The 72,089-nt window shown below is 35.9% G+C and overlaps 5 protein-coding genes and 2 pseudogenes across 5 annotated transcripts; 6 read left to right on the top strand and 1 right to left on the bottom strand.

Annotated features, from left to right (window-relative positions):
- Positions 1–7,731: 7,731 nt before the first annotated feature.
- LOC120164972 (calcium-binding protein KRP1-like) lies at positions 7,732–8,456 on the top strand. The gene has a single exon (XM_039174590.1). The coding sequence runs from the start codon at positions 8,009–8,011 to the stop codon at positions 8,390–8,392; it is 384 nt and encodes a 127-aa protein (XP_039030521.1). The 5' UTR covers positions 7,732–8,008; the 3' UTR covers positions 8,393–8,456.
- Positions 8,457–8,767: 311 nt separating this feature from the next.
- Positions 8,768–16,695, top strand: LOC120164979 (annotated as a pseudogene).
- A 16,868-nt stretch (positions 16,696–33,563) lies between these two features.
- On the top strand, positions 33,564–34,034 carry LOC120164978 (S-locus-specific glycoprotein S13-like). The gene has a single exon (XM_039174594.1). It carries the CDS (start codon positions 33,564–33,566, stop codon positions 34,032–34,034), a length of 471 nt encoding a protein of 156 aa, XP_039030525.1.
- Positions 34,031–43,969, top strand: LOC120164977 (annotated as a pseudogene).
- A 3,142-nt stretch (positions 43,970–47,111) lies between these two features.
- Positions 47,112–50,437, top strand: LOC120164971 (G-type lectin S-receptor-like serine/threonine-protein kinase At4g27290). The gene is made up of 7 exons (XM_039174589.1): positions 47,112–48,350; positions 48,471–48,587; positions 48,952–49,097; positions 49,181–49,391; positions 49,485–49,722; positions 49,811–49,961; positions 50,070–50,437. Exons 1-7 carry the CDS (start codon positions 47,183–47,185, stop codon positions 50,373–50,375), a joined length of 2,337 nt encoding a protein of 778 aa, XP_039030520.1. The 5' UTR covers positions 47,112–47,182; the 3' UTR covers positions 50,376–50,437.
- Positions 50,438–57,228: 6,791 nt separating this feature from the next.
- Positions 57,229–60,731, top strand: LOC120164975 (probable NAD(P)H dehydrogenase (quinone) FQR1-like 1). The gene is made up of 4 exons (XM_039174593.1): positions 57,229–57,251; positions 59,530–59,623; positions 59,927–60,189; positions 60,314–60,731. Exons 1-4 carry the CDS (start codon positions 57,229–57,231, stop codon positions 60,543–60,545), a joined length of 612 nt encoding a protein of 203 aa, XP_039030524.1. The 3' UTR covers positions 60,546–60,731.
- Positions 60,732–64,510: 3,779 nt separating this feature from the next.
- On the bottom strand, positions 64,511–66,204 carry LOC120164974 (transcription factor bHLH123-like). The gene is made up of 7 exons (XM_039174592.1): positions 65,993–66,204; positions 65,635–65,917; positions 65,439–65,549; positions 65,258–65,323; positions 65,083–65,148; positions 64,959–65,012; positions 64,511–64,861 (listed from the first exon to the last, which is right to left on the bottom strand). The coding sequence occupies exons 1-7, from the start codon at positions 66,202–66,204 to the stop codon at positions 64,721–64,723; spliced, it is 933 nt and encodes a 310-aa protein (XP_039030523.1). The 3' UTR covers positions 64,511–64,720.
- Between the last annotated feature and the right edge of the window lie 5,885 nt (positions 66,205–72,089).

The raw sequence follows: 72,089 nt of genomic DNA, 5'->3' as shown, positions 1-72,089 counted from the left end.
TTCTGCTTCTAGCAATGTCTCTCCCTTCAACATGTACAAGTTTGCAGCTATCTTTTCACCTTTCAGCACCACAAGCGCTCCACGGAACACCTTCATGATTCCTTTCCGTGTTTCAATCTTGCTAGCATTATTATCCAACAATCCGTAGGATAATAAATTTTTCTTCAGACCTTTCACGTGTCGCACATCTCGAACAACTTTAATTGTTCCATCATACATCTTCAATTTGATGGTTCCCACGCCAACGATCTCTAAGGCATGATCATTGCAACTATACACAGATCCTCCTGAGACAGGTTCATAATGATGGAACCATTCTCTTCTTGAGGTCATGTGATATGTTGCTCCCGAATCAATGAGCCATATATCTGCAAATCGTTTTCTTCCTTCCACGATGGTTGACGCTTCACAGCATAGAGCATCTCCATCATCTGAAGTGTTTGCGGTATTGCCTTGTGGATTGGAGTTTTTATTTAGACTCCAACAATCCTTCTTCAAGTGACCCTTCTTTCCACAGTTGTAACACTTTAAATTCTTCTTGCTTATCGACTTCGATCTACCATGTTTGTGACTGTTGCTTTGGCCACGTTTTGTTGATCTCTCTCTCATTGTTGTCATCGTTGTCAAACGCTTCTGCTTGTTGCAGATTTACTTGTCTGTCTTCCTTGTTCTTGTGCCGATTTTCTTCTTGTAGAACAGCAGCTGTAACGTCATCGAAGACTAGACTGGTGACATTACTGTTTGTCAAGTTGATGATGAGTTGATCATATGAATCCGGTAGACTTTGAAGTAGAAGTTCAGCACGTTCTTGTTCTCCTATTTTACAGTTTAAGGATGTAAGCTGAGAAAATAAAGTGTTCATTATATATTTAAGTGCTCCGTCACTGAAGTAGATTCTGGCATACGGAGAGTGTACAATTTTCTCTTAAGGAAAATTTTATTGTGCAACGATGTGGCCTCGTACAGTTTGGTGAGATGATCCCATATCTCCTTAGTTGTCTTCTTCTCCTTGATACTTGACAATACTTCATCTGCTAATGCTAGATGAAATTTTGCCATAGCATTTCCGTCCATTTCGATCCATTTGTTGTCGTCTGTGAAATCTACTGGCCTTTCGCTGATAGCTGCTAGACAACCGTCTTTCCTCAGGATGGCCTTCATCTTCAATTTCCACAATGAGAAATTTCTCCCATTGAACTTTTCAATATCAAATTTCGTTGCCATTGTTTCGTTTACGGATAGCTCCCACTATTTCACTATCGTGAATAGTTCTCTGGAACCTTCAAAGAATGGGTAATAACTTCTTACTTTCTTATGTTGGAGGATCCACCTTTTGGTGGCAACCACAAAGACAATAAGCAGATATTACACACTCTAATCTAGCTCGAATACCAATTGTTGCGGAAGACGGCTATCGGATAGAGCAAAATCGCAACTGATAATTTGAGAAAATAAAAATGAAGATAAAAGAGACACAAAATTTACGTGGAAAACCCCTAAAAATTTAAGGTAAAAATCACGGGCAACGGTAGAAGAATTTCACTATGAGAAAATAGGAATTACAACCTCTCTCGATCTACCAAAGAGAAAACAATGATAATTCTCTCTAGATAAAAAGGAGAAAACAACTCTCAAGAAACTCTCTAAAATCTCTCTAGTATTGGAAGAAAGCTAGAATGCTTTGGGATGGTTTTGAAGCTAAATGAGCTAGGGTATTTATAGTTGAAGCTTTAAGGACTAATTTGTAAATACCTAAATTACAATGACTAATTGCATTGTTTTACCATCCAAATTTTTCAACAATTTGGTGGCCAAATTTGACCAATTTTGCCACCCCATTAATGCCACCAAATTGCCACCCATAATGTTGACAATTGATTCAATTTGGTGTGCCAATTTTCAACAACCTCAGCTCTAAGGAGCCTTATTCTGACCGGTGTCACAAGTACTCAGTAAGCAAGAACTATAATCTAAAATAATAATGAAGCGTCAGCAATTATTTTCTTTCCGAGAATCTGGACTACAAGTTCCCTTTGCAGGCAGGCTTAAAAAATAGGGGTAAAATCTTGTAGAAACTTGTTGCTACTTGACAACTGTCGTTTTCGATGTCAAAATAAATTCTTTTTTCTCTGTTAATAAATAAGGAAATTCGTAGTAAAGAGAAGTAAGGGTCGAATCCACAGGGACTTAGAAAATCACAAATTAATGTTTGAATGGTTTTAACCAGGCCAAAAAAATAGTAAAATGGGGGTTTGGTAAAATGAAACTAAAATGGTAAAAATAAATAAAAGTAATTTAAATAGAAAATAAGAGAGTAAAGCTTGTGAATAAATATGGTAAAAATAGCCTCAAGCTTCGCTTTGACTCAATTTCCTTTAGATCATCGAATATGATTTTCTCTTTGGGATTCACGTCGGTTACTTTGTCTACAATGGTTATCCCCATTACTTTATCTTATATACCGAATACCCAAGCCAACCTTTGATTCCGGCTTCGAGAATTGATTCTATCAACATCAATTGTCGTAGATCAATTACCGTTTAAGTTCGTGGCGACCGACTCAGATTGTTGCTTCAATAAACGTCAATTCCGATCTCAATTCTCTCTTGGCGAAGCCATCTCGCCAAGTGTGTTCCCAGGAAGTCGAATTTGCTTTCTATAAGATGAATCTTCCTCCCACACATTTAATCGCAATAACCTTTTGACCAAAGTCGATCTTTGATTTTGAAAACTATTTTGATTTTGAAAAATGAGCGCAAAGATTGAGAGAGATATTCCGAAGATGTTAAGGGCCTGTTTCAATTCTCCCATTGGAATTGAGTCATTGCATCAACTCTCGGCTTATGAAAAGTTTAGCTAAGCATAACAAAAGTCATACTTAACATAAAAACAAAACTTGAAAATAAAGAAGAAATAAAAACTTAAAAAGTAAAAAGAAAAAACTTTAATAAAACAAGAGAGAAAAGAAGATTGTAGTTTGAGGGATGATTTTAGGCTTACCCCCAAGTGGGTATTTAAAGCCTCTTAAAGCATAAAGATAAACAAGAAAATAAAATAAAATAATCATAAGATAATTGTTTTTTAATTTAAATTCAAACTTAAAACTAATCTCCTGATGCAACTCTGCTCGTCCATCTTCCAGAAGGCGTGCGGAGAAAGTCTGCTAGAAACCATTGCTGACTGGACCTTCTAGAAACCGTCACGTCAGACCGCGTCGTGCCCATATCTCCAGCCGTGACCAAATAATAAAAAAAAATACAGAATGCGTCCGTTTTGTCACTAATTCTGAAAAGTAAGGACCTGCATGAAAACAAACATAACACGACCAATTTAGCAGCAATAATTTCACAAAACCGAATAAATAACGAGTAAAGATTGACGATTTTGAACACTCATCACTGCTACAAGTACAACTGTTAGCTTTGACAAAAATAAAGAAAAAAATAATCGATTCAACCTGAGAATTAGTCAATGTTACTTCAAAATTATTATATATCATTATCAACCTCACCCTTATCTTGTAATGCCGGTCCTCTCCGAAACTTGAGCTTAACAGACTGTATTTTTTTTCCTTGTAACGAAAATATCTTCCATCCCTGTTTTACCGTTCATAGAAAATAATAACGTTTCAAGGTTTCAAGTTGTCTCTCTAAATAATGTCATCTTCATCGTTTAAACCTAAGTTGCGTTTTGTTAAAAGAATGTCATCGTTGGAGTCTGGATTCTATCCCTGATATTCATAAACTGGAATTTTTTAAAGAAAAGTCTGTAGTTCCAGAGATTACGTGAAAATATAGAAATGAATCCAGTACTTCTAGCATTTTCATACGTTGAAATATTTCTTCAAAGATATCAACATTTTTTAACAGAGTCGAACTTAGCTTGAGGTTTTTGTTGAACTCGGCATTTGTTTTCTATTAGTTAACATGCTAATTCTACCAGCTTGTGATTACGAAAGGTTGAAACTGGCATTTTTTTTTTGGTTGAAGTACACATTCTAATATACACAAAATGTTTAGATTAGGGAGGACTCCTCACGGCATATCTAAGACCCATTTGAAATTTATATAAGAATTTATAAATTGTCCACCAAGAGTGACGGTGGTAGGTTCGAACTTGATCTTACAAACTCAAATTCCTGAATTCCAAACACTTGCGCATGTTGGCTTAAATAAAATAGTTATTGAATTAAAATAAAATAAGTTCTATTATTTTTAATAAGACTTGAGCACTGAATTTCTTTTTCTTTAAAGAGAAATTTTAACTATAAATATACATGTTCGCATTTTTGTATATATTTAAGAATATTCTAAATTAATAAATTAAGTAAAAAAATTATTTGTTTCAAAATGTGAATTCGAAAAGTAGGTTAAAAATAATATAATATTTAACTGATAAAACACATTATGTCAATGATAAAAAAACATATCCATTTTAAAAGCACTTAACTAAAAACAATAATCAATTGACCTCGGTGGTTGTTGAGAGACTCGTTATTCTCCCTAAATTGAGAATCTTTGAATAAATATTGATTTGTATTTACTTCGTATATATAAAAAAACTAAAAACAATAAAAACAATAAACATAATAATATTTAATAAAAATATATTGTATTAAAAATACTTTTCAGGTTTGGTCTGAACTGATCGTTCCTCATAAAATGTATTCTTTTTTGAATCTGGAAATTTCGGATTAGATTTTCACGAATCTTCAAGGAGGTGCTAGTTTTACTAAAGATCCTACAGAATGGCCTCTAATGTTTGCGGCAGCCTTATGGAACATTTGGCGCACTCGGAATGAAAGGGTATTCGATTCCCCGATGGAAGGTGAAGGAACGATAATTCAGCGTTGTATACGGCTTGTTCGATTAACGACTCAGGCTCGGTTAAAGGATAAACAATCTGTGCCTACAACTTCTGGAATTCATCGAGGTAAATCTCATTGGACATTGCCTTCGAACCCGTGGATTAAACTCGACACTGATGCCGCGTGGAGAGAGACGGATAGTTATGGTCGGTGTGGTGGAGTTGCTAAAGATAGTTCTGGAAATTGATTATTCGGATTTTCCAAGTTCATTGGTGCATGTTCAGTAGTTGACGCTGAATTGTGGGGTGCTTATGTTGGGCTAAACCTTGCTTGGGAAGCCGGTTTTCGACAGGTCATTGTCGAGCTCGATAGCATGGAAGCTTTAAACATTCTTCGATCTCACTAGGAGGGCATCTTAATGAGTTGAGGAACCGGAATTGGTGCGTTAAAATTCATGTTCTTCGTCAAGGTAACAGATGCTTTGGCTAAAGGTGCTCCATTCGATAACTTGGAGCTTATTTTCTTTGCTTCCCCGCCATGCTCGATTGTCAGACTTTTGCATGAAGATATGCTGCTGGTTGGTACTGGTACTGATTAATTGTATGGATTGGCTACTTGTTGGTGCTTGGATCTTTGTGTTTTTGTTGATTAACACGTGTACTCTTTTCTTTCATCTAAGTTAGGGAGATTTTTAATAAGACATATATTAATCCTTTCTCTTGTATGATTCTTCATCAATGAAATCATACATTTCACCGAAAAAAATACTTTTCCAAAACATGTTTGACGTTACACTAACAAAAAATGTGATGGATTTATGTAGGGTTGCTCAAAATTGGGTACATTATTTTTTGTTACTCGAAGTATCGAATATCTTTCGACTAGTATATTTTTCGGCTTGTTAAATTCGGGTACCCGTAAAATTTGGGTACTAGTATTTTTCGGGTCACGGGTATCCTGTTCATCTATTTTTATTTTTATTTTTTAATTTAATTTTTCTAAAAAAATCACAAAGAAAATACTTAAAAATTTAAAGATGCATTATACACAATCCATATGAAAAATTAGTGATTTGAAGTTAGTTTTAAGGATATATATATATATATTAAAGTTTATTTTCAACAGAAAAAATTGAAGTATTTTTTTGGATATCATATTGACAAATTAATAAATTTTTTTTGTAAAATTTAAAACTTAAAAGTATATATCCAAATCTAAGGGAAAAATAGGGATTTGAATTTTAACTTTAAGGTAAAAATATTAAGGAACTTAAAATAAAAATATAATTTAAAAATATATATATTATTGGGTTGGGCACCTGGTTATAAAAAAATTCGGCCCAGAGGAAAATATTACGGGTCATGTCATTTTTTTTAGAGAATTACCCATTTTTTTGTTCGAATCGATGGGTTGATGGGTCGGGTTAATTGGGCCGGATATTTTTAAACACTCATAGATTTATGTATTATTTTTAAAAAATAATCATAAATCAGTTTTATTTTTTAAATATATTTTTGAATATTTGAATAAAATCTTGGGTTAATTACATATTTAGTCACCTACTTGTAATTTTATTTTGGCCACTAAACTATTTTTTTAAATTATGTATAATATTATGTTTTAATTCTAGTTTAATCACTCACTATTAAAAAATAAATAGAACTAATGACGTGATATTTTATATTTTTCAATGATGAAGTGATATTATCTTACGATGACACGTCAACATCACAATTAATTTTTTTAACGATGAGTGATCAAAACGAAATTAAAACGTAATATTAAGTATGATTTTGAGGAAAAAAATAGTTAAATAACCAAAACGGAATAGTGAGGGACTAAATATATAGTTGACTTAATATAAAACTAAGTGCCTAAAGTATACTCAAAATTAACTTTTGGTACTTAAAGAATTTTTTTATTAAAAATAATTACCTAAAGTTTTTTCCGTTACATTTTTAGATATTTATTGTTAAAAAGATTGTTAAATGACACGTATCACGTCCAAATTTAAAAATATATTTTTAAAAAATTTGGACGTAATACATGTCATTTAATAATTTTTAACGATAAATACTTAAAAATATAACGAAACAAATTTTAAATACTTATTTTAATAAAAAAATCTTTAGATATTAAAACATTTTTCGAGACCTCCTTTAAGCATTGCTTCTTGTATTAAGTTTAAGCCTCTATAGTTTACCCTAAGGGTGCATTTGGTTTACGGAATATAAGATTACCGGTAGAAATAAAAGATTATCAGGGAATAAGATTACTGGGAATGTTGTATTTTGTGTTTAGTTGGTTAAGCATGAATGTAAGATTACCGTGTTTGGTTAGAGGAATAAAAGATTATTGGAATGTATATTTAACCAAATTGTCCTTATTATATATTTGTTTTTTAACAAGTTGAAAAATATTTATATATTTTCTTTAAAAAAAATTAAATTCATAAAATTTATATAATTTTTTTACAAAATTGAAAATATAAAAGGTTTAATGAAAGGATAAAATTTTATTTTAACCTCTGAACTTTATATAAAATTTTAATTATAGATTTTTTTTTGTAAATCTAAAATAATTTAAGGATAAATTTGTAATGTAACATTTGTAAAATTTTTATTATTCAATGACAGAATAAGAATATTTTTGAAAAAAAAATTAAGGGTATTTTAGTCTAAAACGTCGATAATCCAATAATACCTAAAGAAAAGGGAGGTAATGACATTCTCGGTAATATACATAAAAAAATCCACTATTAATAATGTAAGATTACCGGGAATGACATTCCCGACCAACCAAACGAAAAAAATTGATCTCATTCCTATTAGAATTTACATTCCCTTAATCAAATACACCCTAAATCATTCCTTTATATCGAAGAAAAATATTTAAGAAACCACTCTGTGTTTCGCTAATATTTACAATTCTATCCCTATCCTACCTTCCTAGAAGAAACCTTGCAGAAAGGCAGCAGCAGCATTTCCCCCTTTCACGACCTAATTATTACCTGTATCTTAGTTGTCTTTCAATGGCCTCTCTTTCTCGGAAATCTCAACTCATCTCCTTCAACCTTTCTCTATATATTCCATTCCAAGCTCCCCCAGACATTCCATTCAATCAAACACAATCAAATTCTCCAAACATTTCCCAGATTTTGCTTTCTTCCCTCTTGTTTCTTTTTTTTTATTACCATCAACCATGTCTGCAATTCCTCCACCAGCTTCACAAAACTCATCGTCATCAGCTTCGGGTTTCCATGATTTCCTGCCCGTGATGGCCGACAAGCTCGGAGGGGAAGGTCTGATAGGGGAGCTGTGCAATGGGTTCAGCCTGTTGATGGACGGTGAAAAGGGGGTCATCACTTTCGATAGCCTGAAGAAGAATTCGGCACTCTTGGGGTTACAAGACTTGACCGACGATGATCTGAGGTCCATGATGAAAGAAGGTGATTTCGACGGCGATGGCGCGCTTAACCAGATGGAGTTTTGTGTGTTGATGTTCAGGTTGAGCCCTGAGTTGATGGAAGCTTCTTGGTTTTTGTTGGAGGAAGCTTTTGAGCTTGAATTCAAGGATTGTTATTGATCCTTTTTAATCCTGAATTTGTCTTCTCAGTGAGATTGTTGAATATACAAAGAGAATTTATTTATTTTTCTTTTATTCATTAATTCACTTAATAGTTGTTTGGTAAAGAAAGAAGATATAATGCTAATTTAAAAATAAAACAACAAATTGTTCAAAACTTTAACTGGTCTGTTAGAGAAAATTCGAAGTAACTATTGAAGATGAGCAAGGCAAGTTGAAGAGATTCATCTTTAAAGTCCACTGAAATATCAAATACGTTTAGTCCCCGTCGTTACTGGCAAAGACTTCCAAAGTTTTATTAGCCAATAATCATATACCTCCCTTGCAGCTGTTCATTTAGTCAAGATAAAAGTCCTGCTCCTGCGTTTATAGTCAATGCATGTAACTTAGAATGTCAATCTAATGCTGAATTTAGCAAGCCTATCAGTCTAGAGTACTAGACATCAATGGAAATGGGTTTCTGTTTTTGCATTGCTTGTTGTTTCCTCATCTTCTAGTTCTCAAAAGCCTTGATTGTTGCAACAATCGACACCATTTCTCCACCAGAGTTATTCACTGATGGCATGACCTTAGTCTCCAATGATGGAACCTTTGCATTGGGTTTCTTCTCTCCTGGCAGTTCTAGGAACCGATACCTGGGAATCTGTTACAACAACATCCCCATGCAAACTGTTGTTTGGGTTGCAAACAGGGTAAATCCAATAAACGATTCCGCTGGCATGTTGAAGATAGAAACCAGTGGCAGACTTGTGCTTCAAGTTCAAAACACAACAGCTGTTTGGTCGACTAATTCGACAGCAATTGTTCAGAATCCAGTATTGCAGCTCCTGGATTCTGGTAACCTTGTTGTCAGAGATGGAAACGATAGTAATCCGGAGAACTACTTGTGGCAAAGCTTTGATTATCCATCAGATACACTGTTACCAGGGATCAAAATTGGTATTGATTTAAGAACTGATTTTCATCGAAGACTTTCAGCCTGGAAGAACTGGGATGATCCTTCTCCCGGTGATCTTACTTTTGGAATTGAACTCCAAGGGAACCCAGAAGCTGTTCTAAGAAAAGTCTCACAAAAGTACGCACGCAGTGGTTTATGGAATGGCAATGATTTCAGTGGGTATCAAAATTTAAGGTGGAATCCTATATTTGATTATGACTTCGTCTGGAACGAAAATGAGGTTTACTACATACAGTTCACCAAAGACAGTTCAGTTATTTTGAGGGGCATTTTGAACCAAACCGAAAGTGCGAACCCAGAAACTCAAACCTGGCAGCTGTTTTTAAGCTCGCCAATTGACCTTTGTGGCAGATATGGACATTGTGGTCCAAATGGGAACTGTGATAGCAATAAGCTTCCGGATTGTTGTCAATGCTTGACAGGGTTCAGGCCGAAATGGCCCGAAAGATGGAACTCAGCCTATAATACCGGAGGGTGTATACACAGTAAGCCATTGAACTGCCAGAATGGGGATGACTTTATCAGAATAAGGAGAGTGAAAACTCCAGACGCCACAAATTCTTGGGTTAATAAAACTATGAATCTCAAGGAATGTAGGGCTAAGAGCTTGAGAATCTGTTCTTGCATGGCCTACACTAATTTATATGTTACAAGAGGAGGTAGTGGCTGTGTGATGTGGTTTGGTGATCTAATCGATATCAAACAATTTCAGTCAGATGGTCGGGACTATCAGGATCTTTACATAAGAGTCTCTGCTTCAGAAACAGGTACTGGTTCACAAAGCTAGAACATGTTCTTATTACATCTTGTGGTATCGTTTTTTATTTAGTATTTGTGTAACAAATAATTACTATTCGTGCATCTTGACATAATGGCAGAACTGAAGAAAAAGGCTAAGGTGAAGCTTGCCATCATACTTGCTACTGTAATTGCTTCCCTTTTCAGGTTTCTTTTAGTCGTTTGTTAAATTCGAAGAAACAGGGGAAAGATAAAAGGTAAATTGATTTTCGTTCGGTGTTTGTCCAGAAACTTGTCCAATTCTATGTTTTATAATATTTTCTGGTGCAGTTGAAGATAAGAACGTGAATGATAAAGAGAATAAAGATGAGAATGATGGTATGGAGCTTGCAGTATTCGAGTTTGATACAATAGCTCAAGCTACTGATACTTTTTCATTTTGTAACAAGTTAGGCGAAGGAGGTTTTGGCCCTGTTTATAAGGTAAAAGTTACAGTATTTTAGTAGAGTGGTCTGAAGTGTACAATTTTATTGAAAGCTCGTTAAAATTTTCCAGGGGACACTTCCAAGTGGACAAGAAATAGCGGTGAAGAGACTTTCAAAGAGTTCTGGACAAGGATTGAATGAGTTCAAGAATGAAGTAAAGCTGATTGCCAAACTTCAGCATCGGAATCTTGTAAGGTTTCTTGGATGTTGCGCTCAAGGAGATGAGAGAATGCTGGTTTATGAATACATGCCTAATACAAGCCTTGACTCTTTCATTTTTGGTCTGAAAATCATTAGAAAACGTCTCTTTGATTTCACTTCTGCTGCTTCACTGATTAAATAAGATGCAGGACTAACATGAATGCGTAATTTGTAGATCAAACGAGACGAAAAGTATTAACCTGGTCCAAGGTTTTCAAATTATCAGCAGGATTGCTAGAGGACTACTCTACCTTCTTCAAGACTCGAGATTGAGGATTATTCATAGAGATTTAAAAGCTAGTAATGTTCTACTTGACAGTGAGATGAACCCAAAAATTTCGGATTTTGGCATGGCAAGAACTTTTGGAGGAGATCAAACGGAAGCCAATACAAATAGAGTCGTTGGAAAAGAACTTAGTGACATTATTTGATCCATAAATCCCAATTAAAAAATCTTCATTTTCTTTGTCTGGCAATGTTCTGCAGTGGTTATATGGCACCAGAATATGCTAGCGTCGGTCTGTTTTCGGTAAAATCAGATGTTTTTAGCTATGGGATTTGTTGTTGGAGGTTATAAGTGGAAGAAAGAACAGAGGATTTTATCATGCGAATCAAAGCCAGAACCTCGTTGAACATGTAAATGCCAACAGATACTACTTATGGTTAATGTTTTCTCACAAATTACAAATTCTTAAAAATAAATAAATAAATAAATAAAAGGTTTGAATTTTGCTGCAGGCATGGAGATTATGGACAGAAGGGAAGCCTTCGGATGTTGCTGATGATTTCTTAGTCGACCCCGGCAATCTATCCGAACTCTTACGTTGCATCCACATTAGCCTTTTATGTGTACAGCAGCATCCCGAGGAGAGGCCGAGCGTGTCATCTGTGGTTCTTATTTTGGGAAGTCGCAATGAATTGCCTTCGCCTAAACAACCTGGTTTCTTGTTTATCTTGGAAGCAGATTCTTCACCCGGCATCGATGGATCGTCCTCAAGAAATGAAATAAGTTTATCATTGTTAGAAGCTCGGTAAAAAAAAAGGATTCCATGGTTCATAAAATCTCCAAACTATCATTAACAATCATACCTTGTAGTTTAAGTTATCAACCTATAAATTATATTTTTTGATACAATCAGAAAAAGTTTGACAGAAATGTCTGATGAAAAGTACATTGCCTTCTGGTAACGATGTTCGCTTAATTAATCATTATTGATATGAAAATTTCTACCCTATGTCGTTTTTTCCCGAGATGCGTATGGAAGTGGAAATGCATGTTAATTACACTCTGAATGGTTCTTGGTCATACTCCCCCCCCCCTCAATAGTCTGAACTAAATAATAAAAAGATAAAGCATCTTGAAAGTCGGTGAACATATTCAGATAAACATCTTCAGAAATTTTACTTGTGATGATGGGCTAAGGTTTTATTAATTCCAAGATGGGGAGAGGAGTATGTATCTTGAAATTTGATTTTTTTTTGTTAATTATTTATTTTATCGATTGTGTATCTTAAATTTTTATATTTATATTTGCATACAAAAATTTAATATTATTAATATATGTATATTTATCTTTAAAAATATTTCTAAATCTACTACCGAAGCGAACTTACTCCTGAATGACTTGAAAACTAAAATGCAAGGCTTAGAACCAGTCCTAAAGCTTTCCTTGTTTGAGTCAAAGCAATGTATTGGAGGTTTAGTTGCGTGAATTTAGCACCTAACCCCATAACATGTTAAATTTCCAAAGTAAATTTCCACCTACTACCATCATGTCCTTTAAATATAGGTAAATTATAAAAATGGTTTCATGACTATATAACCTTAGATGAGTTTCCCGATTATTAAAAGTAATAAAATAGTCGTTGACTATAAGATATTATTTTGTTAAGTTCTCTAACTATTAAAAGTTATAAAACGATCATCAGATTATTCATATGTTTCAAACCCTACAATTAAAACATTGACTCAACAACATAATGAAACGAAGACTCGATCCACGAAAAACATCTCAAACAGTTTTAGGATCAGGTTTTATCATAATCAATAAGTTAATGTCTCGCTCAGACAACCACTAATTTTTCAACAAAAAATGACGAGTTTGAAACACATGAATAGTCGAGTGATCATTTTATAACTTTTAATAGCCGAAGACTCAGCAAAGTATCATCCTATAATCAAGAGATCATTTTGTAACTTTTTTAATAGTCGAATGACTCGACAAAATAACGTATTTTACCATTAAATATATCGGTTTTAAACAAATCCCATATACGTGTACCTTTCACACGACATTTCCGCCGCACGATATGGATGAATCCACACCCGAAGAGAATATGGTCCATGATAAAAGCATTTTAAAATGGGGTTTATAATCGCCGGCAATGGGCATAATATCTTTCAATCTATTGACCAACACTTTACGAACAGGTCATCTGGACGACACTGCAAATGCTAATGGGCAGTTGGGAAAATGCAAGTGGTTTTTATATGCTATTAAAAAAGAAGGATTGAGTGAAGTGGAAGTTGGGGAAATTCAATACTAGCATCTGAGCAAGACCGGATCTCTATGTGACCCTTGACATAATCTAAAGCTTGTAGTTTTAGTTTACTTTGTAAATTACGTTTCTGATCAAATCAGCTAAGGTTTATCTGAAAGTACGATGTAAAACACTTTTTTTTTTCTATTAAGTTAAGGTGATTATAAAGTAGTATCTATTTTAAATACTCTCAGTCATTTTGACAGTGAACACTCAATCACCCTAATACAGCAGTTGCTCGTCTTCATAGTCAAGGCTTGACTTTGGGGTAGCCCATCTTCAGCGGCAGTTGAATATAAAATACTTTTAGTCTGTGTCTTCATAGTCAATGATTGGATTTTAAATGTTCCATAATATGTGTGTAATTATTTTTCCGAGAAATGAGCAATCACACAAGGAAATGGGTATCTATTTCTACAGTGCTTGTTGTTTACTCATCATCTTCCCGAAAGCTTTAATGGCAACCGACACCATTTCTCCATCAGAGTCACTCACTGACGCCATGACCTTAGTCTCCAATGATGGAAACTTTGTGTTAGGTTTCTTCTCTCCAGGCACTTTCACGAACCGTTACCTGGGAATCTGGTTCAACAACATCCCCATGCAAACTGTTGTTTGGGTTGCAAACAGGATGAACCCAATAAACGACTCCACTGGCTCGTTGAAGATAGAAACTAGTGGCAGAATTGTGCTTCAAGTTCAGAACACAACAGCTGTTTGGTCGACTAATACGACAGCAAGTGTTCGGAATCCAGTATTGCAGCTCCTGGATACCGGTAATCTTGTGGTCAGAGATGGAAACGATAGTAATCCAGTGAATTACTTATGGCAAAGCTTTGATCATCCAGCAGATACAATGTTACCAGGGATGAAAATTGGTTTCGACTTAAGAACTGGCTTGGATCGAAGACTCACTGCCTGGAAGAACTGGGATGATCCATCTCCAGGTGATCTTAGTTTTGGTGTTGAACTTGAAGGAAGCCCAGAAATGGTGCTAAGGAAAGGCTCAGATAAGGTCACTCTCAGTGGGTTATGGGTTGGCAATGGATTTAGTGGAGCACCAACTTATAGGACAAATCCGATCTTTGATTACAACTTTGTGTGGAACGAAAATGAGATTTACTACACATATTTCCTTAAAGACCAATCAGCAAAGTTGAGGAATGCTTTGAACCAAACCGAAAGTGAGTCACAAATTTACACATGGAACCCAGAAACTCAATCCTGGCAGCTGTTACTAGCCTTGCCAATCGACTATTGTGACACATATGGACTTTGTGGTCCGAATGCGAACTGTGATAGCAGTAAGCTTCCTGCATGTCAATGTTTTAAAGGGTTCAGGCCGAAATCGCCCATGAGATGGAGCTCATCGGATTTTTCTGGAGGGTGTGTACAAAGCAAACCATTGCAATGCCAGATTGGGATTGGGGATGGTTTTATCAGAGTTGATAATGTGAAAACCCCAGACACCACAAATTCTTGGGTTAATAGAAGTATGAATCTCAGGGAATGTAGAGACAGGTGCTTGAACAACTGTTCTTGCATGGGATACTCTAATTTAGACATTACAAGAGGAGGTAGCGGCTGCGCCATGTGGTTCGGTGATCTGCTTAATATCAAACAATTGCAATCAGAGGGTCTGGATCTTTATGTCAGAGTGTCTGCTTCAGATGCAGGTACTGGTTTAAAACCCAAGAACATGTTCTTAACTTCTTATTTCATCTTGGGGGTAAATGTTTTTTTTGGTTTTGGTGTAACAATAAGTAACTAATATTTGTGCTTCTTGACCAACACTTCAATAGCAGAACTGAAGAAAAAACCTAAGGTGAACCTTGCCATCATACTTCCAACTGTAATTGGTGCCTTTGTGGGGTTTCTCTTAATTGTTTGTTACATTCGCGGATGCAGGAGAAAGTTAAAAGGTAACACTAATTATGGTTCTCATAAATGTCATTATTTATGTTATATACTCTGTTTTATACTCTTTTCAGATGAACGGGAAGGCGAGAATGTAAATGATAAAGAGAATAAAGACGAGAATGGAGATATGGATGTTGCAGTATTCGAGTTTGGTACAATAGTTCATGCTACACAGAATTTTTCAGTTGATAACAAGTTAGGTGAAGGAGGTTTTGGCCCTGTTTACAAGGTAAAAGCTACTGTGTTTTAGTAGAATACTTTTAAGTAATCATTTTATTGGAAGCTCATAAAAATGTTGTATGACTTTCCAGGGGACACTACTAAATGGACAAGAAATTGCTGTGAAGAGACTTTCAAAGAGTTCTGGGCAAGGACTGACCGAGTTCAAGAACGAAGTAAAGTTGATTGCCAAACTTCAGCATCGGAATCTTGTGAAGCTTCTTGGTTGCTGCATTCAAGGAGATGAGAGAATGCTGGTTTACGAATACATGCCTAACAGAAGCCTTGACGCTTTCATTTTTGGTCTCAACATTATCACTTTTGCTTCCTCAATGATCAAATAAGATGCAGGACTAACACGAATGTGTACTTTCCAGATCAAACGAATCGCAAAGTATTACCCTGGCACAAGCGTTTCCAAATTATCTGCGGGATTGCTAGGGACTACTCTACCTTCATCAAGATTCGAGATTAAGGATTATTCATAGGGATTTAAAAGCTAGTAATGTTCTGCTTGACAGCGAGATGAACCCAAAAATTTCAGATTTTGGCTTGGCAAGAGCTTTCGGCGGAGACCAAACAGAAGCCAATACAAATAGAGTAGTTGGAACTTAGTAAGTGTAATCTTATGCCTTTTCCATACAATTTGATCCACAAATCCTAACAAAAAGCTTCATTTTCTTTATCTGACAACGATCTGCAGTGGTTATATGGCACCAGAATATGCTACTGATGGGCTGTTTTCGGTAAAATCAGATGTTTTTAGCTTTGGGATTTTATTGTTGGAGGTTGTAAGTGGAAGAAGGAACAGAGGGTTTTATCATGCAAATCAAAGAGGAAACCTTATTGAACATGTAACCATCAACTGATACTATTATCATTATGTGTCCGTTACTTTAACTACGAAATGCTTAAAGGTTTAGATTTTGCTGCAGGCATGGATACTATGGAAAGAAGGCAAGCCTTCGGATGTCGCCGATGATTTCTTAGTCGACACTGGTGATCTATCCGAGCTGTTACGATGCATACACGTTAGCCTTTTGTGTGTACAGCAGCATCCAGAGGAGAGACCGACCATGTCAACCGTTGTTCACATGTTGGGAAGTAATAATGAATTGCCTTCGCCTAAACAACCTGGTTTCTTGTTCTACAAGAAACCCTCTGAAACTGATTCTTCAACCGAAATAGGTGGATCGACCTCAAGGAATGAAATAAGTGTATCACTATTAGAGGCTCGGTAAAAAAAAAGATTCCATGGTTCATTCAATATGTTATGCTCGAAACTATGATTAACAATCTGTTCGCAGTTTATTGGAAATTCAGAAGACGTACCTTGTAGTTTAAGTTATACAGCCAATGAAGTATATTTTTTTGGTACAATCGGCAGAAGTTTGACAGAACTATTCGATTTTTAAGGTCTGTATATGGTCACTAGTAAATTGTCAGCTAATACGGTCATAACCTTCAAAAATATCAGTTTTAAACTCTACCAAACGTAGCTTTCCCATAACATTTCCGGTTAATGATATGGACGAGTGACACCCAAGGAGGATATTATCCATCATACAACAACCCTTTGATAAAAGCATTCTCAACAGGTTATATTGATTATTGCTTAAATTATACATTATTTTGTGATTAATTACTCCTTGATTAATTATTTTAAGTTGTTAATTTGGATCTTTTTCATTCATTTTCAATGCAGGGCAATAGATTTTAAAAACGTTGCTAAAACTGATGAAATTGTGTAATTTTTGATTTTCTAGAATCATGACTGGATTGGTGGGTATGACTTCGCTGACGTGACATCCAATCAACAGCTTCTAGAACGTCCAGTCAGTAGTGGCGTGAAGACCAAAGACAGACGAATTTTTGAATTCAAATTAGGATTTATTTTATTTTTATTTTAGAAATTATCTTTTTAATTTTAAATGTATCTTTTAAGGTTTTTGATGACTATAAATACCCAGTTGGGGTAAGCCTCAATTGATCATTGAGATCATTCACTCTTGAACTCTCTTGTTTGTTTGTTTCTTTAAATTTATAAAAGTTTTTCTTTCGTTTAATTTTACTTTCAAGTTTACTTTATTTTCTTTTAAAAATGCTAAGTATGATTTCTACCATGCTTAGCTAAGTTTTCTCCATTCGTGAGAATTGAAAAACACCTCATACCCTTTCGGGTTAAATTCTCAATTTTCTGGAAACTAGATTGGCGATCGGTCTTTCTTAAAATCAAAAAGCTTTCACTTCAAAAATAGATTTTAGCTTGGATGTTGTTATGGTTTAACGTTGGGATTATAGAATCAATTGATTCGAATTCCCTTGAACACACTTAGCGATGACACGCTAAGGGAAATTGAGATTGAGTTCGACTTTCATAGAGAAAGCATAATTCGAGTCGGGTTTTTCTAAGCGCTTTTAAACTGTTTTGAATTAATAGCGATAGTCGAAGTTAATCTGAACAAGGAGTACGATTACTAAAATAGATTTAGGAAAATCAATCACCAAAGAGGGAAAAAAGAGCTAAAAGGATTCAATCTTGCGGACTCAAACTGACATTTAACTGGAGGAAAAATCATATTCAATGATCAATTGGAATTTGAGACACGCGAATGTCTAAGGCTAATTTCATCATATTGGTTTTTAATTTTACTTTCTTCAATTCTTTATATTCGTTTGAATAATTATTTTCTTATTTAATTTCTCAACAAACTCTTTTTTACTTGCTTGCATTTTCTTCGCCTAGATCATGTTGTGAAATTCGAGTTAATTTCCACCAATAATAACAAATTCACCTTGAAAACTATTATCTAGGTGACTAGTGTGAAAACGATTGTACTAAAAATCACACCAAGATAGATTCCCAGGAAAGAGGAGGGGTCACAATGTTCCCTCTTAAAACCCACTTTCCTTAGACAGAACTACCAAGACAAGTAATTTTAATAGGACAATAATTAACAACAACTTTATCTGACAATAGCTATTAAATAGACATAAAGAGAACACCAAAATTTAACGAGGTTAGGCCAAAATTATGCCTACCTCCTCGAACACTACTAAAATAATATTTTACTAGTAGAGGAAATATTACAAAGAGAGAAAGAGTACAAATAGCCTTGAATAGTGAAGAAGGCTTATATTTGTGAGATGCTTAACTAAGGAGGATGATGGCTCTATTTATAACAAAAGAATTTCCCCTCCTCCTTATACACAACCAATGTGGGACTTTGCCAAAAAACCAACAAATCTCCACCTTGGCAAATTCTACACACATCTCTAAAAAATTCAATCTTTAGAGTGTTTGCAAATTCATCTTTCAATTTGTAACAATATTGACCAAGTCTAAACAATGTTTAAACTTGACCGTAGTTACCACTTTTGTCAACATATCAGCAGGATTCTCAGTGGTCCGAATCTTCTGAATTATGACTCCACCTTCTTCTAGAATCTCTCGTACAAAATGATAACGAACATCGATGTGCTTCGTCCTTGCATGGTAAACCTGGTTCTTTGCTAAATGAATAATACTCTGACTGTCACACTGCACTTTGATGTGCTTCTGTTCCATTCCCAATTCACCAAGCAACCCTTGAAGCCAAATTTCCTCCTTCACAGCCTCTGTAACTGCCATATACTCTGCCTCTGTAGTAGACAAAGCCACTGTTGATTGTAAGGTGGACTTTCAACTGATTGGTGCCTTTGCAAAAGTAAACACATAACCAGTAGTTGATCAACGCTTGTCCAAATCACCTGCATATTCTGAATCACAATACCCAACTACACACTGACCATCTTGTTTGTCCTGCTGAAAGACCAAACCAACATCTACGGTATTCAGAATATACCGTAGAATCCATTTCACAGCTTGCCAATGCTCTTTTCCAGGATCATGCATATACCTGCTCAGAACCCCAACTGCCTGTGAAATATCGGGTCTCGTACACACCATTACATACATCAAGCTACCAACAGCAATTGCATATGAAACCTTTGACATGTATTCCCGTTCTGCATCATCCTTAGGTGACAAGGATGCACCGCGCTTGAAATGAGGAGCAAGAGGTGTACTAACTGGTTTTGACTTCTCATTCATGCCAAAACGTTTTAGTACCTTCCTCAGATATTCTTTCTGAGACAAACAAAGCCTCCCCAATTTCTTATCCCTTGATATCTTCATGCCTAGAATCTTCTTTGCTTCACCAAGATCCTTCATCTCAAACTCCCTGTTCAATTGAGTCTTTAGTTTCGCAATTTCTGTCTGACTCCTGGAAGCTATCAGCATATCATCAACATAAAGAAGAAGATATATATAGGATCCATCTTGTAGCTTGCGTAAATACACACAATGATCATATTTGCTTCTTGTGTACTTCTGCCCTATCATAAACTTGTCAAATCGCTTGTACCACTGCCTTGGAGATTGCTTCAATCCGTATAGCAATTTTTCTAATTTGCACACCATCTATTCTTTTTCAGCAACTTTGAATCCATCTGGCTGAGTCATGTAGATTTCCTCATCCAAGTCTCCATGTAAAAATGCAGTTTTTACATCCATCTGAACTAGTTCCAAATCCAACTGTGCTACCAAAGCCAACAAAATTCTGATGGAGGAATGTTTTACAACTGGAGAAAATACTTCATTATAATCAACTCCCTCCGTTTGAGCGTAGCCTTTAGCCACCAATATTGCTTTGTAGCGGATGTTATTCTTGTCAGGAAATCCATCTTTCTTTGCATATACCCATTTGCACCCAATTGCCTTCTTTCCCTTCGGAAGACTAGCTAGTTTCTACGTTTGATTCTTTTTAAGGGATTGTATTTCTTCATTCATGGCGATCCTCCACTTTTTATGTTCTGAACTTTGGACTGCTTCATTAAAAGTGGCAGGAACGTCATCAATTGCAATTGGTGATGCAAAAGAGACCATATCAGCATAATAAGCAGGTTGTCTAATGGTCATCTTTCCCTTTCTGAGTGCAATTGATTCATGTTGCTGTGGAGGTTCTTGGGTCTGAACCTATTCTTCATCTGACTCTTCTTCTACCATAGGAGAGTTAACATCAATTTCTTTACTAGCTGGGTCAATTCTGTTTCCTTCAAACTCCACTTGTTTGGGAGTTCCATCTGTCTGCTCCAATTTTTTTGAAGTCACCTTTCTCAACATGGTAGATTCATCAAAGGTAACATCCCTGCTAAAGATTATTTTCTTTGTTTCTGGACACCAAAGACGATAGCCTTTCACACCAGAGGTGATCCCCATAAAGATCGCCTTCTTTGCTCTTGGATCCAGCTTTGACTCCTTAACATGGTAGTATGTAGTGGAACCAAACACATGTAAGGAATCATAATCTGTAGCAGGTACTCCAAACCATTTCTCTAATGGTGTTTTACTACCAATAGCAGTCGATGGTAAGCAGTTGACAAGGTGACAAGAATAGACCAAAGCCTCAGCCCAAAATTCTTTGCCTAACCCAGCATTAAACAACATACACCGAACATTCTCCACTAATGTTCGGTTCGTACGCTCTGCCACCCCATTCTGTTGTGGTGTACTTCTGACAGTGAAGTGTCTGACAATACCTTCTTCTTCACAGACTTTTAGAAATGGATCATTTTTGTACTCTCCACCATTGTCTGTACGGAGACGTTTGATTTTTCTGCCTGTTTGAGTCTCCACCATCTTTTTCCATTTAAGAAAAAATCCTAGCACCTCATCCTTTGTCTTCATTGTATACACCCAAACTCTCCGGGAAAAATCATCAACAAAGGTGACATAATAGTGTGTTCCTCCCAATGAAGTTGTCTTGGAAGACCCCCATACATCTGAATGAACATAATCCAAAATACCTTTAGTATCATGGATTGTTGTTCCAAATTTCACCCTCGTCTTCTTCCCTTTGATGCAATGCTCACAAAAAGCTAATTTGCAAGCCCGAGCACCCTTCAATAATCCTTGATCTATCAGTAATTTCAAGGATTTTTCACCAACATGCCCCAAGCGCATATGCCATAACCTGGTTGCTTCTGACTCCTGTTCATCAGTAGAAGCTGCCACTGCTGTTGTCCCAACAATTGTTGTAACCCCCTAGACCCGGTCTGTGAGTTAGACTCAAACCTAAGTGGTCACATATCCCATTCAGAGGTTTTTTTTAATATCTTACAATACATTATATTAATAATACATATATGTCCAAAATTATAGCAAATACATGTCACCAAACATAACTGAAAAACATATAGAAATATATGTTCGTACAAAATAAGTAGTTGATTTCCACTGATGCCAAATCTGCTAGCTTACTGTCTGCTACTATCTGAAAAAGGGTAAAAACTACAGAATGAGCTAAAAAGCTCAGTGTGCTCCATACAGTATATAAGAAAAATATACAGATAAAATCTTTCAATGAAATCGGTTTATGCAATATGTTTTTATTTTTATTTTTAAAACATGAACACTACCCCCATCCGTTCACATCATAATTGTGTAGGTTCCCCAGAACCATACACCCAACCGCACATGCCATTTAGACCCTGAGCACAAAGCCGAGAAGTCTGCAGATAATCTTCCTTCAACAATACCCCCCAAATGACAATGAATGTATTCAATTGAAAACAATGATTAATCACTTAAAACAAAACAAATATTTCATACTTAGAAACCATATGCAGAAATACGGAAATCAGAATTCAAATCAATAATTCAGATATCAGATAAGCAGATCTCAGAAATCGGTATGAAATACCTTAATTCAGAAATTATATCAGAATATACTGCAAATCAAATATCAAATACTCGGTATTCAGATAAATTATTTAAATCAGTAATATAATACTGTTAGGAAACACACCTGTAACAGTCTGAGAAATCAGATAGGGAAGCCTATTACTGGGTATGTCGATCACGTTCTGCTGCAGCGCTAGACCCTACGAATTGGAAAAATCCATATTGGAATCCTAATATAAATAATCTAAATATTATTTAAATAATATACGAAAACCTACGGGTAATTCTCGTAGTACGCGATTCAGGCTGATCTAACGAACGGATAATACCGGACCTAATTGATCCTTGCTCAGGTGAAACACGAGTACCTTCATAAAATATTTTATTGAAAAATATCCTTTACCAAATCTCATTTAAATAATCAAAATATTAAAATATTAAGCCTTTTGGGTTTACAAGCTCGATTCGGGAATTTCGGGTCAGAATTTGGCAAAACGGACTTCGGAATCAAATTCAGGACGTCGAAAAACATAAAGTATGACCATCTGAAAATTCGAATTCTTGGTCAAAATTAAAGTAAACGGTTTTGACTGACGATTTGGAGACTTTCGGGTTTGAATTTAGCAAAACGGACCCCAAAAACGGATTCGGGACGTCGAAAACTATCAGGATAGGTATTCTCGGTCGAAAACAAAGGTCGTTTAATAGCCGGTCAAAGCCGGTCAAAGTTCTGGTCAAAGGAGGTCAACAAACTGTCAAACATTTTACACAAATAGTATCATTTTCGAATTAATTCCCAAAATATCATTTTGTTTCGAAAATTACTATAATAGCACCCATTTCAAATTAATTCCCAGAATAGCACCAAAACCGAATTAATTCCTAGAATAGCACCGGTCAACGGTCATCGGTCATCGGTCAACGGGTCGGGTAAACGGGTCGGGTCGGGTAAACGGGTCGTGACCGGTCAAACCCGGTTCAAAACCGGTTAAACCGGTTAAACCGGTCAAAACCGGTTTCCAGCGTTCACTCGCCTGCGGCGGCGCGTGGGGCGTGTGCGACGTCCTCCAGGGCTCTAAAAATCACGCAAAAATTTCTAAAAATTATTTTGAGCGATTTCGAGATACTTACAAAGATCGGTTCAAATTTTTGAACGGCAGAGAGCTCGATTTTGACTCGGCCGAATCTTTGACTGATCCACCTCCCCAAGCGCCGCCGTCAACGGAGGTCGAGGATGACACCGGCGGACTCGGAACGGCACAAGGAACACGATGGTGCGGGAGGTGTCGTAAACGGAGCAACGATCGGCGATGAATTTAGGATTTTTCTAGGCGATTGAGCTAAAAAAACGTCGATACTTTGACTTGAAATTCACGGCGTTTGGAAGCGTTTCGCTTCAATTAAATTGAAGGGTTTGTTCCTCGCTCGATGATGAACACGATGGTGGTTTTTAAATGAAGATCGGAATTCGGACGGCGTCGGGATCGTCGTCGGAAGTTGAGGTTGGGAGAGGGAATTTGGGAAGAATTGGTTTCTGAAATCAGAAACCAATTCACGTATATAACAGCCCTTACCTAATATTTTAGGGTAAATTCAGGGCTTGGTCCCTGAATTTTCTTTAACTCTTAAACAAGCTTCAAGTTTTAAAAACTTCCAATTTAGTCCCCAAATTTTCACCAATTACTCAATTAAAACCTCAATTCCCAATTAAATATTATTTTAAAATTTTCGGGTTGTTATAATTCTCCCCCTCTACAAGAAATTTCGTCCTCGAAATTTATCTTATGAAAACAGATGAGGAAATTGAATCTCCATTGACTCCAATGTCTCCCAAGTAGCTTCTGAGGGGCTACGATTACTCCACTGAACTTTGACCATTGGAATACGCCTATTCCGAAGAACTCACTCCTCCCTCTCTAAAACCTGAACAGACTCCTCCTCATATGACAAATCAGGTCTCAGCTCTACCTCATCAACCTGAATGATGTGATCTGGATCTGGACAGTATCGCCTCAACATAGATACATGAAAAACATCATTAATACGACTGAGCTGGGGAGGTAACTCAAGTTGATAAGCAACAGGTCTGACTTTCTTCAGAATACGATACGGCCCAATAAATCGCGGACTCAGTTTACCTTTACGTCCAAATCTCAATACCTTCTTCCATGGAGATACCTTAAGAAAAACCTGATCTCCAACCTGAAACTCGATATCCTTACGTCGCTTATCTGCGTATGACTTCTACCTATCAAATGCCTCCCTTAAGCGATCACGGATCAGCCTAACAGTATCTTCAGTCTCTCGTACCAAGTCTGGACCCAAAGTTTTTCTATCATGCAACTCTGTCCAACATATAGGAGTACGACATCTACGTCCATACAGAGCCTCATACGGTGCCATGCGAATACTTGCCTGATAACTATTATTGTAAGCAAACTCAGCTAATGGCAAGAAATCTTCCCAACTACCACGAAAATCAATCACACAACCCCGTAACATATCCTCCAACACCTGAATCACTCGCTCAGACTGTCCATCAGTTTGAGGATGAAAAGCTGTACTGAAATTCAAACGAGTACCCAGAGCTTCGTGCAAAGCTTTCCAGAACCTGGAAGTGAATCTCGGATCTCGATCAGATATGATAGACAACGGAACACCATGAAGTCTAACGATCTCAGAAATGTACAACTTAGCCAGTTTATCCAGAGAATAATTAACCCGAACAGGGATAAAGTGCGCTGACTTGGTGAGTCGATCAATAATCACCCAGATAGAATCCTTTTTGGAAGGAGTTAGAGGAAGACCAGTAACGAAGTTCATCGTAATACGCTCCCATTTCCACTCAGGAATCTTAATTGACTGTAACAATCTAGACGGTTGCTGGTGCTCTGCCTTAACCTGCTGACAAGTCAAACACCTCGCCACAAAATCTGAAATATTTTTCTTCATACCAGTCCAAAAGTAGCGCTCTTTGAGATTATTGTACATTTTGTCCCCACCAGGATGCATAGCATAAGGACTACTATGAGCCTCCTGAAGAATAACCTGTCTCAACTCATCATCTTTAGGGACGCAGTAACGACCGTGAAAACACAAAATACCATCCTGGTCCACAGTATACTCCGAACTCGATCCTTGCTTAACTTGTTGAATAATGGGATCCACAGTATACTCCAAACTCGATCCTTGCTTAACTTGTTGAATAATGGGAAGCAACGAGTTATCAAGGAGTTGTTTAGCCTTAATCTCCTCGGCCAAAGTAGGTTTAACCTGTAACTCTGCTAACAAACTATTATCATCAAATAAGCTCAAGTTGGCAAATAAGGCTCTGAGATCTGATATCGCCTTACGGCTCAAGGCGTCTGCCACTACATTAGCCTTCCCTGGATGATATTCTATCTCAAAATCATAGTCCTTTAAAAGCTCCAACCAGCGACGCTGTCTCAAATTTAATTCTTTCTGAGTAAGCAGATACTTCAGACTCTTATGATCAGTATAGATATAACACTTTTCTCCGTAGAGGTAGTGTCTCCAGATCTTTAAAGCAAAAACCACCGCAGCTAATTCCAGATCGTGAGTAGGATAATTACGCTCATGCGACCTTAACTAACGTGACGCATAAGCGACAACCTTCTTCTCTTGCATCAAGACACATCCTAACCCAGAATGAGAAGCATCACTGTAGACAGAAAAATCCTTCCCAGATTCAGGCTGAATCAACACTGGGGCTTGAGTTAGAACAGTCTTCAATTTCTCAAAGCTAGCTTGTTGGTCCTCAGACCAGACAAATGGAACATCTTTCCTCAATAGTTTCGTTAGAGGAGCTGCAATAAGGGAGAACCCCTCAACGAAACGATGGTAGTAACCAGCTAAGCCCAAGAAACTACGGATCTCAGAGACGTTTTTGGGTTGCTTCCAGTTCATAATAGCCTCCACTTTGCTCGGATCCACCTGAATACCATTAGTAGAGACGATATGTCCAAGAAAAGTCACTTCGCTGAGCCAGAATTCACACTTGCTCAACTTAGCGTATAGCTTATTCTCCCTTAGTGTCTGTAGAACAATACTTAAATGCTCCTCATGTTCTGCCTCACTTCTAGAATACACCAGTATGTCATCAATGAATACAACTACAAACTGGTCCAAATAAGGTCGAAACACCCTATACATCAGATCCATAAAAGCAGCAGGGGCATTAGTTAACCCGAATGACATCACTAAAAACTCATAGTGCCCATATCGAGTACGGAAAGCAGTCTTCGGAATATCCGAATCTTTCACTTTGAGTTGATAATAACCAGATCTCAAGTCTATCTTTGAAAAGATAGAAGCCCCTCGAAATTGGTCAAATAGATCATCGATCCTGGGCAGAGGATATATTTATTTTTAACAGTGAGCTTGTTCAGTTTTCTATAATCAATACAGAGTCTCAACGTCCCATCTTTCTTCTAGACAAAGAGAACTGGGGCTCCCCACGGTGATACACTGGGTCGGATAAATCCCCCTGTCCAACAACTCCTGGAGTTGGACTTTCAGTTCCTTAAGCTCCTTTGGGGCCATACGATAAGGAGCCATTGAAACCGGGGTAGAACCAGAATAGACTTCAATCTCAAACTCGACTTCTCTATCCGGAGGTAATCCAGGCAACTCCTCGGAAAAAACATCGGGAAAGTCCTTGACAATTCGGATGCCTCCAATATCAGATTGCGATCTCCTAGTGTCCAAAATATAAGCAAGAAACGCCTCGGAACCCTTCCTGATCATCTTCTCCGCTACCAAGGCAGACACAACATTCGTCAGAAATCCACGTCGTTCCCCGATCATTACAATCTTTCGATTATCCGGGGTCTTCAGAACAACTCTCTTAGTCTCAAAATCAATATTTACTCGATGTTTGTCCAACCAATCTACGCCGAGAATCAAATCGAACTCTTCAAAGGGTAACTCTATCAGGTCAGCCAGAAAAATCTCCCCATTGATCTCTATAGGGCACTCTCTAAAAATACGATCCAACACGATGGATTTGCCTAAGGGGCTTTGAACTATCACTGAACGCTCAATATTCTCAACAGGAATATTTAGACCCTCAGAAACGGAATGTGATACATAGGAATTTGTAGAGCCACTATCAAATAATGCAAAGTATGGAACTGAATGAATAGTAACAGTACCTGCAGTCACATTAGGCCCATCACGATCTTGTCGAAGTCTAGCAGTGTAAACCAAAGTAGGTTGTCTGGCCTCAGATCTGACTTGACCCCTACTCTGAGATGCTCGGCCCCTATTAACTGATCCAGGTGCTCTCTCCTGAGTACGACCACCCGCAGGAGTCTGAACAGTACTCTGAGTACGAGCGGGAGTACGAGCTGGTGTCTGAACTGTAGAAACTGACACTGTGCAATCCCTTATAATATGGTCACTAGAACCACATCTAAAACATGTGCCAAATTTTCTTCTGCATTCCCCAAGATGATGTTTCCCACAGTAATCACATGTATGCAAAGGTTACAACCCAGAAGATCCACCATGTCTAGTAGACTGAAAAGTTGAAGCACCAGATGCAACAGGTCTGACACTCGCACCGCCTCTCTGAAAGGAATCACCCCTGCATCTCTTGTTAGGATGTGCAGAAGAATTAACAGAACCAGAAGGCCTCCTGAATCGGGTTTGAGCTCGATCACTATCTCTCCTGTGCTCCATACCCAGTCGCTCTATTTCCTCAGCAGTCTTGGCTATCTCAACCAAAGCATCAAAATTTCTCTCTCGATGGGTAGCGACTCGACTCCTGATCTCATACCTGAGTCCATTCTCGAACCTCAAGCATCGATCTGTCTCAGTGTCCACAAGTCCAGGAGCATATCGGCTCAATCGGATGAACTCAACCTCGTAATCCATAACAGACATATTACCCTGCTCCAGATTCTGAAACTCCTGGCGTCGCTCCTGCAGATATCTCTCTCCGATGTAGCGACTCCGGAAGCGCGTCTTGAAAAGATCCCATGTTAATTGGTTCCTCAGAATACTACCAGAAATGGATTGCCACCATCTGAAGCTTTCTTTCTTTAACATAGTTAGGGCCCCCTTTAACTTTTGCTCAGGTCTGAGGTCCATCTCATCCATAATCCTCTCTGTGTCCTCCAGCCAATACTCAGCGTCTGTCGGAGGTCCACCAGTAATACCCTCAAATGGTACTACACCAGCAGCAACCAGAGAATTTGAAATCTCCACTGCAGTCATGTTACTAGGGGCTCTAGCAGCTCTCTGAAACATGCGGAAGATAGCTCTATTAATGGCGTCTTCATTCATCTCAGTATCCTCATCTTCAGTGACGGGAGGGTCTCTCACGGGAGTAAACTGATCATCATGAGAAAGAGTCGGATCTACTTGCTGAACAGGAGGACCACGTGGTGACATCGGATCATCTATCGTAACAGAAGGTCGAGTGACTCGCCCTCTACCACGTCCACGTCCTGTCCTACGACCTCTAGCAGCATTCATAGTTGGATCTATAAGGCTCTACAGAAAGAATTTGAAACATATGTCAGATTAGCATCAGGGATCTCGAGAAAACTTTAAATCATAACTAAGGTGACATGTTCTTTTTTTTCTTAAAAATTCAAAGTTTAGGACCCATATTTAGTCCGAGTGTTTAAAACCGAAAGCTCTGATACCACCAAATGTAACCCCCTAGACCCGGTCTGTGAGTTAGACTCAAACCTAAGTGGTCACATATCCCATTCAGAGGTTTTTTTTAATATCTTACAATACATTATATTAATAATACATATATGTCCAAAATTATAGCAAATACATGTCACCAAACATAACTGAAAAACATATAGAAATATATGTTCGTACAAAATAAGTAGTTGATTTCCACTGATGCCAAATATGCTAGCTTACTGTCTGCTACTATCTGAAAAAGGGTAAAAACTACAGAATGAGCTAAAAAGCTCAGTGTGCTCCATACAGTATATAAGAAAAATATACAGATAAAATCTTTCAATGAAATCGGTTTATGCAATATGTTTTTGTTTTTATTTTTAAAACATGAACACTACCCCCATCCGTTCACATCATAATTGTGTAGGTTCCCCAGAACCATACACCCAACCGCACATGCCATTTAGACCCTGAGCACAAAGCCGAGAAGTCTGCAGATAATCTTCCTTCAACAATACCCCCCAAATGACAATGAATGTATTCAATTGAAAACAATGATTAATCACTTAAAACATAACAAATATTTCATACTTAGAAACCATATGCAGAAATACGGAAATCAGAATTCAAATCAATAATTCAGATATCAGATAAGCAGATCTCAGAAATCGGTATGAAATACCTTAATTCAGAAATTATATCAGAATATACAGCAAATCAAATATCAAATACTCGGTATTCAGATAAATTATTTAAATCAGTAATATAATACTGTTAGGAAACACACCTGTAACAGTCTAAGAAATCAGATAGGGAAGCCTATTACTGGGTATGTCGATCACGTTCTGCTGCAGCGCTAGACCCTACGAATTGGAAAAATCCATATTGGAATCCTAATATAAATAATCTAAATATTATTTAAATAATATACGGAAACCTACGGGTAATTCTCGTAGTACGCGATTCAGGCTGATCTAACGAACGGATAATACCGGACCTAATTGATCCTTGCTCAGGTGAAACACGAGTACCTTCATAAAATATTTTATTGAAAAATATCCTTTACCAAATCTCATTTAAATAATCAAAATATTAAAATATTAAGCCTTTTGGGTTTACAAGCTCGATTCGGGAATTTCGGGTCAGAATTTGGCAAAACGGACTTCGGAATCAAATTCAGGACGTCGAAAAACATAAAGTATGACCATCTGAAAATTCGAATTCTTGGTCAAAATTAAAGTAAACGGTTTGGCTGACCATTTGGAGACTTTCGGGTTTGAATTTAGCAAAACGGACCCCAAAAACGGATTCGGGACGTCGAAAACTATCAGGATAGGTATTCTCGGTCGAAAACAAAGGTCGTTTAATAGCCGGTCAAAGTTCTGGTCAAAGGAGGTCAACAAACTGTCAAACATTTTACACAAATAGTATCATTTTCGAATTAATTCCCAAAATATCATTTTGTTTCGAAAATTACTATAATAGCACCCATTTCGAATTAATTCCCAGAATAGCACCAAAACCGAATTAATTCCCAGAATAGCACCGGTCAACGGTCATCGGTCATCGGTCAACGGGTCGGGTCAACGGTCGGGTCGGGTAAACTGGTCGGGTCGGGTAAACGGGTCGTGACCGGTCAAACCCGGTTCAAAACCGGTTTCCAGCGTTCACTCGCCTGCGGCGGCGCGTGGGGCGCGTGCGACGTCCTCCAGGGCTCTAAAAATCATGGAAAAATTTCTAAAAATTTATTTTGAGCGATTTCGAGATACTTACAAAGATTGGTTCAAATTTTTGAACGGCTGAGAGCTCGATTTTGACTCGGCCGAATCTTTGACTGATCCACCTCCCCAAGCGCCGCCGTCAACGGAGGTCGAGGATGACACCGGCGGTCTCGGAACGGCACAAGGAACACGATGGTGCGGGAGGTGTCGTAAACGGAGCAACGATCGGCGATGAATTTAGGATTTTTCTAGGCGATTGAGCTAAAAAAACGTCGATGCTTTGACTTGAAATTCACGGCGTTTGGAAGCGTTTCGCTTCAATTAAATTGAAGGGTTTGTTCCTCGCTCGATGATGAACACGATGGTGGTTTTTAAATGACGATCGGAATTCAGACGGCGTCGGGATCGTCGTCGGAAGTTGAGGTTGGGAGAGGGAATTTGGGAAGAATTGGTTTCTGAAATCAGAAACCAATTCACGTATATAACAGCCCTTACCTAACATTTTAGGGTAAATTCAGGGCTTGGTCCCTGAATTTTCTTTAACTCTTAAACAAGCTTCAAGTTTTAAAAACTTCCAATTTAGTCCCCAAATTTTCACCAATTACTCAATTAAAACCTCAATTCCCAATTAAATATTATTTTAAAATTTTCGGGTTGTTATAATTGTACTACCCAAAAAGTAATACACATTGTTTCTTTTCCAGATTCCCCTTCATTATCACCAGTGCACCAGAGATAATCTTCATAATCCCATCTTTTGCCCTCACTTCTAAACCTTTTGACTCTAAGGTTCCTACAGAGATGAGATTTCTCATTAAATCTGGTACATAATGGACACCTGTTAAGGTTCTGATTGATCCATCCTGATACCTCAAGCGAATTGAACTAATCCCAAGTGTGTCAAGAGGGGAATTATTTGTTGTGTAGACAATTTCACCTTTTAGTTCTTTAAAATCAAAGAACCATTCTCTATTGGGGGTCATATGGTGGCTACAAGCTGAATCTAACAGCCATGAACTGGAACAGATGGTTGATGGCGTAGCAGCGAATGAGAAATCTGAATCTGCATCATCATACTCGACCACATTTGATTCTGAGACAGCCTTTCCCCTTTCAGGTTTGCCTTTGTTCTTTAGCCTGGGACATTTTTTCTTCCAGTGTCCTTTTTCTCGACAAAAAACACATTCATCTTTGCTCAATCTGGACTTTGACTTCGATCTCCCTCTCCTTCCTTTATTATGACTCTTCGAACAACCTCTAACAACAAGAGCTTCTGCTTCGACACTTGTGTTTTCTTGTTTGTCTTTCTTTCTCAATTCATAACTATACAAGGCAGCAGTTACTTCACTGAGAGACACATCAACTTTCCCATGAAGTAGAGTAGTTTCAAGATACTCAAACTCATCAGGAAGTGATCCCATCAACATCAGAGCCAGATCTTCGTCTTCAAAAGTCACGTCCATATTCATCAGATCAGTCACCAGCTGATTAAAGCTAGTAATGTGATCATTCATATTGGTACCTGGTACATAGTTGAAGCGGAATAATCTCTTTTTCATGTAGAGCTTGTTTTAACCGCTTTTCTTCAAAAATTTCTCCTTCAATGTCTTCCACAATTTACTTGCAGAAGTTTCCTTAGAAAATGCATACATATGCTCTCTAGAAAGACACGATCGAATAGTACCACATGCCAATCAATTGATCATCTTCCATTCTTTCTCCTCAACATCATTTGGTTTCTCTCCTTCAATAGCAATGTCTAGACTCTGTTGAAATAGGGCATCTAGAACCTCACTTTGCCACATGCCGAAATGACCGGTGCCATCAAAAATCTCCACTGTAAATCTAACATTTGTCACAGCTGTTGACGACGATGTGGATGTTTTTGTTGCGTCTGCCATTTCTGCTACAAATTCTATTTAATAGCTGTCAATGCGGAATGCCAATTATCCCAAGGAAATTTTTTATGATGTGGAAGATCAGCCTAAGCCGCAACCACAGAGCATACTAAAATAAACCAAGAGCGTTGATATCAATTGTTGTGAAATCCGAGTTAATTTCCACAAATAATAACAAATTCACCTTGAAAACTATTATCTAGGTGACTAGTGTGAAAACAATTGTATTAAAAATCACACCAAGGTAGATTCCCAGGAAAGAGGAGGGGTCACAATGCTCCCTCTTAAAACCCACTTTCCTTAGACAGAACTACCAAAACAAGTAATTTTAATAAAGACAATAATCAACAACAACTATACCCGACAATAGCTATTAAATAGACATAAAGAGAACAACAAAATTTAACGAGGTTAGGCCAAAATTATGCCTACCTCCTCGAACACTACTAAAATAATATTTTACTAGTAGAGGAAATATTACAAAGAGAGAAAGAGTACAAATAGCCTTTAATAGTGAAGAATGTTTTATATTTGTGGGATGTTTAACTAAGGAGGATGATGGCTCTATTTATAACAAAAGAATTTCTCCTCCTCCTTATACACAACCAATATGGGACTTTGCCAAAAAACCAACATATCAAAGATCAAGAACAATCGTTTCAACATATTCTTTAATTCATGTGGATCGAAACCTACTCTCTATACTATTATATTTTTATTGAGATTAAGACTAAAATTTTATTTCACATCAAAACGACACATTGTGATATATCTTTCAATCCATTGACCAACACTTACGAACGCTTCTTGTAGGCGGCTAATGGGCCATCCATTCAACAGATTATCTGCTATGCAAAGAAAAATCAAGTGACAGAGATGCAGTTTGTCGGAATTTAATACTAGCATTTAAACAATACTTCCGTTTTGTTCGAAGTCTCATGAAAAAATTGACTTTTGGACAACCCATCTTCGAAGGCAGTTATATAAAATACTTGTAGTCTCTGTCTTTATAGTCATTGATTGCATTTCAAATGTTCAATAAAATGGAATGTGTAATTAGTTCTGCTAGCAATGAGCAATTATACTAAACATCCATGCAAATGGGTTTCTATTTCTACAGTGCTTGTCGTTTCCTCATCGTCTTCTCAAAAGCTTCAACTGCAGTTGACACCATTTCTCCATCAGAGTCGCTCACTGATTCCATGACCTTAGTCTCCAGTGAAGGAAACTTTGTGTTAGGTTTCTTCTCTCCGGGCACTTCCAGGAACAGCTACCTGGGAAACTGGTTCAACAACATCCCCATGCACACTGTTGTTTGGGTTGCAAACAGGATAAACCCAATAAACGATTCCTCTGGCTCGTTGAAGATAGAAACTAGTGGCAGAATTGTGCTTCAAGTTCAGAACACAACAGCTGTTTGGTCGACTAATACGACAGCAAGTGTTCAGAATCCAGTACTGCAGCTCCTGGATTCTGGTAATCTTGTTGTCAGAGATAGAAACGATAGTAACCAGGATAATTACTTATGGCAAAGCTTTGATTATCCAGCAGATACAAATTACCAGGGATGAAAATTGGTGTTGACTTAAGAACTGGCTTGGATCGAAGACTCGCATCCTGGAAGAACTGGGATGATCTATCTCCAGGTGATCTTACTTATGCTGTAGAACTTGAAGGAAGCCCATAATTGGTGCTAAGGAAAGGCTTAGAAAAGTACGCCCTGAGTGGGTTATGGATTGGCAATGCATTTAGTGGGGCATCAACTTACAGGTCGAATCCGTTCTTCGATTATGACTTGTGTGGAACGAAAATGATGTTTACTACATATATTTCCTCAGAAACCAATCAGAAAAGTTGAGGAGTGTTATGAACCAAACCCAAACTCAGTCACAAAGTTACACATGGATCCCGAAAACTCAATCCTGGCAGCAATTTCTAGGTTTGCCAATCGACTATTGTGACAGATATGGACTTTGTGGTCCGACTGCGAACTGTGATAGCAGTAAGCTTCCTGCATATCAATGTTTTAAAGGGTTCAGGCCTAAATCGCCCGAGAGATGGAGCTCATTGGATTATTCTGGAGGGTGTGTACACAGCAAGCCATTGAACTGCCAGAGTGGGGATGGTTTTATCAGAGTTGATAATGTGCAAACCCCAGACACCACGAATTATTGGGTTAATAGAACTATGAATCTCAGGGAATGTAGAGACAGGTGCTTGAGGAACTGTTCTTGCATGGGATACTCTAATTTAGACATTACAAGAGGAGGTAGCGGCTGCGCCATGTGGTTCGGTGATCTGCTTAATATCAAACAATTGCAATCAGAGGGTCAGGATCTATATGTTAGAGTGTCTGCTTCAGATGCAGGTACTGGTTTACAAAGCTAGAACATGTTCTTACATCTTGTGGTAATGCATTCTTTTGGTTTTGGTGTAATAAAATAAATAGTATTTATGCATATTGACCGATACATATAATGGTAGAACTGACGAAAAAGACCAAGGTGAACCTTGCCATCATACTTCCACCCGTAATTGGAACCTTTTGGGGGTTTCTATTAATTGCTTGTTACATCGCAGCAGGAGGAGAACGTTAACAGGTAAAACTGATTATGGTTCTTTGCAACAAATAATAAAACTATTTTGCTCATCTATGTTTTATACTTTTTCCAGATGAAGTTTTAAGAGAATCCAAGTGATAAAGAGAATAAAGACGAGAATGAAGATATGGAGCTTGCGGTATTTGAGCTTGGTACAATAGCTCAAGCTACTCATAGTTTTTCATTTCTTTACAAGTTAGGCGAAGGAGGTTTTGGCCCTGTTTATAAGGTCAAATTTACTATATTTTATTACAGTGATATCTATGTATACGACTTTATTGAAGGCTCATTAAAATATTGTAAAATTTTCCTGGGGACACTTCCAAATGGACAAGAACTTGCAGTAAAGAGACTTTCAAAGAGTTCTGGACAAGGATTGAATGAGTTCGAGAACGAAGTAAAGTTGATCGCCAAGCTTCAGAATCGGAATCTTGTGAGGCTTCTTGGTTGTTGCATTCAAGGAGATGAGAGAATGCTGGTTTATGAATAAATGCCTAACAGAAGCCTTGACGCTTTCAATTTTGGTCTCATAAATCACTAGAAAACCTCTAAACATTATCACTTGTGCTTCCTCAATGATCAGGTAAGACGTAGGACTAACATGAATGTGTACTTTCCAGGTCAAAAGCATTCCGAAGTATTAACCTGGTCCAAACGTTTCAAAATTATCTGTGGGATTGCTAGAGGACTACTCTACCTTCATCAAGACTCGAGATTATGGATTATCCATAGAGATTTAAAAGCTACTAATGTTCTACTTGACAGAGAGATGAACCCGAAAATTTTGGATTTTGGCATGGCAAGAGCTTTCGGAGGAGACCAAACAGAAGCCAATACAAATAGAGTAGTTGGAACTTATTAAGTGTACTTTTATGCTTTTTCATTACAATTTGATCCATAAGTCCCAATAAAAACTTCATTTTCTTTATCTGACAACGTTCTGCAGTGGTTATATGGCACCAGAATATGCTACGGATGGGCTGTTTTCAGTAAAATCAGATGTTTTTAGCTTTTTTTGGATTATAAGTGGAAGAAAGAACAGAGGGTTTTATCATGCAGATCAAATTGGCAACCTTATTGAACAGGTAAACATCAACTGATACTATTATCATTATGTTTCGTTACTTCAGCTACCAATGCTAAAAGGTTTAAATTTTGCTGCAGGCATGGATATTATGGAAAGAAGGCAAGCCTTTGGATGTTGCTGATGATTTCGTAGTAGGAACTGGTAATATATCCGAGCTGCTACGATGCATCAACATTAGCCTTTTATGTGTACAACAGCATCCAGAGGAGAGACCGAGCATGTCATGCGTGGTTCATATGTTGGGAAGTCATAATGAATTGCCTTCGCCGAAACAACCTGGTTTCTTGTTTATAACTCATCTAGTCGGTTAGTGAAATTTAATAGAAGTAACTCAATGCTTTCGGTCAAAGAGAAGACATCCCCACTACAACAGTACAATAGAGACGTCTGAACGTCATGATATCACAATGGAGGATATAAACATTCTTGGAGGAACAACAAGAAAATATTCTTGGAAAGATGATCGAGGACTTACCTTTAGACAATTTCAGTGCTCAAGCGGAGTAAAAAGAGCTATGATGTTTACCTACATTAGAGGTGTTGCAGCATTAATATGTATTAAGAGAGAATTTTTTCTAATACCTATTTTCTACATGGTATCATATCGAAGAGTTTTTCCTAATACCTATTTTCTACATGGTATCATATCGAACTTTCGATCCAGATATTTACTTCAATAAATCCATCTTTCTCATTAGAAATTAGGTATGAAATATTACCGAGGTCTTTCCGAGTATATTATTAGCGATACCTCACTTGTACCTATCACATGCCACATGCCGAAGAATAATATGAACTACTTTTTAACATAGGACATGTTATGGAATTATCTTAGATGTTTTAGTAGGAGATGAAAAGTCTTCTATTGATTGATTCTTTTTGGTCGGATATTTTTTTCTCTCACCGCAATAGTTGTTGATGAAAACAAATGAGATGCTCAGCTGTTAGTAATTCACCCCTTTTGGTTTGAGTGGAGAGCACAGTCAATGTTCTAACATAGAGTTGCAGACAGTTAAAGTTGTCTGGTTAACATTGGTCAAGAAAGTCTGTAGAGGAAGAAGAGCCCCCATTTAATTTGGCCGGGGGTTTTCATATAGAGACTCTTAGTGTTTGTGTCAAACATAGGATCATGATTGCTACTCATAGATTGACATATTTGTATAAGTATGACTGTCTATTAGTAGATTTGACTCTAGTAGATTACGTGGGTCTATCAAAGATCATGTAAAGGGAATGTTGGAAATAAACGCACAAGTTCAACAGGAAATACAGGAATCTGGAGGATATAGAATTCTGAAGACCTCAATGCTAGATATGCATAGGAATGACAGTGCGGGTGTGACTTCCGAAAGGGAGGAGGTACAACAAGTACGAATTGATATATGGATCGAATTTTACAGTATTACTTGTGAGATCTTTTTCTGTGCATGTTAAAAGCGGGCAATGAGATATGTTGCTCTTTCTTGTGTTTAACTGAAATCAAAAATCATAATTGGTATATTGTCTAGAAAACAAAGAGAATCTGATACGGTATCGTTGTTGTGATTTGCACTTAGGATGAGAGGTTAATGTTTTCTGGAGCATAGATGTTTGGTGATTATGGCTTTCTTGAATCATATGGAATTTTAGATGTTCCAGATTTTCTTAACAATTTAAACTAATAACCAAACACTAGCATTGTTCTGTTGCGGAAGACGACTATCGGATAGAGCAAAATCGCAACTGATAATTTGAGAAAATAAAAATTGAAGATAAAAGAGACATAAAATTTACATGGAAAACCCCTAAATAATATAGGGTAAAAACCACGGGCAACGGTAGAAGAATTTCACTATGAGAAAATAGGAATTACAACCTCTCTCGATCTACCAAGGAGAAAACAATGATAATTCTCTCTTGATAAAAAGGAGAAAATAACTCTCAAGAAACTCTCTAAATTCTCTCTGGTATTGGAAGAAAGATAGAATGCTTTGGGATGGTTTTGAAGCTAAATGAGCTAGGGTATTTATAGTTGAATTTTTAAGGACTAATCTTGAAAATACCCTAAATTACAATGACTAAATTGTAATTATATTTTTAATTTTTTCCACAAAAGTTGGCTGCCTAAATTTTTAATTTAGCAGCCGACTGCTCTGCCAAATTTTCCAGCCGCCCTTTGTTTACTTTCAACAATCTCCCACTTGAAGATTTGATTGGAACAATCATATCTTCACATCATTCTTTCTACCTTATACCTTTATGTTGCTTATATTTCCGTCAAGCCACAAGAGGATCGATACCAAGTAAATTTATCAGTATTTACCGCTTTCGTCATGAAATCTGCTATGTTGTCGTTGGTATGGATCTTCTGCATATCTACCGTTCTTTCTTCCACATTTTCACGAATGAAATGGTATTGAACTCGTATGTGCTTTGTCCTTGAATGAAATGTTGGATTCCTTGCTAGATGCAAGGCGCTTTGACTATCACAAAACAGAGAGACATACTCTTGATTGTGCTCAAGCTCCTCCAATAACATCTTCAACCAAATTGCTTCTTTACTGGCTTGTGTAGCTGCTACATATTCTGCTTCTGTTGTGGATGTAGCCACAATTGACTGCAATTTTGAAACTCAGCTTACAGCTCCACCAGCAACTTTGAACACATATCCTATAGTAGATTTGCTTTTATCCAAATCCCCTGCATAGTCAGAATCTACATACCCATTGATGAGTAAGTTTGATCCTCCGTAACATAATGCAACATTTGAGGTCCCTTTGATGTATCTCAAGATCCTATTTACTGTATTCCAATGCTCTTTGCCTGGATTCGCCATGTACCGACTAACCACTCCCACTGCTTGTGCAATGTCTGGTCTTGTGCATATCATAGCGAACATCAAACTTCCCCACTACTGATGCATACGGTACTCGAGACATCTCCATCCTCTCTTCTTCACTGCTAGGACTCATACTGGATGATAATTTGAAGTTAATAGGAAGAGGGGTAGAAATTGGCTTACAATCTTGCATGCTGAATCGTGACAAGATTTTCTTCAAGTAATAATTTTTTTGTGAAAGCCAAATCTTCCTATTACTTCTGTCTCGGTGAATTTGCATCCCTAGAATCTTGTTTGCTGATCCCAAGTCCTTCATTTCAAATTCCCTAGCCAGTTGTGCCTTCAATTCTTCAATATGATCTTTGTTGGGTCCTGCAACCAACATGTCATCCACATACAACAACAATATAACAAAATTGTTATCATCAGACCTCTTGAAATAAGCACAAGGGTCTGCATTACGTCTATTGCATCCAAGGCACATAATGAAGGAATCAAATCTCTTATACCAACACCTCGGCGCCTGCTTTAGACCGTATAGAGATTTGTTCAACCTGCAAACCAAGTTCTTCTTTTCTTTTTCTTCAAAACCTTCAGACTGGAGCATATAAATTTCTTCTTCAAGATTTCCATGAAGAAAAGTTGTTTTAACATCTAGCTTCTCTAGATGTAAGTTCAATGTAGCACACATTGGCCAAAACTACTCGAACTATTGTTAGTCGAACCACAGGAGAAAATATTTCATTGAAATCAATACCTTCTTTTTGAGCATATCCTTTGACCACCAGTCTTGCACGATACCTCTCAACTTGATCGTCACCATTTCGCTTGATTTTGAAGACCCATTTGTTACCAATTGGCTTCTTTCCTTGTGGTAGTGGAACAAGGTCCCATGTATTATTTTTATAAAGGGCTTTAATTTCTTCTTGCATCGCCATCATCCACAGTGAAGCATCTGAGTTGTTTATTGCCTCCTGGTATGTTGATGGCTCACCGTCCTCTGTTAAAAGGCAGTATGCAATATTACCTTCTATAACATAATCTGAGTGCCAATTGGGACGTCTTCTCACACGATCTGATTGACGAGTTGTTGGAACTTCAGAACTCTCTAGTTCTTGTTCATCATGTGATGGTTCTGCTTCATAAGAATCTCCTTGTTCATCATCCTTTTCCACATGTATTTGTGTAGTCTCTGACTTTTCAGCGCTATCATCATCTTTTTTTCTTTGTAGTTTTTCTTCTACAAAGATAACATCCCTGCTAATGATCACTTTGCGGGCAGTGGGATCCCACAAGCGATACCCCTTTACACCATCAGCATACCCCAAGAATTTGCATTTCCTGGATTTTGGATCCAACTTTGAGATTTCTTGGGAGTTGTACATCACGTACACAATACTTCCAAATACATTTGAGGCTTGAATAATCAGCTGGTTTACCAGTCCACATCTCCATTGGTGTCTTCAGCTCTATTGTAGTTGATGGAGCTCGATTCACCAAATAACAGGCGGTATTGACTGCTTCTGCCCAGAATGATTTTTCTAGGCCTGCATCCCTCAACATTGCTCTTGTTCTTTCTAACAAGGTTCTGTTCATCCGCTCTGCCACTCCATTTTGTTGAGGAGTGTTCGCCACTGTGAACTGTCTTTTGATGCCTTCTTTCCTGCAAAATTCATCAAATTCTTCGCTTGTGTATTCTCCTCCATTATCTGTTCTGAAACACTTGATCTTATTTCTAAAATCAAGTTCCACCCGCGCTTTGAAGTTTTTGAAAGTTGAAAACACATCTGACTTCTTTTTAATAGGGTACACCCAACATCTCCTGGAGTAGTCATCAATAAATGAGACAAAGTATTTTGCTCAGCCAAGGGATGTAATCGGTGCTTGCCATACATCAGAGTGAACCAATTCTAGAACTCTTTTTCCTCTAGAATTTGATGTGTTGAATTTCAACCGGTGCTGCTTACTTGTTATGCAATGCTCACACAAAGTAAGTGATACCTTTGTTAAGCTTGGAAGTAGCTTTTGCTCCACAAGGACTTTCATTCCTTGTTCTGACATGTGTCCAAGTTTCTGATGCCATAGCATTGCAGAATCTGAACTACATGAGGCAACAGAGGCTTCTGCTTCTAGCAAAGTCTCTCCCTTCAGCATGTACAAGTTTGTTGCTATCTTTTCGCCTTTCAGCACCACAAGCGCTCCACGGAACACCTTCATGATTCCTTTATTTGTTTCAATCTTGCTTGCATTATTATCCAACAATCCGTAGGATAATAAAATTTTCTTCAGGCCTTTCACGTGCCGTACATCTCGAACAACTTTAATTGTTCCATCATACATCTTCAATTTGATGGTTCTCACGCCAATGATCTCTAAGGCATGATCATTGCAACTATACATAGATCCTCCTAAGACAGGTTCATAATGATGGAACCATTCTCTTCTTGAGGTCATGTGATATGTTGCTCCCGAATCAATGAGCCATATATCTGCAAATAGTTTTCTACCTTCCACGGTGGTTGACGCTTCACAGCATAGAGCATCTCCATCATCTGAAGTGTTTGCGGTATTGCCTTGTGGATTGGAGTTTTTATTTAGACTCCAACAATCCTTCTTCAAGTGACCCTTCTTTCCACAGTGGTAGCACTTTAAATTCTTTTTTGCTTCTTGACTTCGATCTACCATGTTTGTGACTGCTGCTTTGGCCACGTTCTGTTGATCTCCCTCTCATCGTTGTCAACGCTTCTACTTGTTGCAGATTTACTTGTTTGTCTTCCTTGTTCTTGCACCGATTTTCTTCTTGTAGAACAGCAGCTGCAACGTCATCGAAGACTAGACTGGTGACATTACTGTTTGTCAAGTTGATGATGAGTTGATCGTACGAATCCGGTAGACTTTGAAGTAGAAGTTCAGCATGTTCTTGTTCTCCTATTTTACAGCTTAAGGATGTAAGCTGAGAAAATAAAGTGTTCAGTGTATTTAAGTGCTCCGTCACTGAAGTAGATTCTGGCATACGGAGAGTGTACAATTTCCTCTTAAGGAAAATTTTATTGTGCAGCGATGTGGCCTCGTACAATTTGGTGAGATGATCTCATATCTCCTTAGCTGTCTTCTTCTTCTCGATGCTTGACAATACTTCATCTGCTAATGCTAGATAAAAGTTTGCCATAGCATTCCCGTCCATTTCGATCCATTTGTTGTCATCTGTGAAATCCACCGGCCTTTCACTGATAGCTGCTAGACAACTGTCTTTCCTCATGATGGCCTTCATCTTCAATTTCCACAATGAGAAATTTCTCCCATTGAATTTTTTAATATCAAATTTCATTGTCATAGCTTCTTTTACAGATAGCTCTCACTATTTTACTATCGTGAATAGTTCTCTGAAACCTTCAAAGAATGGGTAATAACTTCTTACTTTCTTATGTTGGAGGGTCCACCTTTTGGTGGCAACCACAAAGACAATAAGCAAATATTACACACTCTAATCTAGCTCGGATACCAATTGTTGTGGAAGACGGCTATCGGATAGAGCAAAATCGTAACTGATAATTTGAGAAAATAAAAATTGAAGATAAAAGAGACACAAAATTTACGTGGAAAACCCCTAAATAATATAGGGTAAAAACCACGGGCAACGGTAGAAGAATTTCACTATGAGAAAATAGGAATTACAATCTCTCTCGATCTACCAAGGAGAAAACAATGATAATTCTCTCTTGATAAAAAGGAGAAAACAACTCTCAAGAAACTCTCTAAATTCTCTCTAGTATTGGAAGAAAGCTAGAATGCTTTGGGATAGTTTTGAAGCTAAATGAGCTAGGGTATTTATAGTTGAAGTTTTAAGGACTAATCTTGAAAATACCCTAAATTACAATGACTAAATTGTAATTATATTTTTAATTTTTTCCACAAAAGTTGGCTGCCTAAATTTTTAATTTAGCAGCCGACCTTTGTTTACTTTCAACATGTTCTTCTCCTCACCTTTCCCAGTCGTTCTTGTATCGCCGGTCACCATTCAATATCGATGTCACTTTTCTCTCACCAATACTTACGAACAGATCTTGCATGTGACATTGTAAAGGTTAATGGGCCGAAAATCAGTAACTCGATTCAACCAATAGATGATTTTTCATATGTTTTTCAAAAAAGAAATTGACCCAGGTGCAAGTTGGAGTAATTTGATAGTAGCATTTAAACAATACCAAATCTTATGTAACCCATGAGACATTATGTGTTAGCAATTTCTTGTAAATTCAAAATACATGGCTTGTAGTTTTAGTTTAGTCTATAAATTATGTTTCTGATCAAGTCGGCAAAAGTTTGGCAAAAAAGTCTGATGAAGAACACTTTATTTTTCTAATAGGACGAAAGACTCGATTTCTGGGTAACCATCTTCACTTTATAAATTGTTTGATGTTAAAATTTGGATTAGAAATGCATGTTTTTTTTAATTGTACTCTGAATGTTCCTTGGTCAGACTCACTGATCTTGTAGTCTAAATTGAACTTATATTTTATTCTAGCAAAAACAATTGTAAACTTCATTTTTTTTGTTGGGTATCATTTGGGTGATCAAGGTATTTTTCTCTACAGTCTGAACATGAAAACGTGATCAGGTACTATTACCATCACGCTTTGTCACTTTACCTACAAATGCTAAAAGGTTTTAAATTTTTCTTCAGGCATGGAGATTATGGATAGAAGACAAGCCTTTGGTTCATGCCGATGATTTCTTAGTAGAGACCGTCGATCTGTCCCAGTTGTTACGTTGCATACACATTGTCCTGTTATGTGTACAGCAGCATCCTGAGGAGAGACCGAGCATGTAATCCGTGGTTGTGATGTTGGTAAGTCATAATGAACTGCCTTCTCCTAAACAACCTGGTTTCTTGTTTTGCAAGAAACCCATTGAAGCAGATTGTTCATCTGGAAACGATGGGTCGTCTTCGAGAAACGAAATAAGTTTATCACTGTTAGAGGCTCGATAAGAAAAGGTTGTATGTTCAAAACTATCCGTAACAGTTTCTGTCACACCTGAAACCTGATGCAGTAACAATATTTGTCCCATTTGAAACATTGGGCATAATTTTTTAGTAGATTATTATATTCTTAATTTCAAGTCAAAGAAAAGTGAAACTTCCATGAACCTTTACATATTTAGTTTTTACCCAGAATGATAAATTAATGAAGAAACTCATGGATTGATCTGATCGATTCAATAATTGTATAATTCATTTGGCTAAGGGTCCCTATCAATCCTTTTGATTCCACAAATTCTTCATATTTTATCTTTAATTATGTATTGTTCTAATTTAATCATTTTAGTCTCCACATTTCCTTAATTTAACAAGATAGGTGACACTACTTTTTGATCTTATTTTATTGTCATTGACTAGTTCTCTCTATTGTCATTGACTAGTTCTCTCTATCGTCAATGGTGCATCAAAATTCATTGTCTTCTGGTCATAGATGAGTTGCAGGTGCTGCAGCCTCCCTGAAGCTATAGTGCCGTAGATTCCACCCTAATCATGCTACAAAAATCAGTCCGCGCCATAGACGAGTAATTGAAACTTGCAGGGTGAAGTTTTTCAATTGGCAGTGTCCTTGTGCAGGTCCTGTCCTTGTAAAAGAAAAAACTGTGTAGCTTGCTAGGAACCTAAATGCAAAAGTTGTAAGTTGAAGGATGTATTCAACAAAATTAACTATTGTACAACATATGTAAAGTGTGAACCCCTAAAAGGCAATTCAACCAAAATACAGCGTGGGTAAATTTGACCACATGGAGTTTTCCCCAAATAAGTGGAAGGCTGCTAGGTAGACTAGCTTGGTCTATCGCTAGTCTTGGTTGGTTGGCAAAAATCGTTCACATCTATGAAGCCAAATCACAGGGCACTCAAACCCATCATAATTTGGAAAATCTTATTAATAATAAGATTATAAGTGAATATAACAATTAAGAAAATTAAAAAAAAAGTTTAAGAAATTCAAAAGCTTTATTTAACTTTTGAGATAAATTTTCATGAATATAATATGATCGATTAAACGAGGATGTCAAAGTGAATCTTATGATGAACTTTGAGGTTCATCGGTCCCTATATACGATGACGAACACAATGGTGCATAATTGGATTATAACAATCAATGAATTAAATTAGTTTACTACAACTCTCTGAAATTTATTTTTTTATTACTAAAATATTTCAACTAAGCATGGCCTGCAATGTCCTTTTGGAGCCGCCGGTCCAGTACAAAGCTTGGAGGCAACTCAAATCTTGTCTCTCCAATTAGTCCCCTACGGCGGCTAAACTATCGACTACTTTATTTTGATTTCTTCCCACATGTTGAATCTTTACCTCCCAATCTAGCTGCAGTAGTTTTCGAACAATTCTCGCTATCGAGTTCCCTTGTAGTGTTCTTACATTGTCGTTAATCGATATCTCTTGGTCCAAGTTGTATGTTTTCAGTATTGGTTTCTTGATTTCTAACCTCCATGCATGTGTTGAGTGCATCATGAATCGCCCATAAGAGCCGAACACCTTTTAAAACTACGTGAGAAACCATAAATCCATTGTCCATCTCTAATCACTCCACCACAGGTTGATGTCTCGTATTTAGTGATTCATTAACATGTTTGTGTCAATCGATTAATAGAACGATTCGTTTGTGATTTTTTATAAAGATAAGTTTTGACACACAAGGAAATCCAACTTGGGTACCAAGGGTAACCCGTGCATGCCTTAACCATTGAGCTAATTTAAGTGTAGGCATAAAAAATTAAAATAACTTAATTTTGATTTGAAAACAAAATGAATTAATAATCAAGCAAGTATTAACCAATAAACTAAATCTAATATTTAGGAATCAATTATAATATATATATATTATAGTTAATAATAAAAAATAAAAACGGATAAGTGAGAACTTACATCTAGGCCATTAAGAATATGACAACACTTAAATCACTAAAATAAATATAATAGTTTATTTATAATTGATTTAAGATTTTAATATTTTTAAACTAAATTTATTGTTTCCATATTTATTTTTTTAATGCTTATATATATGAAATCATTAAAAAATAATTTAATATTCAAATTATAATCATAAGAAAAAATTTTAAGATTCAAATTATAATCATTAATAAATAAATATAAAATTAATAACTTCAATTTAAAAAATAATCTTAAATTAGTTATAAATAATATATTAATTTTTTTTAGCAATTTGAGTGTTATCATATTCTTAATTGGCCTAGATTTATGTCCTCACTTGTCTATTTATATCATTAACTAATTATATATTTATAAATATATTTTAATTGGTTCCTAAATATTAGAATTAGCCTATTGGTTAAGGTTTTGCTCAGTTACTAGTTGATCTTGAGTTCAAATGAAATTAAGTTATTTTAGTTTTACTTTTCTACCTAAACTTGAACAAGTTATATAACATATGTATTATCTTGATAACAAGTGTTAGAATTGGCTCAACGATTAATTCTAAAATCTAGGCGATTTATTCTACAAATTTAATACATGACTAGAATAAAATATTTTAAAGTTAATGCTCAAATTAAGGTATTAGACAAATTAAAAGCATAATCAGGATCAAATTTGATTAAATAAAAATCCAAGGGAACAAATCATATACAAGTAGTGATGGAAGAAAACAAAGTACGATGTCAACGTCACAAATATGTAACTTTACAAGGATTCACATCCTAATTATACCATTTTTGTTAACTACCTAGTAAACACCTATGTTAAATGTTAACGGTGTGTGACTGTTTTGAATTAATTTAAATAGTATAGTGGTTATATGGACACAAATTTTAATATGGTGGTCATTTCGCTATCCAGGCCATAGTTATATGGTTATTTATGTATTTTACCCAAAAAAATATAAGCGTCTTCGAAGTCGGCTGAATGTGAAACACTTGAAGTCTGTCATTATTGAAGAAGACTTGCCAAGTTTTATTTACAAAATCCCATGACAAAAGTCTAGTGCAGACAAAGGACTTGCATTCGTGGTCAATGCATGAACAGTAGAATATTCAATCAAATGGAGTGTGCACTTAATTCTTCAAGCAATGAGCTGTCAGACATCCATGGAAACGGTTTTCTTTTTCTTCAGTGCTTGTTGTTTTCTCATCGTCTTCTCAAAAGTTTCAACCGCAACCGACACCATTTCTCCATCGGAATCACTCCCTGATGGGATGAAATTGGTCTCCAATGATGGAAGCTTCGCGTTGGGTTTCTTCTCTCCCGGCAGTTCCAAGAACCGCTACCTGGGAATCTGGTACAACACCACCCCCATGCAAACTGTTGTTTGGGTTGCAAACCGGATAAACCCAGTAAACGATTCCACTAGCGTGTTGAAGATAGAAACAAGTGGCAGAATTGTGCTTCAAGTTCGGAACACAACAGCTGTTTGGTCGACTAACACGACAGCAAGTGTTCAGAGTCCGGTATTGCAGCTCGTTGATTCTGGAAATCTTGTCGTCAGAGATGGAAACGATAGTAACCCAGAGAATTACTTATGGCAAAGCTTTGATTATCCATCGGATACAATGTTAGCAGGGATGAAAATCGGTATTGATTTAAGAACAGGTTTGCATCGAAGACTCTCGGCCTGGAAGAACTGGGATGATCCATCTCCAGGTGATCTTACTTATGGTGTAGAACTTGAAGGAAGTCCAGAAATGGTGCTGAGGAGAGGCGTGGAAAAGTACTATCGGAGTGGGTTATGGAATGGCGATGGATTTAGTGGCACACCAAATTTGAGGTCGAATCCCATCTTTTATTATGACTTTGTCTGGAATGAAAATGAGGTTTACTACATATATTTCCTCAAGAATAAATCAGTGATGTCCAGGTTTGTTTTGAACCAAACCCAAAGTGTAAGACAAAGGTACACATGGAACCCTGAAACTCAAACATGGAAGCTGTTTTCGATCATGCCGAGTGACTACTGTGATAGATGTGGACTTTGTGGTCCAAATGGGAACTGTGATAACAATAAGCTTCCGGCTTGTCAATGTTTTACAGGGTTCAGGCCGAAGTTGCTCGAAAGATGGAACTCGTCAGATTGGTCCGATGGGTGTATACACAGTAAGCCATTGAACTGCCAGAGTGGAGATGGATTTGTTAAAACTGCCAAGGTGAAAACTCCAGACACCCCAAATTCTTGGGTTAATAAAACTATGAATCTCAAGGAATGTAGGGCAAGGTGCTTGAGGAACTGTTCTTGCATGGCGTACACTAATTTAGATGTTACAAGAGGAGGTAGTGGCTGCGCAATGTGGTTCAATGATCTGATTGATATCAAACAATTTCAATCAGATGGTCAGGACCTTTACATCAGGGTATCTGCTTCAGCAGCAGCAGGTACTGGTTTATAAAATTAGTAAATGTTCTTATTACATCTTCTGGCTATGTTTTTTTGGGTTTTGTTTTACCCAGTAATTAACATCTTTGCTTCTTCATCGATATTGGTAATGGCAGAACAGAAGAAAAAGGGTAAGATGAAGCTTGGCATCATACTTGGAACTGTAATTGCTGCGCTTTTGGGGTTTGTTTTAGTCGTTTGTTACATTCGCAGAAGCAGGAGAAACTTGAAAGGTAGTCCATGTTGTTCTTTCCTACAAATACCAAAATCATTTTGCTCATCTATGTTACGTATTTTTCGGGGGTATGTGTCTCGTATCCGACATGATATCTTCGATTTTTTGAACTTTTCCTATGTATCTGGAGGGTAATTAGAAGATCATATCCCATACCCTTGTCTGAAAATGTGTCTGACATAGATGGTTTTGAACTTTTTTTATACTCTGCAGCAGTCCAGTAGAGAATAAACGTGCTTGGAATTTTTTTGGTTTCAGTGTTTGTCCATAGACATGTATATATATATATATATATATATATATCAAGAAATATAGAAAATAGGCAAGGGAAATTCCTAGTCTAATGTTTTTACTCTTTTCAGATAACGTTGAAGACAAGACTGTAAATGATAATGAGAATGAAGATATGGAGCTTGCAGTATTCGAGTTCGGTACAATTGCTCATGCTACTGATACTTTTTTATTGAGTAACAAGCTAGGTGAAGGCGGTTTTGGACCTGTTTATAAGGTGAAAGTTGCTGTATTTTATTAGAGCGACTTTGATTAATCATTTTACCCGAATGCTAATAAAAATGTTGTACAATTTTCCAGGGGACACTTCCAAATGGACAAGAAATTGCAGTGAAGAGACTTTCAAAGAGTTCTGGACAAGGATTAACCGAGTTCAAGAACGAAGTAACGTTGATTGCTAAACTTCAGCATCGGAATCTTGTAAGGCTTCTTGGATGCTGCATTCATGGAGATGAGAGAATGCTGGTTTATGAATACATGCCTAATGGAAGCCTCAACTCTTTCATTTTTGGTCTGAAAATTATTAGAAAACCTCTCAATTTTCACTTCTGATTCTTCAATGATCAAATAAGATGTTGGCCTAACATGAATGTGTACTTCCCAGATCAAACGAGACGCAAGGTATTAACTTGGTCCAAGCGTTTCCGAATCATCTGCGGGATTGCTAGGGGACTACTCTACCTTCATCAAGACTCAAGGTTGAGGATTATTCATAGAGATTTAAAATCTAGTAATGTTCTACTTGATAACGAGATGAACCCAAAAATTTCGGATTTTGGCATGGCAAGAACTTTTGGTGGAGATCAAACAGAAGGCAACACAAATAGAGTAGTTGGAACTTAGTAAGTGTACTTTTATGCCTCTGTCATATTATTTGATAGATTAATCTAATAACAAAAATCATTTTCTTTATCTGACCATGTTCTGCAGTGGTTATATGGCACCAGAATACGCTACCGACGGGCTCTTTTCAGTAAAATCAGATGTTTTTAGCTTTGGGATTGTACTATTGGAGGTCATAAGTGGAAGAAAGAACAGAGGGTTTTACCATGCAAATCAAGGCGGCAATCTCATTGAACATGTAAACTTCGACAGATACTATTATCTATATATATATATATATATATATATATCATTATGTTTTCTAACTTGAACTACAAATGCTTAAAAGGTTTGAATTTTACCGCAGGCATGGAGTTTATGGCAAGAAGGCAAACCTCTGGATGTTGCTGATGACTTCTTAGTAGAGACTTGTGATCTATCCGAGCTGCTGCGATGCATACACATTAGCCTTCTTTGTGTACAACAGCATCCTGAGGAAAGACCAAGCATGTCATCCGTGATGGTGATGTTAGTAAGCCATAATGAACTGCCTTTGCCTAGACAACCTGGTTTCCTGTTTTGCAAGAAACCCTTTGAAGCAGATTGTTCATCCGGAAATGACGGATCATCTTCGAGAAACGAAATAAGTTTATCTTTATTAGAGGCACGATAAGAAAAAGGTCTTACATTTCATTCAATCTGTTATGCTCCATACTGTCATTTAGAAGTTATTGAATATGCGCTTGCTTTCTGCTACATTTGTTCTATATCAAGAGCTATCTGGTATAGAAATGTTAGTTCTTGTTTCTTCTACAACTTGTTAATTCTAATGCTTAGATACCAGAATCATGTGCAAAAGCAAATAAGTTTACAAGTAAAAGCATAACAACCAGCTATTAATGCTGTCATGCTGACCATTCATTTTCCCGGATTTGTTGAAGCATGTACATATCATTCATAAAAGATGGTCCAAAGAAAGAGGCTTAGGTTAACAGTAAAGTGATGGGTAACTTTATGCTAATCCAGCACCACTTTCTACAGGTAATACCATCGGATTATATACGTAAGGAAAGGGACACAGCCGGTCACATTTATATATTTGTAAACAAGCAAAAACATCAAAAGATTGAAACATTATGGTAGAGTTGATGACAGCCTGAGGGGATCATATAAGCAAAAGTCAATTTTCTGTTTCTCGAAATATAATATATTTTTAATAGTACGGATGGATTGCAATGTATTATATCTTCAGAATTTTTTTTAGTCATTGACAACACATACCCTGCAAACACATCAGCTCGAATCCAAGTCCTTAAAGAAAAACAACACTCCTTTTAACTATTGAAATCTTTTAATAAATTCTTAAATACACTATTTTCTCTATTAGAAAGTTCATTGGTCAAACCAAAGCACTCATGGGATTAACATGATACAGAGATCGAGGTTCATAGGATAAATGATATGTTAAAGATCTTTAAAGGATATGGATTTTATCTATCTTGGATACATCACATAAGGCGGTACAAGTTGTCTAGGCCATTTTTAGTGAAGTACGTCGTTCAAAAAAAGTCCAGTTGCAAGGGAATAAGTGTAAAGGTTTTGACCCCGCAAATAAGGTAATTACTTTGAACTCAATAAATGAGAACTCTGAAGAGGACTATTTGAAGGCTCCTTCAAAGGTTAGCAATTTCTTTTTACCAATGGAAGAGGCTACCGAGCAGCCCCGCCGATCACCATAATAGTTTTGTGCTAGAACTGTCGCGGCCTTGGGAACCATCGACAGTTCAAGAGCTTAAAAGAATTATTACTAAAAAGGGCCCAAAACTTGTCTTCGTTTCTGACTCTAGGATTAGGATGAACAAAGTCGAGAAGATTAGGATTAGAGTAGGAATGAAAAATTGTTTTGTTGTTGAAAAATCTGATGATTGTATCGGGCTTTTGTTATTATGGGATGAAGAAGTAGATGTTGTCATCTTGGCTACTCTAACTCTCACATTGATGCGGAAGTCTCCTGTAATAATCAACCATTTCGCTTCACTGGGTTTTATGGTTGGTGTGTTAGCACTAGAAGCAAAGAAAATTGGGATATGTTGAATAGACTTGCTGGACTTTCTCATTTGCCTTGGATAGTGAGAGGAGATTTCAACGAGATAATCCACTCTAGCGAGAAGATTGAGGGTAGGAAAAGACCTAAAGTGGATATGAACAATTTCATAATGGGATTGCAAAGGGCTAATTTGTGGGACTTAAGACCCAAAATAGGGTGGTATACGTGGACCAATGGCCGTCAGGCTCAAAATCACATCCAGGAGCGGCTAGACCGATTTATTGCAACCCCGGACTGGATACACTTGTTCAAAGTTTACAGTGTCTCCACTGAGTTGACTATCTGCTCAGATTATGCGGCGATCTTGATTAATCTGTTAGGTGCTTTGCGAGATTCCCCTCAAGCCTCGTGGGGGATTACTTCATATTTGACCCATGTTGGACCAAAGAGGATCATTGCAAGGCAGTGGTTAGAGTTGTATGGAATGAGACTGCGGGGACTAATTTGAACAAGATGCAGGAGATTGAGAATAGGCTAGGCAATTGGCAGAGAACGAGGAGGACTATGGTAAAAAAGGAGGAACAAGTCATTAAATCACAGATTGAAAAGCTGAAAACAGATCCAATAACCGAAGATTCAATTGAACGTATTGCTAGTCTTAAAGGAGAGCTCAAAAAGCTAATTGATAAGGATGAAGCCTATTGGAGACTGAGGTCTAGAGTTGCTTGGCTTAAAGAAGGGGACATAAATACTACCTTTTTTCATGCCAGGGCCAATGGTAGAAAGAAGAAAAATTAGATTGCAGAGCTGTATGATGAGAGTGGACATTGGGTGGATCAACCGCAAGAGTTTTTTGGGGTGGCCAAAAGGTTCTATTCTCTCTTCCGATCTTCGAGAATGGAAACTTCGCAAGCAATCTTGAATGCCATAAACAGATGTGTTTCTCCAGAAAACAACTCAAAATTATGTTGTGAATTCACCTCTGAGGAGATCCTCCAAGCCTTCTCCCAAATCAACCTAAACAAAGCACCATGTATTGATGGTCTCTCTGGTTCCTTTTATCGCTCTTTTTGGGATGTGATTGGTAATGACCTAGTTAAATTATGTCTTGACCTGCTGAATGGAAAAGTTAATATGCGTGAGGTTAATAAAATCGTCATTGTTCTCATCCCTAAGGTTAGTAACCTTGAGTCCATGAAAAACTTTAGACCGATTAGTCTTTGCTTTGTTGTCTATAGTGTTGTCTAAAGTTATCTTCAATTGCCTTAAGCCAGTTATGTCTCAATGTATTGCCATCAATCAATGTGCTTTCGTTCCTGGTAAGAGAATTTCTGATAATTTCTTGGTAGCCCATGAACTTCTCCACTATCTTAAAGGTTCTAAGAACAGTCCTAACAAAGGGGTTGCTATTAAACTGGACATGGAAAAGGCTTACGATACGATAGGGTAGAATGGAACTTTGTCCTCAATGTTATGAGTTATGACTCAAATGGGATTTAATGAGGATTTTGTCTCGCTGATCAATAGATGCATAAGCACTGTCACTTACCAGATTAGAATCAATGGACATCTGTCAGACTGTTTCACTCCTGAAAAAGGACTCCGTCAAGAAGACCCAATTTCTTCGTATTTGTTTCTCTTTTGTGCGCAGGGTCTTTCAGCTCTACTGCTGGATGCACAATAGAAAGGCCTCATAAAGGGAGTGAAAGGTAGCATGCGCCGCCCCAGAATTTCTCACCTCCTATATGCTGACGACATCAAACTTTTCATCAAGAACTCTTTATTAGAAGCTCAAAAGGTGAAGGAAATTCTTCACGTTTATGAGTAGTCTTCGGGGCAGAAAGTGAACTATGAAAAGTCCAGCATTTACATCAGCAACAACACACACCCGGATCATCGAAGGAACATTAGACAAGTGTTTAGAGTGGAAGAAAGAGAAGATTTGGGCTCTTACCTTGGATACTACTCATTGTCGGAAAAGGGAAAACGTCCACATTCAGCTTTTAAGGATAAAACGGCTAAAAGAATCCAGGGATGGACTAAGAACCTTCTTTCTTTTAGAGGTAGAGAGATCTTCCTCAAATCAGTGGTTCAAGCTCTCCCCGCATATGTGATGTCTTGCTACCTTCTTTCCGAGGGCATCATCGATGATATCACCTCTCTGATTAGGTCCTTCTGCTGGTCTAGAAAATATAAGAAGAGGGGTTGGGCAATAGTGGCATGGGAGAAGGTATGCAGATCAAAATAGCTGGGTGGTACTGTTGCTGATGATTTCTTAGTAGAGACCAGTGACAAAAGGGAAAGCAGAAGCTTTCATCAATCTCATCCTGGAATCCAATTCCAGGATTTGTTGAAGCCTCCCCATTCTGTAGATATCATTCATAAAAGATGGTCCAAAAAAGAGACTTAGGTTACAGCAAAGTGTGGTCGGCTGTTGAACGTCTTAAGGCTACAGGATGTGCAACTTTATGCTAATCCAGGACCACTTGTAAGGGCAATATCATCCGATTATATAGGTAAGCAAATTTATATCTTTATAAACAAGCCAGAAATTTAAAAGATCGAAACTTTATGGAAGAGATGATGACAGCCTGAGGGCATCATTGAAGCAAAAGTCGGTTTTCTGTTTTTTGGTGCTCCATTTTTTTCTCGAAATATAATATATTTTATCACTGCGTTCGTCATTTATTTACAATGTACTTAAATTTTACTCCAAAGGGTTTCACAAAACCAAGATGAAAAAGCCATTAATTATTATGTATAGTTAGGTAAGAGAGCGCCAAATGACCCAAAAATCACGTGAAAACCAGCTCAACTTTTTTAAGACTGGCATAAAATGATATAAAGTGGTATGTGGTGTGAATGATTATTATGACGATGATGATGTGGTTGGACCATTGGATCATGCAAATGTGTATAATATATGAATATATCATGAAATGGATGACTGGGAGGGTGTTGGATTTTGTTGATGAAAAACAAAGGTTGAATTTTTTTTGCTATCCAGTTTTAAGATTTCATCGATATTAATTTGAGATCACATATTTAATTTTAGTGAACGGGTCTTTTAACAGATATATTTTGCATACCAAATATTTAAATTTGATATATTAATTAAAGAATATGAAATTGTTTACCACTTAAATAGTTGATTGGATGAAAATGTAGCATGGGAGAAGTTACCCCATATATGTCAGGCAGGCATTAGTTCCATTGCGACAACATACAAATGTCATGCCCTTGCCACTCATTAACATTTTTCATCCTTTTTTATTGGACCCCTAACTCCATTACTCCTCCCCAAAAATATTAATAATAATTCATAATGCAAATCCAACGGCCCTCGTTTTACTTCTCCACTATATGCAATTAAAACACCCCTCTTTTTGTCCACCCATACTTGACATCAAGAGTAAATAATAAATTCGGTTATTCAACTTTCTTCTTACTCTTATTTTAGTCGTTAAAATGTAAAACTTATTAGTTTATTCATTAGACTCTTGATTTGTTTTTATTTTGTTCGATCGTGTATTAAATCAAAATTGAAACGGTGACATGACAGTCACCTGTGTTGATATAAACTGTATTTTTTACATAAAATTTATGTGTCATTCACGTTATTTTCTCTTCTTTTTCTTTCTTTTTGAATTAATTTTATCTTCTTCCTTCAAATACGAAAGTTTTATAATCTCATCTATATGTTACGTCGCCACTGTAATTATCATTTTTAATGTCTTTTCACACCATTCAAAATATCAACCAATTAGATTCATTGACTCCTATCATTTTATCAGTTTAGATTTTATCCAAATCATTTTAAAATCTAGGTTTAAACTCAAAACTCATAAAAAAATCAAATCACTCCAATCTAGGATTGTAAACAAGCTGAGTTAAGTTCGAGTATTATTGAGCTCAACACGACTCCAAAACTTTAAAATGAAGCCCGACTCGGCTCGAAATCTCACAAGCTTAAAATTTTCAAGCTTGACTTGAACTCGAAATTATGAATTAAAACTCAAAAAATCTTGAAATAAAAAAATTCTTAGACTTAACTCGGTTGAAGCTCAAGCTCAAACTTGAACCTTAAGTACATAAAAACATTATACTGTTTTTTTTATAAAAAAAAATCAACGTATTAATATTAATATTTTTTCTAGTTTAATTTTTAAAAAAAGTTTAATATATTAATTTTTTAGATGTTCGCGAGCTTTTCAAGTCGAGTATCAAGTAGCTAATTTCGACTCATTAAGAACTTGAGTAGAGTATTTATCTAGCTTTGACCGAGTCAAGCTCGAGTAGCCCACGATCTGTCTCTTCTCATTTACAGCCCTACTTCAATCTATACTATTCATCATCCTGTCGGCATGGAATCAAAATATATGATTCGTTTCCTCCTCCTCACCTCCCATCGTTGAGGTTTAGAAGAAAGTGTTTTGCTATCGAGAAATCAAAGGAAATTATAAATTAGAAATATTTTTCAAAAACAAAAGGATGAAAGTTTTAGGTCAATTTTATAATTTTCAAAAGAAAATATACAGTCATGACATCGTTAAATATTTAAAGACAAAAAGATTAAAATAAGAGCAAATCAAAAAGTTCGGTAAGAAATTAAAAAATAATCTTTAATGACTAAAATAGGAATGAAAAAAATTGAGTGGTAAAATTTATAATTTATCCTAGCACAAACAACATATAAAAATGAAATTAAGGTTGACCTGATAATTTTAATAAAAATTAAATTGAAATAAAAATAAAGAGTAATAAATAAGGATGACAGAATGACCTGAACTCGACGGGGAAACCCGAAATCCAGTTAAGTTCGGGTCGGTCGGGTTTGAATGATATCGGGATGGGTCGGGTATCGGAGATTTTTTCGGGTCGGGTTCGGGGACGGGGCAAGGTATCCCCGCCCCGATTATATATATATATAATATTTTATATTTTTTATATTAATTATATATATAATATTTTCGGGTTCGAGTTTGAGTATAATATTTCAGGTCAGGTTCAGAGACGGGGAAAAAAAATTTCCGACGGGGCACCCCGATTAAAAACTCGACGAGGATCGGATCAGGATCGAGGATGAAGATTCATTTCGGTTTCGAAAACGGGACGAGCAAAACCGGACCCGAACCAACCAGGTTGCCACTCCTAATAATAAATGCTTCCAGATAGGTAGTAGCATCATTAACTTTATGTGTAACGACCACATGCTTGACGAGCGTGACAGCATCTCATCATTAAATCTCATATTATTGTTCGAGTTAAACCACCAACCGCATTTTTAAAACCCATGCGTACGGCATCGTTTTTGCTAATCATACGATTAGCAAATAATTAAATTAAACCCATCGTGCAACTATAAATACAGGTTCATTTTCCCATATTCACCATCCGTTGCTTTTCAGATTTAAAAAAAGAGCGAATTTTTTTTTAGAAAAAGAAAATTTTTTGATCGTGATTTACGAGGAACTCATCAATGGCAACCAAAGTGTATATTGTGTATGTATTATTAATTCTATTTTCGTTTTTTTTATTAAGCATTTTTTGTGCGAAATGTCGTTGATTGTGATGATTGACTGATTTTCTTTACTTTGGTTGGGTTTGAGATTTGTGAGTGTTTTTCTTTCTTCTTGTAGCTTTTATTTGATTTAACTTTCGAAATTAGTTCACCTGCTTTGTTTTGACTCCGCTGAACTTGGTTTTTCATTTCTGTATTTATAGTTTAACAGAAAGTTTGGAGTTTCGGTTAATCTTAGAATAGTTAGGGTGACAAATTAGTTTGCTGTCGTATAATTGGAGTTTCTGGAGCTGGAAAAATGAGCCTTTTAATTGCTTTAAGTTAGAAATTAATTTCGAGTTGGATACCAGAAAAACGCAGTATCATTGGTTGATTTAGAAACAACTGTAGAAGTTACTGACATCAGTAGTTTCAGATATATTGGGATTGAGCTATTTTATGAGGCGTGATCAAAATGGTAAATTCGTAGATTAACGTTTAGTTTGCAATTTGATTATGTCTGTTTGGATTGATGCGTTAGTAAAATGGGGAAAACTGATTAGATGGTAGAAAAGGAAATGAGCTGATTGTAGAAAACCGTGAAATCTTAACTGGGTCTGTTTTGCATCTTTTATTAAACTGTAAATTTTTACATGTTGCATACAGATTTGGGTTGCGGAAGGCTATGTTATTTTTTTCGAGTTTAGCTTACAAATTATTATGCTATCGAATAATCGAGTGATTTGCGTTCTGCTCTCTCAATGACTTGATAAGTGAGACATATAATCTATGTAAGAAGCTTGAATATGTTGAACGATAATATGGAGACAAGTTGTCGGTTTATGGGAGAGGATTCTGTTTCTTTTACTTGCGGACAAGTTTTTAAGATGAATCAAGCATGTACTCACTACTATTCCCCGTATGATTACTTGACTCGGTATCACATGCTATACTTGCTGCTATCATCTTCTGTACTTGTTTGTTGTGACTTAATCGCACCATATTGTGAGTCCTCCAAGAACAAGGTTAAGCAGGGATCAAGTGCAGCCAGGAAATTTTTTCGTTGGGGCCAGAGCAAGTTCTTAAGAAATTAGACCTATCTGAATGGTGGGAATAAGGAAATTAAATTCCTCACCATTGTTTTGAACTAAAAAATCTTTACTATTTGTCATGTTATGGTTAGTACCATATGGTAGGCATACGTTTGGCATGTTTCAGAATTAATATGTTACTGTAGATTTTTGCACTCTGTAGACCTCTTGATGCTTTCGCTGTTGTTGTACACTTATTTTGTGACTATCGGATTTCTGGAATTTGAAAAGCAATGACGACTGTAGGTATTGACAATTTGACATAAGATAAATTTCTTGGCATCATTTCTAAGCAACATCGGACATTTAATTTTTTATTGAAATGAAAAACAGTTATCCCTCTTAATAAGGTATCATGTAAGCCCATGGCATGTTCTTTTTAGGAGTGATTAGTTCTATACTATGCAATTATTATTATGAACTAAATTTGCAGGTTTATAATTGTTGGTTCAGTATTTTAGTTGTATTCTTATATCCTAGTTTATGGCAGCATTAACCTTATAATCCTGTGTCCTGTGTTAACTTATTGTAGATGAATGATGGTGTAAGGTAATTGGATCATAGTTTTTCTGTTTATTTGGCCCCTTATATAGGTCCCTTTTCCATATTTTTCCTCTGTCATAAATTTATCCAGGCATTGATCTTCAAGCTCCCCCCACATTTTGAGTCATATATTTGCATCCATTTATCCTGAAAATAGTTCTCAAAGTGTTGGTTTATGGGATGGCACGCTAAGTTTCGAACTATAAGAGATTTCTTGTTTGATTGTTACGTTGATATTTTATAATTTGAAGTCAGACTTCAACACTTGCTGATTTTTGGCTGATTGTAACTTCTTGTGATTCACAGTTTTTCGTGTTTTGAATTAAGTGGTCCAGTGGTGTCCTAAAATCAGTTTGAACTCTTTGACCATACTGTTTCATTATGATAACCAAAGACTTTGTTACCAGCCAAAATTTCATGGCCATAATGTATAATATAATTCATGAAAACCGTTACCTTCCTTTTTATTACTTAGAAACATATTTCTTGGCTTGGTCATGTTCTCTTTTTATTATTATATTCTTTATGATCCTTTTTTTTCTGTTATTCTTAATTATGCTTAGTTATTTTGTGATATGGTGAAATCCTTTTATCAGATCATTTTTGGGGGATGAAGTGTGATCAATTCTTCCCACTTATGTTATAGATACTATTCCATGTACGGACATGTGGAAAAACTTGCAGAGGAAATAAAGAAAGGTGCTGCATCTGTTGAAGGTGTAGAAGCCACACTATGGCAGGTAATAACGCGCACCATGCTGCTGTGGTAAAAAAAAAACTGCTTTCTTATAGTAGTCTAGAGTAATTTATTTACGGATACGGAAAGGTTGGGAGTATTTTTTATCTATGAAATCATTATAAATATGCTTTGTTTTATAATTAAACCTCCTTGATTTGATTCATTGCCTTTAATTTGTTTAACCAAGTTTTGCTAAGCCCTGTTGTTTCAAATTCATATAGATAAGCTTCCCAGGATTATTTGTCAAACAACATTTGTAGAATTGAAAATTTAAATGAAGTAATTGTGGATATATTCGGTACAGGTTCCCGAGACTCTATCGGAAGAGATTCTTGGAAAGATGAGCGCACCAACAAAAAGTGATGTACCGATTATTACATCACAAGATCTTGCCGAGGCTGATGGGTTTATGTTTGGCTTCCCAACAAGATTCGGAATGATGTCTGCCCAATTCAAAGCATTTATGGATGCAACTGGAGGTCTATGGAGAACTCAGCAACTTGCAGGAAAACCTGCCGGGATATTCTATAGCACTGGATCCCAGGGTGGCGGACAAGAGACTACAGCGTAAGTTCTTATATCAACATCATATAATGGACTCACTACTACCCAAAAAAAAAAAAAATTAATGGAATGACAATGGAAACAAAACTTGTATGTAAATAATTTTTTTTTTCCAAATCAATCACAGGTTGACTGCAATCACTCAGCTTGTTCACCACGGGATGATATTCGTTCCCATTGGGTACAGCTTCGGTGCTGGCATGTTCGAGATGGAGCAAGTGAAAGGTGGAAGCCCTTACGGTGCAGGAACCTACGCCGGAGACGGATCAAGAATGCCATCCGAACTTGAGTTGGCACAAGCTTTCCACCAAGGGAAGTACTTCGCCGGAATCACAAAGAAACTCAAGACAGCTGCCTGATTTCAATTTACTTACAAAAGAACCCCCCCCCCCACTATTTCTCCTTTTTCATTTGTTATTTTCTCTGGAATTTCAATTTCCTGTATTTTACAAATATGCAAAACAACAAATATATGCTTGTTCGTGTGTTAGGCCTTACATTGGTTTTGATTTATGATAAGTTTGCTGATCGTTCAAATGACTAAACTGGCGTCAGCTGTGGCTTTGTGTTGTTTCGGACATTCAATTGGAAACTGCAGTGCTGTATTTTTATTCCCCACTTTCTAAGATATTAGAAGTGGTTTCCAAACCAAAGAGCAGTCTTAATGGGAGTCACCATGATTCAAGTTCAAGTAGTTTTGTTGACACGAGTTCGTGAATTTATTTAGATTTAGAATTAAATTTTGATATTATCTTGCAAATCTATTAGAATGAATGATTGCCTTTTTTGAGCGCCCTTGTCTAACTTTTTGAGGAGCTTTTGTTGGACCAAATCGATAGAGATATCTTCTCCGCAAACCCATTAACCAAAAAGCAGAACTTCGCCCTCTTTTCCGCTGATGTCATTCGAACTGATTTAACATTCGACACATGCAGCTTCAAATTGATCCTTTATTGTCTTCAATGTAATTTGAGATCTTCGGACAAAATTAGGGTATTACAATAAGGGAAAATAACTTCAGTGACTAAAAATGTCTTATAATATACGATTTTAACCAACTTTTTTTGGATTTGCCAAAATGACCAACTAAATCGCAATGCGATCGATAATTCGCAACGCGATCTCCGGTATCGCAAATCAGTTTCCAGATTCGCAACGCGAACTTCGACTATCGCATTGCGATTTACATATTCGCATTGCGATAGTCCAAGTTCGCGTTGCGATTTTCCAAATTCGTTGCGATAGTCCAAGTTCGCGTTGCGATTTATTTTAAATTTGTTGCGATAGTCCAAGTTCGTGTTACGATTTATTACAAATTCGTTGCGATAGTCCAAGTTTGCGTTGCGATAGTCCAAAATCGCAACGACTGGTGATATTGCATTTGTTTCTTAAGAATTTTCACTAAAAAGATAGTATTCGTGCGGACGTGTCGAAAACACGTATTACCACGACCACGACCACGACCACGAGACGAACGGCGACGGCGGCGACGCACGAGAGTCCCCCTTGTTCTCTATCACTCAACAAGGAAGTAGGAAAGCCAAGCCTTAAATATCATTCCCAATAGTGTTTCCAATACTATGTGGGATTGAGCATTACCAACACTTGTTTCCAATACTATGTGATTATTCAGGAAACAATTAACAATCATGCACCTTAAAACAACTGAATCAGCAACCAATTACATTAGTATTATACGATTAAATATGTCATAATTAAAAGTCAATCTACAATCAATCGCGATTATTGCAATTTTAAGTAAAACATTCAAAAAAAAATTACATCACTCGCGAGAATAAAAAAATTTGTTATCGTGCAATTACAATCAATTGAAAATAAATTAGAATTTCATGAAAACTAAACGAACCACAAATACTTTTCATACAAAATACTAAAGTTATTAACTATAATTCACAAATAATATCACTATTTAAGGCTCAATCCCACATAGTATTGGGAACAAGTGTTGGTAATGCTTAATCCCACATAGTATTGGAAACACTATTGGGAATGTTTTTTAAGGCTTGGCTTTCCCACTTCCTTGTTGAGTGATAGAGAACAAGGGGGACTCTCGCGCGCCGCCGCCGTCCGTCTCGGGTCGTGGTCGTGGTAATACGTGTCTTCGACACGTCCCTATCTTTTTAGAGAAAATTCTTAAGAAACAAATGCAATACCACCAGTCGTTGCGATTTTAGACTATCGCAACGAATTTGGAATAAATCGCAACGCGAACTTCGACTATCGCAACGAACTTGGAATAAATCGCAACGCGAACTTCGACTATCGCAACGAATTTGGAATAAATCGCAACGCGAACTTGGACTATCGCAACAAATTTGGAAGTTCGCGTTGCGATAGTCGATGTTCGCGTTGCGAATCTGGAAATTGATTTGCGATACCGGAGATCGCGTTGCGAATTATCGATCGCATTGCGATTTAGTTGGTCATTTTGACAAATCCAAAAAAAGTTGATTAAAATCGTATATTATAAAGCATTTTTGGTCACTGAGGTTATTTTCTCTTACAATAATTTGTTTGGATGATTATGATTCCGTATTTAGTTTAAATTTTCTTAACCGTATTAATGCTCTTCTTATAGCATGTGCCAGTGAATCCCCATATGTGAGTGTTAGAACCAAGATGATGTTTTGTCAAGAGTGTTCCCAGCGTCGATATAGACTTTCTAAAAGTTGATGAAAATGCTATAAAAGAAAGTAAAAATGGTTCATATAAATTAATTATTCAATATTCCTGTTAAAGAGAACATATAATATAAAAAAAAAGTGTTAGCAAATGTGATATTATAATTATGCTTCACCCATGGATGAATGATAGAAGTATATCTAAGGTAGTTTTGAAGGCAAGTTACTACTTCTTCTTGATCAAATGAGATATATTTCAATTATGATCCAAAATGATGTCCCCAACATACAATATTTCTTCTTTTAAGTGGCATAAATAATCCTGGAAAATAGCTTAATTCTTGTTGTAGAGATTATTATATAAAATTTTATACAGATCAAATGTAAAATGATTGGGACTGAATTTTAATGATACTCTCTATCTTTCATCGGTTCAAAATATTTTAAATTCGAAGTACACAAATATCCTACCGTCTATGATTTTATATCAATGAGTGAAATAAAATGAATTTTATGAAAAAAATTATTATAATGGTTGTCCCTTGTTCCCATATGTAATGGGTTAAGGGGGAGATAAGATAGTAGGCTGACCCCAACACCAGTTTGAGAACAGCTTCCGTAGAAGACCTCCGAATTATGAAATGACTTATATAATTTATAAGAAATACCGATCACATGACAATTCTGGAAACAAAAAAGGATATAGTACCTCATATTATATTATTTTTCACCGAAGTGAATGTTAGTTGAGAAAATTACTATTTTTTCAACTTTGCAATGTGAATTTGATCATCCAAGAGTACTGATTCCAAAGCATTGTGGAAGATGGTTGAGGCCAACTAGAGTAGGAGCAAAGAAATATATATCTATAAATAATTCAATTGATTTTTTTAGATTAAATAGGCATATTTTTTAACTTTCTTTGTGAATTTTATTCTTTACTTTGAAGAAAAAGAAAGAGTACAAAAGAAGATTATTAGATTGTAGAATCTCATGAAGTTCTTCATGATTAGTTTGTTATGCATGTCAAGCTTTTCCCTTTTTCTTTTGTCTTATAAATGATAGGGTTTTCTTGGAAATCTTTAATTAACTTTGTTAATCATGAGGTAATTTTGAGGGAAAAAAAAGAAAATATTAAAAAGTTAAATTTATTATATTAATATTAATAAATAATATAAATCAATTTGAATATATATATATATTTAAAAATTAAATTTATTATTGTGGTTAATTTTTAATTTTAAAGCACTATATTTTTTTAATCTTTTTTTACATAAAATAAAAATAGAGCAGTGAATTAAAGTTATTCCAATTTTATTAGTAATATGTCATGCTATTGTCATAAAAGTGCTTTTAATGAAGACTTAGGAAGGCCACACATACTGATTATTGTGTAGGATTTTTTACCCCAATGGTCTCCATTCAAAGTATTAAATGGGATTAAAAAAATTACATATTTTTTAAAATATAAAATATTACTTGTCTCTTCCTTCCAATATAATCTCTTCAATGTGACCACTCAAAAAGCACCAAAGCATGGCTTAGTGTATTTGTACATAGATATCATGGTTTTTCTTTTAGTTTTACAGAATACTAAATGAATGAAAATAAACGTTTAAAATTAATAATAAAAAATGAAAATATATTTGCTAAAAAAAAGTTAATCTACGTTTTCCCCTCTTGTTTTCATTATTTTTCCCCTTCTGGGACTTCACCTTTAAATGGTGACTTCTTTCACTCTTTCATTCACTATCAGTTCCATTTACTTGCATATATCTACCGGCAAGAATGGACCTAACATCTTATATTAGGGACGAAATTATAAAATTTTAAGAGGACGAACTCCTCTCAGTCCATCTTGAATATCAAACCCTTTTTCTCTCTTTCACTTTCTACCCGAAAGTCGATCCAAGTGTTGGTGTCCAGAAATCAACAGGCGAGTCGTGTGTCAATGGAAACGTGCTGGACACCGGCACCAAGCATAGTCCTCGGCTTCTTAGATGCCCTTCAGGGTCATTGGATTTCTCAGGATCCTGCCATTAATGCAATATAAAAAGCTTAATGATCAATTATGAAACCATGAGCCATATCTATATTTATAGCAAGAAAAATATAATGCTGTATTGGTACCTGCTGGTATTGTATGGCAGCTTCGTTGTTTTTCATGTACGGGGTACTTAAAACCTAATACAAATACTGTTAACATTTTATGTTTTCTTGTAACAGGAATTACTAGGTGTTGATGACAACTTACACTGACTTGTTCATGGAGGAATTTTATGTATTCAGTGGCTTCTGAGAGAACTGAGGCTGTATCAGTCTACGTATAATAATTATTATAATTATCAAAATATGTTGATGAACTCTGATGAACAGTATTTGATTAAGAAAGTAAAGCGAAAATTTAAAAAGATGATGAGAAAACTCACTTTTCCGAAAGGTGAAACCAATTGTTGGAGTGCAGTGATTCTGTCCCCCATCTTCTCTTTTCTCGCCTATGATTTTCAATCAAAGCTATTGAACTTGAAAAAACAAATCCCACCCCAAAAAAAAAAAGTTTCAAGGAAAATCAAACCCTGATTATGGAAAGTTTTATCAAGCTGATGGTACCTTACAAGCTGGCATGATTGATGGGGTTTCGTTTCGTGGCCTTTTAGAAGTGGGATCGTTTCCACTTTTCTTCACCACGGTGCTCGTGTCTCGAACTTCGGATATATTCTGCTAACATTTACACAAAAAAATGTTCCAAACCCTAATACAGAAAAATCTGGTGGTAAAAGATTCTTCAAACAAGGTTTTTTTTTACCAGTGGTTTTTCATCGAAGATTCCTGTTGGAAACTGGAGTTGCAATGATGGGGAAAACGCGGGCTTAACATGATCAGCCATGGAAGCTGCAGATGGGTTCCAAAAAGGAGCATTGTTTGAGAAATTTAACTGGCCATATTGATAATTGGTCGAACTATTCTCATGACACAATTGATCAAATCCTGTTTGTTGATGCTGCTGCTGATGATAGTTGGCAGTTGATGTGCTCAAGATATGGTCTTGAAGCATGGAACCGAAAGTAGACTCAGGCTTCTCCCCACGGCTGCTTCAACAAAGACTGAAGCTTTAAACCTACAATTTCCAGTTATCAAAGAATCAATATTTCAAGTATACATACAGCAAAGCTTGGTTCCAATCCATGGCTTGAAGCTTATGGTTCTCCTGGAAAACAACTGATGAGACGCAATCCATTGAAGACCTTGCTGCAGCTGTTGTTTTGATATCAGCCATTTCAGTGGCCCAACCAAAGCTATTGTTTAACCCAGAAGATGAACCGGCTGTCCTCGATGAATCCCACCAATTTATTCCTGTATTAAACTCATCTGCCATAGCCAAAGAAACTAAGCTGCAGCTGCCTTATGGTTGCTATTAATGTGAATTACTTTGTTTGAGATTTATGGTTGAATGAAAAGCTATATATATATATATATATATATTGAACAGGAAGCAGCCAGCAGCCAAAGGATTAACACAGGTTAAGAAACAAGTAACAAGAATATGGTTGACATTTTGGGGGTGATAAGATAAGGGGAAAGGTCAATCTGAAATTGAATTTTATCAAATAATTTTCCTGTTTTGGATTTTAATATTTTAGATGCTTTTTAACTACCTGCTAAAGTTGAAAATATTTTTCAATACATGTTATACATTTTAAAGTGTTTTATATAATTTGATTCTTTTCAATCATAATTTCAAGTATATTTTCAAATTGGGCAATATATTTTTGTATTTTTTGTCGGGAGGAAAAGGAGTGTCTAAACAACTTGATATTGCTTAAGTAACGTCCCAGGTTCAAATCCTGTGTATGCAGAAAACTCCCGATGGGAGACTCACCCACCAAAATCATGTGTGCGATCCGGGTCGATTTAGATTAGCCGAGGCAAAGCCTTGGAATTGAAGGGCAATAAAAAAATGAGTATATGTAGGGTATACTTTGCCTAAATAATTCGTGCCAATGATGGTATTTTAGACAATGCTTATATTTATTTTAAAGAAAAGTAACTTTATTAATATATGAGATTATAACTTAATAGAAGTGTTGAGGTAAAATTATGGTTGTGAAGATTTTTTTTATCTAGGTAAAAAATAGTCGATTTATGTATAGAGAAATTGAGAGAAAGAAATAGAGTTTATGATTTCTTCTACAATTGTATACGGTGATTTATATATTGATTTTTAGTGTTAATGTCAACCTTAGGATCACGATAATTATTTGATTGAATAAATAGATACAACCGTCAGATAACATATTTAACTCTGACAGATCAAAAATAAATTTACTGATAATACTATAATTATGAATAAAACCTCATTATTTAGTGACCATTCAAGTAGATAGTTTTGGTGAACCCATTTCCAATTTAGGAAAGCGGTAAATTTTTAAAATTCTTACCTTACCTTAACTTTTGTATTTTAATTTGCAGTCATTTCTTCATTTTTGTCGTGAGTGAATGGTTTTTCCCAATTTAGCCAACTAGTATTGATTCCAAATTCTTTTTTTCTTAATAGTCGAGAAGAAAATTTGGAACTCCATTATCTTTTTGTCATTTCCAAAACAAATTCGTGTGATTATTGGCGTAAAATATGTTTAAAATCTCTTTTTGATTATTGACAATGCATGTATATCCTCATATATAGACGTTAGAATTCACAATTTTTAGGAAGAATTATATTCTATTTAAACCATTACGACATTTATTTTTTGATTTGTTAGTCGGTGGACATGTATAGTCAGATCCCCTCTTTTGATAAAAAATTATTTGGTAATGTAATCATAATTGTATAGCGAAGAAAAAAACTGAATTCTAAAACTGCTCAATACCTTACTCTCTTTTGATTAGGAAGAAAGTTTTTATTTGCTGATATAACCAGAATTGTAATCATAATTATATAGCGAAGAAAAAATTGAATTCTAAATAATATCTTTTCAGTAAATATGGGTTATTGTATAGTGAAGCAACCTGCCAGATTATTTGGTTCGCTCTCCACTCCTTTACCATTTCGTCAAGCATCTCATTCGACAGAGACAAGGAGTTTGTATGAATGTTATTGGGTTTTGATATTGGTCGTCATTTTCAATAGAATGTTTTAATTTTCTTCGTATTTTTAGGTTTATTATTTACTTTTGTATGAGTATTTTGGTAACTATTGTCTCTAAATTTATCTCTTTATTTTGATGCGTTATAATTTTGATCATTTCCATTATTAATAAAATATAGTTGTCATTGTTAAAAAAAAATAATATTCTCTTTAACAATTAGAGTTATCATATCAGCAACATTCAGTACCTAAATTATTACCATTTTTCTTGTTTTGGTACTTAAATTTTATTTTTTTAAATTATTTCTAACGTTTAGTTTATATTTCAATTTGGTCTCCCACCTTAAAAAATTAATAGAACTGCTAATATGATCTTTTTTATTTTTTTAATATTGACATGACATTATTTTACAGTGACACACCAACATCGCTGTTAAATTTTTAACGATAAAATAACAAATTAAAATATAAATTAAATTGTTACGCATGATTTTAAAATAACATAAAATTTAGATACTAAAACAGAACAAATATATTAAATTGATCATTTAGGCAGTAAATATATAATTTATTTTGTCCTATAGTTGAAAATTGTTTATATCTTAGTCCCTTAAACATAATATTAATGACAAAGCGTACGTCATGTCTTCCTTCATATGACCTTTGAAATTCTTGGGGGTCCACACGGAGCGCACGCGTGCACGGACACCTGGACCCCACATCCTCTACTCAGAGTCAGAGCCCCCGAAAATGACTATTTTTATTCTTCCCCTTCTTCCTGGTCATTTGCCCCCACCTTCACCCCTTGTCTTGTGTACATTTCACGTACCCTTCGATTCTATTTTTTTTAGAAAAGGACATAAATGGTCCCGGATTATAAGATATTTTTTTATTAAGTCTATCGATTATTAAAAATTATAAAATAGTCATTTAATTATAGAATATTATTTTGTTGAGTCCCTTAATTATTAAAAGTTACGAAATGATCACTCACTTATTCATTATGTTTTAAACTCGTCCTTTTTTTCGTTAAAAAATTAACAGTATTTCGAGTTGAACGTTAACCTATTGACTATGATATAATAAAATACGATCTCAGAATCTCAATCAATTTTCATGTTAACGTTCAGCTTACACAACCACCAAGTTCTTTTAAAGGAAAAATGATAAATTTGGAACATAATCAACAATAGGGTGACCATCTTTTCAACTTTTAATATTCAAGAGGCTCAACAAATCAACACTCTATAATTGTTCCTAAATATTAAAAATACTTAATAAAACAGTATCCTATAATCGGGAGATCATTTAAGTACTCTACCCTTTCTTCGGCATCTAATATTAAAAATTTTCTCTGTTTTAATTGTTCCTAAATAATATCTCATTTCAAAAATTCAAAAGAACTCCCAACTTATATTTTTCATAATTATTGTCACTTTATTTTTGTTATTCATGTTTCCATTGGATAATTAAAAAGGTATAATAACATCTCATTACCTGTACCAATTTGTTTGTAAATGTGATTTTGTTGTGAAATATTAATAAAATACAGTAGTTATTAGGGATGAGAATTCAATCTAGTCGAATAAAAAATTTAAGTTATTCGAGTTGACAAATCATTTTATAATTCAAACCTTATTTGAAATTTTTTCGAGTCGAGTCGAGTAGTTCGAGTTTTTGTTTAAATTTGATTATAGTTATTTTATAATATTATGATATTGTTTGATTCTAATTTAAACATTTTTTATAACCATATATATATATATATATATATATATATATATATATTTCATTTAGGGTTTTTTTCAGGCACAAAAATGCACTTCATAAATATATGGAATGAAATATTATACCTAGTCAGATATATTTATGTATAAAAGGAAAAACAATATTTGATTTGTTCAATAAAAGTTTAGTTATTTTGAAACTTGGTGGAAAAGTTTGGTATGGTTAACTAATGCAGCAAGTGTTTCGTCATTTGGATACGTAATTGTTCGAATTCAAAACCTTTAGAAAGATCAATATTTTTTTTTATTACTGGGACCTTTTGATGGGTTCATCGAAGATATTTAATCAAGTTAAACGCATGAGAGGATCATTGAATAAACAAAATACTAAGTGCATCAAGGAGTGTACTTTTGTTAGTAACGTACTCGAGGGGGAATTAAAATCTAACAAACGTGGAAAGCATCATACACTATTAGGAGTTTACCTCAAAATTAAAAACCCTAATGGTTTAAGAACAAACATAAGATTCAAGAGAGTTGTGCCTTAAAATACCATCTCCCTTACCGTTGACTTTGTTAGAAAAAAAAATATGTCATGGGGTTTGAAAATTGTACTTTGAATTTCCACCATGAAAAAGATAATTTTTTTATTTAAAGAAAGAGTAAAGGTCCAAGATGTTTTCAATACAAAGATAATGTATAAAAATGAACAAAATTGACTACTAGTGGGCATGTGTCCTTGTCACCTAATTAGCCATCCCACCTGGTGGGGTTGACATGGATCTTCAGCCTCTTTCATGAAACATTCCTTTAGCCCTTTCATTTCTTTCACTTCTGACTATTTTCCTCTTAAAGTTTAGGATTTGAAAATTAAATTTTTAAAAATTTAATATTTAATATTAAAATAAAACTATTATATAAATTAGATCTTACCCAATATATCATATAAGTACCTTTTAGTCTTATCCATGGGAAGTCAATGAATGAAATATCTTATCTAAACTCCCATGAGGTACCATAATTTGGCATTCATTGCAGCAAACCTGGTAAGAAGAATAATATAAGTAAGTAGCGGATTCCATAAATATTTTTCAAGGTGAGTATATATACATGAAATTTTTAAACGGGATGAGTAGGAATAAAATTTCAAGATGGGTATCGTCCGTAAAATAAGTGACTAATCGAATAAAACTTGACTTTCATGGCGGACACGAAAAATTTCAAGGTGAACAACATCAATAAAATAAATAACTAATCGAAGAAAATTTTCAATTTCAAGGTGAACACATATACAATTTTAGAAGTTTGTTGTGTGGGAGTTGGGGGCACATGATCAGTTTTTGGGCCAAGGGCTTGACAGCATGACCTCATTTTTGCATCAATAAAAGTAAATTTATAAAAAAAAATAAAGAAAAAGGGTTACTATTATAATTGCTCCCTTTTTAAACCAAAAATATAAATGTGAAAAGTAAACATCCGAAGAGTAGGTCCATGAGGGAGCCTCAAAAAGTTACAGGTCTGATAATTTGATCCCCCCCCCCCAACCCACAATTTTCAAGTATTTTTCAAAAACATTTTTAGAGGGACCTACAACCCTTTATTCTGTTATTGTTGTTTAGTCCCCAATATCTGTTTTTATGTTCAAATTAATCAATATTTTATTAGAGGGAGTGCATATCTATTATTATTTTTATTTTTAAAAAAAGTTTTGTAACAACATAAGTTCAATTTTGAAATTTTGAAACACCTCTAAAGTCTTGTAATAATTTGATTTTAAAAGATAGAAAATAATGATAACACATCATAATTTATTTTGAATGGATAATAGAGAATTAACTTTCTTTTAAAGAAAATATTTATATTAATATTGATTAAGTTTAATTTGATTGATGCATGAAAATGTAAGATCAAACGTACTTAAACATTTAATATTTTCCGGTTTATGGATGAAAATGGATCTAACACTACAAGGTGTAGGTATATAATAGCCTAAATATGTTTAGTGGCACGAGTTAAGTGATCTCGGTGATAACTGAATTGTTGTTATTTCTTGAGATTCCGAGTTCAAGCACGAGGAATGCCAGGGGTGTGAGCGTTCAATGTCAAATGGTTATGATTTATCTTTGAATAAATACTACCTTATATTTACCCAAATTAATAAAAAAAATAGTGGTTATTGCTAATGCTAAGCTTTGTCACACTTACATTCAACATTGGCCCATAAATCTACAATTACAGGCTTATTAGCAATGCTATGATCATTAACGGTTAGGTCCAATTGTTTTGGTAATCGTTCATTGGCCCATTTATAAACATTATATGCTTTGGAATAAGCAATTTTGGATCCATATTTCTTTGGGTCATTGGCTCGATTTAATGGTCAAATTCTGTAAAAAGATGAATGGTGCTTTTGATGAAGACTTTAGGGTAAACTATACCATATACCAC

The sequence above is a fragment of the Hibiscus syriacus genome, unplaced genomic scaffold, assembly GCF_006381635.1.
Source record: "Hibiscus syriacus cultivar Baekdansim isolate YM2019G1 unplaced genomic scaffold, ASM638163v2 tig00111564_pilon, whole genome shotgun sequence".
NCBI classification, from domain to species: Eukaryota; Viridiplantae; Streptophyta; class Magnoliopsida; order Malvales; family Malvaceae; genus Hibiscus; species Hibiscus syriacus.
This window is presented reverse-complemented; position numbering and strand designations above follow the sequence as displayed.

Bases quoted from the DNA above. Each gene is read 5' to 3' on its own strand.
- LOC120164972 (XM_039174590.1), top strand. From the start codon at position 8,009: ATGTCTGCAATTCCTCCACCAGCTTCACAAAACTCATCGTCATCAGCT.
- LOC120164978 (XM_039174594.1), top strand. From the start codon at position 33,564: ATGGGTTTCTATTTCTACAGTGCTTGTCGTTTCCTCATCGTCTTCTCA.
- LOC120164971 (XM_039174589.1), top strand. From the start codon at position 47,183: ATGAAATTGGTCTCCAATGATGGAAGCTTCGCGTTGGGTTTCTTCTCT. The intron at 49,392-49,484 runs GTCTGAAAATTA...TGTACTTCCCAG, and splicing joins CCTCAACTCTTTCATTTTTG to ATCAAACGAGACGCAAGGTA. The intron at 49,962-50,069 runs GTAAACTTCGAC...ATTTTACCGCAG, and splicing joins GCGGCAATCTCATTGAACAT to GCATGGAGTTTATGGCAAGA.
- LOC120164975 (XM_039174593.1), top strand. From the start codon at position 57,229: ATGGCAACCAAAGTGTATATTGT. The intron at 59,624-59,926 runs GTAATAACGCGC...TATTCGGTACAG, and splicing joins TAGAAGCCACACTATGGCAG to GTTCCCGAGACTCTATCGGA. The intron at 60,190-60,313 runs GTAAGTTCTTAT...AATCAATCACAG, and splicing joins GGCGGACAAGAGACTACAGC to GTTGACTGCAATCACTCAGC.
- LOC120164974 (XM_039174592.1), bottom strand. From the start codon at position 66,204: ATGGCAGATGAGTTTAATACAGGAATAAATTGGTGGGATTCATCGAGG. The intron at 65,324-65,438 runs GTACCATCAGCT...TGAAAATCATAG, and splicing joins CAATCATGCCAGCTTGTAAG to GCGAGAAAAGAGAAGATGGG. The intron at 65,013-65,082 runs GTAAGTTGTCAT...TATTTGTATTAG, and splicing joins TCCTCCATGAACAAGTCAGT to GTTTTAAGTACCCCGTACAT.